Here is a 72,089-nt window from a genome sequence, read left to right as displayed (position 1 = left end):
ACCATGCTGTTTTTATCACAGTAGCTTTCTAGTATAGTTTCAATTTGGGGATTGTGATGCCCCCTGCCATGTCTCTGTTACCTAGAATTGCTTTGGCTATTCTGGGTCTCTTCTTGTTCCAAATGAATTTTTGGATTGTTTTCTCAAGGTCCATGAAGTATGCTGCTGGGATTTCAATTGGGATTGCATTGAATCTATATAGCAAGTTTGGAAGTATGGCCATTTTCACTATATTGATCCTTCCTACCCAGGAGCAAGGGATGTCTTTCCATTTTCTGATATCCCCTTCAATCTCTGTTTTCAAATTGCTATAGTTTTCAGAGAAGAGGTCTTTGATTTCTTTCGTTAGGTTGAGTCCCAGGTATTTCAGTTTTTTGGATGCTATTGTTAAATGAATTGTTTGCCCTATTTCTCTCTCAGTGAGTCTGTTGTTTGTGTAGAAGAAAGCGATTGATTTTTGTGTGTTGACTTTGCATCCAGCTACTTGACTGAATTTGGTTATTAAGTCTAGAAGAGTTTTGGTGGAGTTCTTGAGGTCTTCTATGCAGAGTATCATGTTATCTGCAATAAATGGCAATTCAACTTCTTCATTTCCTGTCTTTATTACTTTTATTTCTTTCTCTTGTCTAATTGCTGTGGCTAATGTTTTGAAGACTATATTGAACAGGAGTGGTGATAGTGGACATCCTTGTCTTATTCCTGATTTTAGTGTGGAGGATTTCAGTTTTTGACCCTTTAGTATGATATTGCCTGTTGATTTTTCATAGATGGCTTTTATCCGTTTGAGGTAGAGACTATTCCAATTTTTTGTAGGGTTTTTAATCATAAATGCATGTTGGATTATGTCAAATGATTTTTCTGCAACTATTGAGATGATCATATGATTTTTGTTCTTGGCTCTATTGATACAGTGTATTACATTGATTGATCTGCGTGTATTGAACCATCCCTGCATCTCTGGGATGAATCCCACTTGGTCAGGGCATATGATCTTCTTGATGATCTTCTGCATTCTGTTTGCCAGAATCTTATTAAGCATTTTTGAATCTGTGTTCATTAGTGAGATAGGCCTATAGTTCTCTTTTTCAGTTGGGTCTTTCTCTGCTTTAGGGATCAAGGTGATGTTTGCTTCCAGGAATGATATTGGGAGTATTGCTCCCCTTTCAATTTCGTTGAAGAGTTTGAACAGTAGTGGCAGTAGTTCCTCTCTAAATGTCTTATAGAATTCAGTGGTGAAGCCATCAGGACCTGGGCTTTTCTTGGCTAGTAGGTTTTTAATTACGTTTTCAATTTCATTGATTGATATTGGGTTGTTTAGAATTTTTAGGTCTTTTTCATTCAACTTTGGTAATTCATATGTGTCTAGGAATCTGTCCATTTCTTCTGTGTTGTCCATCTTATTGGCGTATAGGTTCTGGAAGGAGGTATTGATGATTCTCTGGATTTCTGCTGGGTCTGTTGTAATTTCACCCTTTTCATTCCTAATTGCATGGATTTGGGCCTTTTCTTTCCCTTTTCGGATAAGGTTGGCTGAGGATTTGTCGATTTTGTTTATTCTTTCAAAGAACCAGCTCTTGGATTCATTGATTTTTTTGTATTGTTTTCTTAGTCTCCATTGCATTGATTTTTGCCCTGATCTTTATAATTTCCTCCCTTGTATGAGCTTTGGGTTTGTCCTGCTCTTCTCATTCTAGAAGCTTGAGGTTCAGCATCAGGTTGTTTAATTGGCCACTCTCTGTTTTCCTAATATGATTATTCACTGCTATGAATTTCCCTCATAAGACCACTTTCATTGTGTCCCATAGATTCCAATATGTCGTATTGTCATTGTCATTTAATTGAAGGAACTGTCTGATTTCTTCTTTAATTTCCTCTGTGACCCATTGGTTATTCAGAAATGTGTTATTCGATTTCCATGTGTTTATGAAGTTTTTGCAGTTTCTTTTGCTTTTGATCTCCAATTTCATTGCACTATGGTCTGATAATATACAGGGGATAACTTCAGTTCCTTTGCACTTACCTAAATATGTTCTATGAGCAAGTATGTGGTCTATTTTGGAGAATGACCCATGTGCAGCCGAAAAGAATGTACATTCTGATTTTCTGGGGTGAAACACTCTATAAACATCTGTAAGGTTTATATCTTCAATAGTTTGATTGAGTTCTAGTATTTCATTGCTTGTTTTTTGTCTAGTTGATCTATCTATTTGTGACAATGTGGTATTGAGATCCCCCACTATTATTGTATTAGTGCTTATATGGTTTTTCATGTCCATTAGTATTTGTTTTATATAGTTGGGTCCATTAGTGTTTGGTGCATAGATATTTATAATTGTCATCTCTTACTCTTGGATTGTTCCCTTTACAAGGATGTAGTGTCCTTCTTTGTCTCTCTTAATTGGTGTGGGTTTGAAATCACCTTGGTCAGCAAAGAGGATAGTTACTCCTGCTTTTTTTAGGGGGTTCCCGTCACATGGAGTATTGTTTTTCACCCTTTAACTTTCAGTCTATGAGTTTCTTTATGAATTAAGTGTGTTTCTTGTATGCAACATATTGTTGGATCTTGCTTCTTGACCCATTCTGACAGTCTATTTCTTTTGATTGGTAAGTTGAGACCATTACCATTGATGGTTGTAACTGATATGTACTGACTTATCATTGTCATGACTTTTTCTTTTTGTTTGATCCTCCCCCTTTGCTTTTAATTTCTTGTCGTGCCTGATGGATTCATTCTACTGGGCTTCCTGGGGTTGTGATCCTTGCTGTCTTTTCCTAGGATTTTGTCTAAATGTTTTTGGAGTGCTGGTTTGGTATTCATGAAGTTGCTAAGGTGCTCTTTGTCATGAAAGTATCTTATTTCACCATCAATTTTGAAAGATAGTTTTGCAAGGTACATCAATCTGGGTTGGAGGTTGTTTTTCTTTAGGGCTTGAAACACATCACTCCAAGCTCCTCTTGCCTTGAGGGTTTGCACTGAGAAGTCTGCTGTGATTCTGATGGGCTTTCTTTTGTATTTGATTTATTCCTTTTCTCTAACTTCTTGTGGAATTTTGTTCTTCTGTTGGGTTTCTGGACTCTTAACTATTATATGCTTATGTGTAGATTTGTTTTGATCAAGGCTAATTGGAGTCCTATATGCCTCGCTTATCTGTATGTCAAATTCCTTTCCCCTGCTTGGGAAGTTTTCTGCCATCTCTTCTGTGAACAGTTCTTTTATGTCATCTGCACTCTCTCCTGTTTCTTCATTGACTCCAATCAGTTCTATGTTCTTCTTCTTTGCATCATCTAGCAGCTGCTAGAATGATTTCTTGTAGTCCCTTACAATTTTAAAGAATTTTTTCTTTTCCTGGTCACTAATTGCAATCTTATCTTCTATATCTGAAATTCTGTCTTCACATTGGCTCATTCTGCTGCATAGACTTTCAGTGGAGTTTTTAATCTCCTGGAAATCTGTTTGCATCTGTTTTATGGATTCAATTTGTTTCTTATGTTGGCATTCCATCATGTTCCTCAACTCCTCTATTTTTTTATCTGTATCCTCTCTAGATTTATTATTCATATCTTGCACTATGGCCACTATCTTTGCTGTTATGTGAGAAATTATTTCTGATTTCATTTTTTCCAGATCCTCTTTCGTTGCTAGTTCAGGGAGTCCAGGTGGTTGAGTATCAGAGTGTTCCATCTTGTTTTCCTTTGGGGTTGCTGTAGGTGATCTGGAAGTCTGGTTCTGTGGCTTATTTATCTGTCTTCTCATTTTGACCCTGGGGGGTGGGTAGGATGGGTGTGTGTTCCTGGTGCGTGCTTGGCTCACCTCCTCTGGGCTCGGAGCTGTGGCATGCCTACCCAGAAGCTTCCTCTATGCTGGAAGCCACAGCACACCTATCTGGAAGCCTCCTCCTGCCTGGGAGCCATGGGGCACCAATCTGGAGGTCTCCTCTGGTCTTGGAGCCTGAAACACAGTGTTTTGCAAATAATGGTGACCAAATAAAATTTTCATAGGAATGATTGATTTTTTAAAAACATTCTGTGAAGTGATAAAGAGATGAAAACCACTGTAAATCTTTATGAGTTCTATATAAATATCACACCTTTCTATATTAATTCTAGTCAGAGATACCATGTTACAGAGCAGAATGCCCAGGCCTTAATACCAAGCAATTCTTGGGGTTCATCCTTTTCTACAGTATCCCCTCCACTTTTTTTTTTTTTGAGACAGGGTCTTTCTTTGTATTTCAGGCTGGCCCTGGACTTACTATGTAGCCCAGGCTGGCCTCAAACTCTCAGCGATCCTCCTGCCTCAGCCTCCCAAGTACTGGGATCACAGGCATGCTCTGCTACACCTGGCATCTGCTCCACTTTTTTTTTTTTTTGGTACTGGGGATCAAACTCAGGACCTTGCACTTTCAAGGCAGGTGGCAGCACCATTGAGCCTAATCCCCGGCCCATCTCCTCCACCTTTAAAGACTGAGATATATTTATCTTTGTAACACTTCTTGCTTCCAGAGCACATGTAGCTTTTCAATGTTCTAGTGACCCTGTTAGATGATGAGCTCCATGGAAACCAGGTCCACACTCAGCTCTTTGCATCCTCAAGAGTTACCAGAACTCAGGGTGTGGGAGCGCTCATTGTTTACCACAGACCACAACAGTCCACCCATTCCACAGCCCAGGGAGCTACTAAAACTTTGAATAAAGGTTTAACATAAATAGAAGATGCTGTAATTTTTACTACAAGTGTTCGTTATCAGTGGACAGATCTTAGAGAGAAGTATGCATTGAATTTAATGTTAAATTGGTTACATGCACAGTGGGCATTGCAGAATCACCCCATCAGACATAATAAAGTTGTTTGTACTCCTCTAGCTTGTGAATTCTGAAATTTTCTATTGGGTGTTTAAAAATTAAGATGAAAAGATCTCTGTCTCGATTATGACATTTCTGGAGATGGAGTACCTCACTTCTGTGCAGCACTTCATATGGCGCAGATAGTTTTTGTTTATACCGTCACTTGAGTCTCATCCCCACCTTTCAGAGCATGTGGTATTATCCCCATTTTTACAGACGAAGCACCTCATATGAAGACATGAGTGTGAAGTAAATTAAGTCACTGCTTAAGGCTTTGCAGCCCATGTATTTATTCTCTTTTGCCATGTGACAAACTTCCCCCAAACGTAACAACTTAAAACAACAAATATTTGTTATCTCACAACTTCTGTAAGTCAAGAGTTAGGACACTGCTCAGCTAGGTGCCTCTGATTCAGGTCCTTGTGAGGTTGCAGCCAGGCTACTGGGGCAGGCCTGTTTCCATGTGCACTCACAGCACCCTCAGAATCTGTGCTGTGCAGGCTGTCAGACCGGGGGGCTCAGCTCCTCACTGGCTGCGGGATGGAGACCTCCCCTGGTTCTCCACTGGGTAGCCCACCACATGGTGACTGGCTTCCCTCAGAGTGGCTGTCTGGGTCACTTTCCCTTCACTGGATGCTAAACACCCACAACCTAAAGGAGGAGAGGTCTATTTTGGCTCACAGTTCCAGACCATAGTAGGCTGGTTCCAAACAGGAAGGGCAGGGTGGAAGGGCCTGCATGGAGGGAAGCTGCTCACAAGATGGCGGCTGGGAAGCAGAGAGAAAAGGGAGGAAGCAGGGATGGATATAGACCCTTCCAGGTCACTCACCCAGTGAGCCAGCGCTTCTAATCAAACTCACGCCCTAACATCACATTCAGCTATGGGTCCATCAGTGGGTTAATTCACTGATGAGTATAGTGCTCCATGATCAAATCACCTCTAAAAGACCCATTTCTGAACACATGAGACTTTTGGGGTGACATTCTAGATCTAAACCATAACAGTGAGCAAGAGAGAGGATAGACCCCCAACACAGAGCCACTCATTTTACAACCTAATCTTGCTGCTGGCATATCCTCACTTCTGCTGTGCTCACTTCATTAGAAACAGGTCAGTAATCCAGACCCATCTGAGGACCATGAGCACAGGACTCAGCATCACCATCTTAGGCCACCTCTCTGGTTCAAACTGAGGTTAGTGTTCTTTCTTATGCACTGTGCTTTTTCAGCCAGGACCCAGGCATTTTTTCATTTACCTAATTTCATGGCCAAAACTATTCTTGACACAAAGGACAAAGCATGAAAGTAAGTGAGACAAGGGAACTCACAGTGATTGAGTGAAGGATGGACAAACCCATACCTGAGATCAAACCTATGCCACGGGAGAGCAGCTGGCACTATGGGAAACACAGCTGGCACACAGATGGGGCCCAAGAAGCTTCTGGGAGGGAGGAACTGGCATCCACACTGGCCTTAGTAGACTTGAGGCCTGGTGGGACTGAGTGAAGAGGAAAGGTGAGAAAAGTCTTGCCAGCATCCATGGAAGGCTTGAATGTGGCACAGTGTCACCCATTCAACAAAGTGTAAGTACAGCTGCTAAGTGCTGGGCAGCTAGTATTGAGGCAAAGAGGTGCGTAGTTGTTCTTAACCCTGATCATGTGAGAGCTACCTAGAGAGATTTCTAAAATGTCTATACTTTAAATTCAATTAATGAAAGAAAAATCTCTGGCATGGGCCCTGGGTGTTGTCATGGCTTAAATCATTCTAGGTGACTCCAAGCTGTTGTCAGGGTGAAAACTACCAAGTTTGATTTTGAAAAGGCCTTGTAGACTATGATGTTTACATTTTCTTCTTGAAAACATCAAAGGCCATGACTTGAAATTTGCATTTAGAAATAACATTCTACCCATACAGTCTGGAAGATGGAATAAAAGGGAAGAAACTGGAAAACTGGAAAAGTGAGAAAAAAGAAGGAGGAGGAGGAGGAAGAGGAGGAGGAGGAGGAAGAAAGTGATTGCCAGGATCAAATGATGCAGAAAAATTAATAATGAAAAGTTATGATTAATGCCTTTTTTGATTGACAGATATCAGGCACTTTACACGTTAAGGCAATAAACGTGAGAACAACCTCATTTTAAATAAGAGCATCCATTATTGCACATATTAAGCAATCCATAGAGAGAAGAGTACAGAAGTAGTACACGGGGCTGAGTAGGATTTATACCAAGTTGGAAGAGCATCACCATCTAGAAGGATGTCATGCAGCCACCTATAAAACTTCATCTGTGCAGAGGAGGTGAGCTGCTCTCAGCACCCAGGAGGAGGCTTCTGAGCCACCTTACCACAGCCCCCAGCATGGAGGAGGTAAGCTACGTGGGTGCCAGCAGCACTCCACCCACCCCTGGGTCAAAATGAGAAGACACTTAAACAACTCTCAAATCTAGACTTCCAGATCACCTAAAGCAACCCCAAAGGGAAACGAAATGGAACACTCTGATACTCAACCACCTGGACACCCTGAACTGGCAACAAAAGAGGATCTGGAAAAAATGAAATCAGAAATAATTTCTCACATAACAGCAGAGATTCTGCCCATACTGCAAGACATGATTAATAAATCCAGAGAGCACACAGATAAAAAAAGAGAGGAGCTGAGGAATATGATGGAATCCCAACACAGGAAACAAATGGAATCTATAAAACAGATACAAACAGATTTCCAGGAGATTAAAAACTCCATTGAGAGCTTACACACCAGAATGAGCCAATGTGAGGACAGAATTTCAGATATAGAAGATAAGATTGCAATTAGTGACCAGGAAAAAAAATTTTTTGAAAATTGTAAGAGACCACAAAAAAATCCAGCAGCTGCTAGATGATGCAAAGAAGAAGAACATAGGACAGATTGGAATCAATGAAGAAACAGGAGTGAGTGCAGATGACATAAAAAACACTGTTGACAGAAGAGATGGCAGAAAACTTCCCAAGCAGGGGAAAAGAACTTGACATATGCATAAGTGAGGCATATAGGACTCCAATTAGCCTTGATCAAAACAAATCTACACATAAGCATATAATAGCTAAGAGTCCAGAAACCCAACAGAAGAACAAAATTCCACAAGCAGTTAGAGAAAAGAAATAAATCAAATACAAAGGAAAGCCCATCAGAATCACAGCAGACTTCTCAGTGCAAACCCTCAAGGCAAGAAGAGCTTGGAGTGACATATTTCAAGCCCTAAAGGAAAACAACCTCCAACCCAGATTGATGTACCCTACAAAACTATCTTTCAAAATTGATGGTGAAATAAGATACTTTCACAACAAAGAGCGCCTTAGGAACTTCATGAACACCAAACCAGCATTCCAACAAATTTTACACAATATCCAAGGAAAAGAAAATGAGGATTGCAACCCCAGGAAGCCCAGCAGAATGAATCCATCAGGCACGACAAGAAATTAAACGCAAAGGTAGAGAATCCAACAAAAAGAAAAAGTCATGACAATGATAAGTCAGTACATATCAGTTATAACCATCAATGTTAATGGTCTCAATTCACCAATCAAAAGAAATAGACTGTCAGAATGGGTCAAGAAGCAAGATCCAACAATATGCTGTATACAAGAAACACACTTAATTCAAAAAGAAACTCATAGACTGAAAGTGAAAGGGTGGAAAACAATACTCCATGTGACAGGAACCCGAAAATAGCAGGAATAGCTATCCTCTTTGCAGATCAAGTGGATGTCAAACCAAAATCTGAAACACTTCTGGTCCCAAGAATTTCAGATAAGGGATAGTCAACTTGTATGTACAAATCTATTGTGAACATGTGTTTTCATTCCTCTCAAGGAAAAACTTAAGAACAGAACTGTTGGTTCTTAACAGTGATATAAGAAATTTCTATATTGTTTTCCAAAATGGTTTTATCATTTTACATTCACATTAGAAGTATTAGAAAGTTCTAACTCGTTCACACCTAAGCTGACATTTGTTCTTTTAAAACTTTTAACTTCATCTCCCTAATAAGTGTGTAATATGATCTTGTTATTGTACTGATTAGTATTTTTCTGATTCTAGAGTTGCACACCTTTCCTTATACTGTACTGGCTATTTATCATCTTCTGTGTCTACATTTTAAATGGGTTGTCTATTAATGAGCTGTAAGAGTTCTTTACATATTCTGGTCATAAGTTATATGTATTATAAATATAGTCGGTTTAAGGACTGCTTTTCATTTTAACAATGTCATCTAAAGTTCTAAATTTTGATGGAATCTCATTTACCAATTTTTTTCTTTTATACATCATGTTTTTTCTATCCTAGGAAATTCTTGCCTACCCTAAATTCTTTAACATTTTCCCTTATAATTTCTTCTTAAAGTTTTATAGTTTTAGGCTTTCATATTTAGGTTCATAGATTCCTTCAAGTTATTTTTATATATGGAAATAAAGGGTTGAGATTAATTTTTTACATACAGATACCAGGTGTTCTAGTGCCATTTGCTGAAAACACTATCTTTTCTTCTGCTCTTGAGTTGAGTTTATGTTCTATAAAATGTTAATGTTAAATAATTTTGCAAAATTCAGTGGACCATATATGTGTGGTTCTATTTCTAGATTCTCTGTTTTATTCCAATGATCTATCTATATGCCCTCCTTCCTCCAACACTGCCTTGATTACTGTAGCTTTAGAGCAAATCTTAAAATTAGGTAATAAATGTCTTCCAAAACTGTTTTTTTTCTTTTTTTTTCTTTTTCCTTTTCTAGGTCCTTTGTACTCCTATATAACTTTCAAATTTCAATATCCAATTCTTCATTTATAGCAAGTATATATAGACCTGAATTTTTATATATACCTTGTGTTTTCTAATCCTGCTAAATTCAAATACAAATTGTAGGGGCTTCTAGAGATTTCTTAGTATTTTCTCTGTAGATGATCATTTCATCTACATATAAAGACTTTACTTCTACCTTGCCAATCCTAGGGTAATTGTTTCTTTTTATTGCCAGACTATTTTGGTTTGGGCCTATGTTTCAAAGTTTAATGGACAGTAGGCATATCTGCCCTTGTTCCCCACCTTAGGGAGAAAGCATTGTATCTTTTCCATTCATATAAGGCATTTTTGCTGAAAGTATGGAGTACATGTCTTTAATCTGTTGAGAAGGTTCTGTTCTACTTCTAGTCTCCTGATAGCTTTTACCATGAACATCTGTAGAATTTAGTCCAATACTTTTTCTCCAACTAGTGATAGGATCATATGGCTTTTTTCTTTCCTGTGTTAAATTGATGTCTTTTGGGAGTGGATCTTCCAATGCTGAAGCAACACTGTCATCCCTATAACAAAACCACTTTCTACATCCTGCCAGATCTGACTTCTAATAGTTTGTTTTCTGAAACAAATTTCTATCTATCTTCATACTTTTTTCTTCTATTATCTTTATCCAGTTTTAGGATTAGCACAATGTTGATTTCCTAAAATGAGGGGAGAAGTGTTCCTTCTTTTTTGTACTTTAAATGTTTGATATAATTCTTCAGTTAAAATGTATATGAGCCTGCTGTTGTCATATAGGTAGGTTTTTCAAGCTAGGAATATACTTTCTTTAATAGGTGATATTCAAATTTTATATTTACTCCAGAGTCAGTTTCATTAATTTGTCTTCCATGGTACTTCTTAGAAGTTGTCAAATTTATTTCAGAAAAGATTTTTGTGATATGCTTTCAATATTCTTTTAAATTCTGTAAAATCTGTGGCAATGTCCTCTAAACTTTGATAATGTAATTAAAAATGTATAATTGATATTGTGTCATAAGAAGAAAAAAGGTCTAAAGGAGTAGGGGAAGTGGGAGGAGTAAGGGAAAGGAAAGAAGGGAAAAGAAAAAATATGAGAAAAGGAAAAAAAATGGAAACAAAGTCTTTCCAAATAGGGAAGGGTGGAGGGGGTGAAGGGAGGGCAGGGGAAGGGGAAAAAATAAGGACCAAGGCACTCATGTAATGGTACAAGAGCCCAGTGATAAATGTAACTGTATTTTATACCTAAAATGTACCAATAAACTTAATGGAAAAAAAAACTTCATCTGTTTTCCAGTAGGAGGGAGGAACTGCGATATACTGTAAAGGATTTTCTCCATTTAAAATGTACAAGGTAGAGATTATCTTAAAAAAAAAAAAAAAAAAAAAGATGAGAAAGCCATAGAGGAGGTGAACCAGAGCTGAGGATCTGTCCAAGAAAACACATCTTAGAAGTAGAAGACCTGTGTTTCAATTCATGCTGATTCCCAAGACTGGTTTTTGTGTTCATCATGAATGTGATTTCTATCTCCCCATAAATGAGCATAAGTCCTTTCTTAATGTGTGTTTTAGGCATTCATTTCCCCATTCATGTACTTATGAAGGTGTCCTTTCTCCATAAATTTGGCCTCAGTTGTCTGCAACTTCATGAGTTTATGACTAATTACTTCTTCAACTTGTCAAGATTATGCAAAAGTCTAATTTCATTCTGCAAAGTGTTAGTCATTCCTTGTAACTCAGGATTAACTCAAGTGAGAAATACACTCTCGGCAACATCTTTCAAACTGTGACTGAAGTGACCTGTGTGTTGAGTGACCAGAAGGCCACCTTGAGCATGATTCATGGCGCACCTGCCTCACCCAACAATAGCCCCTAAAGATAGTGTTTTCCAAGCTTGTTAGTAAATTCGCTGTGGCACAAAGCCATGTATCTCATTGATGACAACATAGGCTATGTTTATTACTTATTTTATCTACAGAGCGACCCATCTATCTGCCTCAGAAGAACATTAAATCAGTATAGATGGAATGGTTTGGAAGCTGGCTTGTTATTATAAACAGCTGTGATTGTTCATGTGTTAGCAAATTTATCATCTGACTTTCTTTAGGATCTTTCCAGGAAAACAGGTCACAGTGATTGATCAGCCATGTCCATGAAATCTTTCTTTACTTTCCCTCGTTTTCTTACACCTTTTTCTTCCTCTGATACTTTCCCCTGACCTTTGATCCATCCTTCTGTATTTCTTTTGCATAAGAGGTTTAGCTAATGCACTCCTGGAGCCATGCTCAGGGCTGAATGGCACAGAGTTAGAGGATACTGGATTGTTGATACAGTATTGACCTTCAAGCTCCAGCCACCAATGCCATCTAGGCATATGTCTGTTCTACATTCCAAAGGGTAAGAAGCAGACACAAAATCCAGCAGAGTTTCAATGCAATATAATGTGCTTTATGTCCCCAAAGCCTAGACTGAGCAGTGACTTGCTCCTTTCTGCTCAATAACTGAGTCTTCCATTCCATGATAGACAATCACAGGTCATACCCAAGTCTAAGACAGAATGGGAAGATGTTGGCATCAGAGAGTTGGTGATTGTGTGAGTACTGTGCTCAGCACCTTAACATACAATGGCTCATTTTAATTTCCATGTAAATCCTGCCAGGTAGCTATTATAAACAGTCCTGTCCCATAGTAAGGGAAACTGAGGCCTGAAGAGGCTGAGTGATATGTTCCAGGTTACAGAGTCAGGTAGAACCCAAAATTCCAATCTAAGGGTTCTTTTTTTTAGCTGCAAAGATGGGAACTCTTAACAATTCAGCTTTTCTATCTGCCAAATGTTTGACTAAGTAACTGCCATCCCTTCTTGATTCATCCACTTAACACACATATCTAAATCTTGCTACTACATGTACAGGCTTGGGTTTTAAAAGCGAATAACATTTGATCTGTTCTTAAATCTCTCTAAATTTACTCCTTGAAGGGGCAAAACAAATCTTGTTCCACAAAGGTAGGAGGTCTGGGGAATGCTTATGGAGGGAGAAGCTGGCTCAGTTCACCAGTCTGGAACCCGCCCAAGCGGGAAGGAGCTCCCCAAAACATGATGCCTGAAAACAGACCTGCAGTGAGAAGCAGCAGCAGTCTGACCCCCAGGAAGGGCCAGGAAAGGGGTCCATTCAGATGTACACAGGCACAGGGAAAGCAGGGGTATGGGCGGAACAGGGGCTTCAAGGAAGTCTTTGGCAGGACCCTCTGCATCAATGACAATGCAAGTGAAACCTGAAGTTGGTGGTGCACTGAGATGACCACAGCAACAGCAAAGGCTAAGCCCTCAGCCAGTCCTTCAGAGAGTTCTGGAGCTGGGGGTGGCCCTTTTTCACTGCTGATAAAGTAAGAATGTCCTGAATTGATGCAATAGGCCCAGGGCTTTTTACCACTATTTGACCAGTCACTGGGCTGCAAGAACAAAATGTTGAGTGTGGAACTTTCTTCCACCGAAGGCAATACCTGGGCAGGCATCCAGCTGTGAGCCATCAGCAGCCAACAGCCCCAGCCACTGGGGAGAAGGCACATCTCCATCCTGAGGGCAGGACCTGAGCAGTGCGTTATAGTAACTCCTGACCCAAACATGCAAAGGTGAGCAAAATCAGTGCCCTGCACAGGAAGCTTATAGTCCAGTAAGTCCTAGTAGTGTTTCCTCTATCTTTGGCCTTATGCATCCTATCCCGATGCCCTGTCCCTTCCTCTAACTTTATTCTCCAATAGGCTCATTAAATCATACATATGTGCAGAGCAACTACAACTTTATCAGTGTTCGGCAACTGTAAATGAATTCCCGGACCAATGTCAATTCAATCAGCTTTTTAGTAGATATATAAGAGACTGTTTCACCTGATTATGAAAATGGCTAGAAAACCTGGCTTACCAGTGACCTGATTAGATAACTAATAACATCCCAACTCATTATACATTTACTAAAAGTCAGGAAAGAGCACAGTTCTCCTGGAAGAGTTAAATAAAGTCTCAGTGTGATGCTAAAAGGGAAGATGAGAACATTAATAATGCTTGCCAAGAACAATAAGTTCTGGGGGAAAAGCTGTGTAACAGTAATGTATTAGCTGTGTGTGATTAATGGGTGGCTGGGGTCTTCTGTAGTCCGTCCCTAGGGAACCCCAGATTTTACAGGAATCAGGATTATGAGAATGGAGAAGACAGGCAGGAGATGTAGATTATCTCTGCTCTACAGAGTGGAAGACCAAGGCATGGCAGAGACAGAGACCTCTAAGCCACATACAAGTGTTATTAACAATGATATTAACAAAGTGAGATTCAGAGGACCTGACTTCCCCTAGGTCACTCTGCCATTAAATGGTAGCGTTAGGGGGCAGCCTACCTGGCTCCAGCCCAGGCTTGTGGCACTACACCGTGCCTTGCTGCTCTGACGCATGGCCCAAAGACCGAGCTGGAGGATGGGGAAACGGCACTGGCTTGTGAACCTGCCTGTGAGTCATACTTCAGGTTTCAGGGACACAGTCATGGGTGAATTTAACCTCAGGTAAAGGCTGTGATGCAAAACCAGGTGTCCCAGTTTAGGGACTGTGATTAACTTGCAGTGGAAAGTGGGCAAGCGAGGGGGAGTTGGGGAGCTTGGCTCTGGCTCACAACACACCACAGATAGAGCCTCAGATGGAAAGAGAAGCTTCTCACTGGCAGTAGGCACCAGTACCTTTTGTTTGTGCGTCCTTCAAAAGGTGTATGAGAGCGAGGCAGTGAGATAGTGAGATGTGGGGGAAACATCAGCTTCCCAGCCAGACAGCATAGTTTAAACCTCTCCCTCGACATTCTCTGGTTGTGCCTCAGGTATGTTAGTTCACCTAGCTAAGCCACAGGGCCCCAATTGGGAGGTCAGGGATATTCTGATCATCATCACAGCAGTGTAAGGATGACTGAACGGGAATATATGTTTACAGCGCCAATTGCAGAGCCTGCCCTGGGAAATTGTAGCTCTATCTCTTAGCAAGATCTTAGCTCCAACTTTCAGCATGCTCTTCTAGAGAAAGTCAAGCTGCTGGCCTGGGGGTGGCACATGATCCAGGGCAGCCCTGGCTGGTTTGTTGTTCTCAGCACAAGCCAGACCTTACCTTTATTGCTCTACAGGAAGGAACAGGGGACGGTTCTGGATCACTGACTGGTGAAAAGTGGTTTCCACCAGGCTAACCACAAAGAATGAGGCAGCGGGTCCAGGAACTGCTGGAGGGAGATTATTCCCCAGGGAACTCACGGTTGGGTTTGCAGAGTCCCAGAGGTACTGGGGAGCGGTGGGAGAGAAGTAATGTCCTCCTGAAGGTCACAGGCAGGCCTCAGATTTTCCTGTTTAACCCCAACTTTGCACGGAGCAGGAGGGGCAGCAGCCCCCTGCCAGTTAGCCTTGTGTTCTGCCTGAACAGCAGCAGGCTGTCACATCCATGGCTGTAGAAAAATAAGGGCTTTAGAGCTCCAGACCAGGCAGAGTTTCCCAGCTCCAGGGCCTCAGGGTTTATTATTCTCAGGAGCCTTTGGCTCGACTTGAATTTCCAATTAATATGGGGAGCTATTTTCTCTTCTGAGCATCCTAACCTGAGCGGCCTCTCACAGAAGAACACAAACTGCACCGAACAAGGCTCCAGAGCCTGGACTCGGGAGCTCAGAAGAAGGCTGAGAAGGCTGCTCCATTGCCGGCCAGGCTCCTAGATGTCAGTCTGTAAAATGGCAATATTGCTAACAGACCCCTGATGCAAATGAATGGATATATGCTGAGGTGCTAATTAATGTCAGATGGCCCGCAACTGTCACTAATACGGTTGGTGTCATAGGTATGTTATCAAGATAGGCCCAAGACAAGCAAAGACAGTGAAACACAAAGATTGCAAGGCTAGAGAGAAACAGTATGCAGAATTGTGGAGAACAAGTTCCAAAGCATGTATTTGGGACAGATGGCCATACTCTGGCCATCTTGTTACCGATAAAAGTCACTCGGCTCCACGGGGCCTCAGCTTTAGAACTGCAATTTAATGAGCAGAATTTTAAACCTAGTTATCATATGGCTCAGGGGTGTTGGTGATAATTTCATTCATTCCACAAATATTTTTACTGCCTACCATGTGCAAGTTTTCAAAATAAAATAACTGACACATTCAGGCTAGTGTGGTGCATGTAATTTTTGGCCAACTGATTGGAATTATATGAGGTAAAACTAAAGGAGGCAGCTTCCCCTGTGCAATTTCCTGTTTTCTGTTCCTCTCTCCTGCTTCCCATGTTCCAGGCCCATAAGCCTGTATACCTGTCCTTAGTTCTTTGAAGTCTCTCCCTCTCCCTCTTCCTGGTGCAAATCAAAAACTGGTCTGTCCTCATCTTGTCTTTGGTTTGTTTCTTCAGTGCCAGCTCATGGGAGAAACTGAATCAGGAGGACTTAGTTCACATTGTATTGAGTTATCGCACTGAAATATGAACCATTGCAGAAATAGCTGTAGTATAAAAGACGACATTTAGTGACTCAACACCTTGGCCCAGTGAACTGCACAAAATAGGATTTCAGGTGCTAAAACAGGAAGATATTTCTATTTCATACTCTGACACTTTCCCGCCCCCCAAATGGGAGAAAGACAGAGAAGAATGTCTAGGAAGAACAATGGGCCAGATGCTGGCTTGCTCAAGAGAAATACAGAAACGAAAGACTGAAAGATTTTAAACAGAAAAATGGTAGGTGATTTGGAAAGTGCTAAGATAGTCAGTGCTTCTCACTCCAAGTGGAGATTTTTGTTACCTTACGATTGTGACATTATTTTGAAATTCTTCCCCTCTTTTGAAATCGCCTGTGCTTGTCACTTCTCACCTCCCATCTGACTTATCTTCTATTTGGCATGTTGGAGCAAGCCTTAAAATGCCCCTAGGCTTTTGTCTTCTTTTTTTTTTTTTTGGTGGTACTGGGAATTGAACTCAGGCCCTTTGCACTGAGCTACATCCCCAGCCCCTTCCCCTGTTTCTTCTTTCTTTTTTTCTTTCTTCTCCTTTTTTTGGGGGGGACAAGATCTCCATAAATTACTAAGTTATCCAGGCTGTGCTAAAACTTTGGGATCCTCTTGCCTCAGCCTTCAGTGTGTGCAGTCACCCTGCCTCACAAGGCAGACTTGAAGAGGGAATTTGCGATTATGTCCATATAGTGCTTCTGTTTAGCACTCAGTCCTTAAATTTGTTTTCCTGTCACTCTGCAACAATGGCCAATCAGGATGAGTCCTTAAGCCAAGTCATGCCACAGAGGAATATTAGTTTTTATTAAAATGTATTATTCTATGTATATTCACAATCTGAGGTCAAAAGATTTTGTCCCTAGGGAAATTACTTTGAAATCATAATGCAAGTAGAAAGTTTGATTCATTAGGAAATCTTAATTTTACTTACAAATATACAGAAAGGAACCTGAGGCTAATAATTTGAAGTTGTTTGATCAAAATTTTATAATACTGTGTGAATTAAAATTCAGCGGATCAAATTTCTTTTATTTTAACCTGATACCCTCTGGAATGTCGAATTTAAAGTTGGTGTCTGAAGGCAGAAGACAGCGCTCTTGTATATTGCCCTCTGTTGGCATGAATTTGTAGTTATAAACTATTAGGAAAGAATGATTTACCCCAGGGACCCACAGCCCATGGCTGGATTCAGGTGTCCACAAACTCCCTGAAAATGTATGCTGAAAGCCAAATGTGCAGGCTTTCCTTTAGAAAGAAGGGCTGCCATTTCATCAACTTTCCAAAGTTGTCTAAGTTCTTTACCGTGTTAAAAACACAGCTACCTCATTTCGGCAACCGGGGAGCTACACACAGGCTCCTGGAAAACTTGAATGGCCCTGAAAGTTGCCTCACATTCTCTGAGAGTGGAAGTCAGAGCTCAGGCCTGGCAGACATCTGAGGATGAACAAGATCATAAAAATTAGAGCCATCTCCATCAGTCCCATGATCCCCGGACCTTCCAGGCAAAGCACAGATACCAAGTTTAGTTTTCAAAGGTGTGTTTGCACCAGCACTTATGCATGGACCCTTGATGTTGAGGAGTGGGACTGAGCCCACTGCATCTCTGGGCTCATCATCCTGACTTGGCTCTGACCTGCTGCAGGGGCAGCATTGGGCTGGGCTTTTGTTTCCTAGAAAAGTACTCCCGTACCCAGCCCCATTATCTGGAACCTCAAACCCGTGTTCTCTTCCCCTGGGTCTCAAAGGGGAGGCATTTCCACATCAGTGTAGTGGACAATAACAGAGTAGATAAAATTTCATAGGTGAGGAGGGTGAGGGTGAGCGGAAGTCTGCAAAGGTTTTTCACTCTCTGCTCCCCACACCCCAGTCTGTCCCTGGGATGCTTGCCTGCCTGCAATGTAGCTACACATTGTAGGCAATAGAAATTACCTACGAGTGATCCAGCAATGAATATTTATTTTGCACGCACAATGTATAAACTGGTTTGCCTTCAGCTGGGGGAAGGTAAATGAGGTTGGATTTGAAAGGTTAAACTATTTGTCAGCAGTTGAGTGATTTTGATTCCTTTGGCTGGCAAACCTGGGAAATTTTACCTAATTCATCCATTTTAATGCTCTCGTAACAACTTGTTCAATATTATTAACTCTGGGAGTTGATTCAGTCATTTTATTCCAGCACATGTATATTTTTCTCACTGATTTCTCTTGTAAATGGAATTTTTACTGAGATGATTTAATCTCTTCTTGCACTCAGCCAATTTCCTGGCTCCCCACATCAGGGTGGCTGTTCGACATGGCTCCATTCTTGCTGGTTTAGGCGTTGTTTGGGAGACAGAACACCTTCCTTCCTTGTATTATGTTTTGTGAAGCGAGTTTTCTGTGTTAATTCATCATTTCAGCTCAGTTCAACAGTGGAGTTCATGCCTTTCTGTGCACTGCAATTGACTGTGAGGAACTCATGGCTGAAGCAAGCAGTCTTTGGGAATTTCAGATTTGTTACTAATTTTAGCACACAGCAGCAAAACAATTTCATGCTGAAAAAAGCCACTCGACAATGTGTTGTGACAGCCCAGAGAGCAATTATATTTGGGGCCATCAGGAAAATCTCCAGAGAGAGAGGTGCATCTGAGCCCAGTGTTGTCCTCAGCAATCATTTTCTGACTGCTTCCTACTGCTCAGAACTCACATGCATTTTCTCATTTCATGCTCACAAAGATCTATGCATTAGACCTGGGATTCTCACCGCTTTACAAGTGGGTGAGTACGGACTTAGAGTTTAAACAATTCCTGCTACCAAAGGCAATTCTTGCTGATTCCAGAACCTGCTCTCCCCACACCAGCACATCTGCTCCCTGGAGCTGGTTTCCCACAGTTCTAGCAGGCAGGAGGTGATGGGCTCATTGATGAGCAGGGGAGGTCATCTCAGGGGCAGGATCATGGAAGCCAAGAAGAACTGCAGAGGATGCCTCTCTGCTGCCCAGCGGGTACTGACACCAGACTGTGCCTCAGCACTGCAGACACAGCTATCCCTTCCTCTGCATAATAATCTTGAGAACCAGGGATTATAACCTCAGTTTTTACAAATGAGGAGGCTCAGATTAAGTTCACTTGCTTAAGACATCAAATACTGTTGAAGAGCAGAGATATGATGTAAAGTTCGAATGATTTCTTTCCTGCCCCTGTAATCCATTACAGAGGGACAGGAGTTGTACAAGCCTGATTTAAAGACTTCCTGGGTTTGGGCCAGGGATTTAGCTCAGTGGTGCCACTACCTACCTCACAAGTGCAAGGTCCTAAATTCAATCCCCAATACAAAAAAAAAAAAGACTTCCTGGGTTTTAAAATATATCCATATCTTCACTTCCTTCCTTTCTCCAACCAAGCCCTGAAAGGGAGGAAGGGAGGGAGGAAGGGAGGGAAGAAAAGAAAAAAAAATAATCCTATATCCTTTCCTGGAGCCAGCTGGAATGTAATAGTTGGATTGTAAACTGGCAGTAAGAAATAAATGGAAGTAGAGCGGTTCTCTCTGTTACCCACAGAGATGGGCAGTGCTGTCCACATTTTTACAAATTAAAAACGTTATATTCAGAGAATAACGAACCTTTGCCAAAATCAAATAGCAATTAAGAAGCAAAAGAGATAAATGAGACATTGATTAGTATTCTCAGAGATTACCAATAAAACAACACATTCTGCTCAGATATTACCTCTGGCCTTCTGGTAACGAGTCTTTTAAAGGATTCAGAGTCAACATTTGTAGACGAGCCTTTGTCCTCAGCTTTTGGATCTGAGGCTGTTTTAGTCCTTATGGAGTTGAGACAACAACTGCTCCTTTAGCCTCTCTTAGAAAGTGTCCAAGACTCAGCTCAGATTGCTCCAGGGTACTCCATTAGAGAAGGCTAAAGAAGCAGTCAACAAAGGATTCCTTATTGCTGTGTTGGGCAACAGAGCTTAACCTTGGTGTTATTAACCCTCAAATCCCATTTGTGGCAGAGTATTCGGCCCTACAAAGGCAGCAGAGGGACTCCCATGACTCCCGGGCCCTGGGGAGATTGTACAAAATACACTTCCTTCTCCATCCCAGAAAAGTGAAAGCAGCCTGCTTCTTGGCTGGCCATAGCCTGATCCCCGAAGCCCTGCTGGGCAGGCTGGCCACTGTCATTTACAGAGCAGCTCTCAATTGTAGTGAGAAGGCAGAAGAACCACTGACAGCCAAGAATGTCACAGTGTTTCTCAGAGGTCACGGGTTGCTCTTGAACCATGTGGGTGCTCCAAACTCCCTAGAGTTTAGCATTCTTCTCTAACAGCTACAGTGGCTAGTAATCATTTATCAGGAGCCACATACTCTGCTACAAGTGTGCTTTGAGGGTGAATATCATAATGTGTCTCCCTCCGGGGACCCTACACTCTAGAGGAAGCTTCTACAACACAAGCCAGCAAATACAGTAAAGCTTAAGAAGTGGTCTAGTGTGAACACTTGGGACAAGGACTCACAGGAAGGGTACTGTGTTCCTAGAGGGTCAGGCAAGGACACTGAGGGGAGCTGAAGTCTGCAGGTGCATTGGAGTGAATCAGGACAATGTGAAGGAGGACCTGAAGTGTGTTCTGTGCTACGGAAATCTGGACACAGGCCACAAAAGAAGGATGATCATAGTATTTTTAGGTACCTAAAAGTAATTTTTAAAAATTTCAAAAAAGTAATCATAAGTCCTGGGGAAGAATCAGGGGTAGATCTCAGAGAACAGCTCCTTGTCTTTCTCAGTGACTGATTCTCCTCCATAACCAACAATTTAATGCAAGGTTTCAGGTTAATTCTGTCAACACTAATGAAAGTGCTTATTTTTCAAGAATATATTTTAAATATAGAATTCATAAGTATTAAGAGAATTTTGTCTAATTCAATCCCTTTGTTGAACAAATGAGGAAACTGAAGCTTAGAAAGATTTTGTGATTTCCCCCCAGCAAGCTTTAATAAATGTTTCTACTTTAATAAAAGCACAAATATATTCTATTTCTGCATTAGAAAAATACGTGTCATTAAAAAAATTACTTTTTCCTGACCCAGGTATAGTGTTCACACAACTCCAGTTAAAGTGGCAAAAGTATTATTTGTAAACAATCCAGTAAAATCATTTTAGAAATTAGTAACATTTTAGTGTCCAAGCCATTTAGGGTATTTTTCTATTTCATAGTAGATTTTAGACAGAAAGGTAGAGTAATCATCTCCCTAACACTTGAGGTTTAATATGTTATAGCCCACTTTTATTGAGCATGGAAGCATTTTAAGAATACACTTTCCAGAAGAAATGTTCTTGTCCCTAACCCTACTCATTAATTTGACAGGCGGCCCGCAAGTTGACTCAAACCACAGACCAGCCTGCCCTGAAAGGAAGCCAGCAAAGGCATTGTAGTTATCCAGGCTCAGAGCCTTCCATTTCAGCCCCTAAAAATACCTGCGGTGCTAGCTCTTCATCTTTCCAACTACAATGATAATTACTGCTTACGTAATGTCCTTCATCCTAGCAGCTTTAAGGGATTTACCAACATCGAAGTGCCTGGTTCCTCTCTGATTAGCCATGGAAAATGTCAGGTCTTGTTGTTCAGGAAAGTCTTGCCCTTCCCTGTGGAGAACACCACACACATCCTAGCCTGCCATTCACAGCCAGGAGAGGGCAAACCGAGGGCTAACCAGGGAGGCACGTGATCAGGGGCCTAGGACCTTCTGCTGCTGGGATGGCAGTGTTATGGAAGGCTTCTACCTCCTGGCTGAGCACAGCTATGGACATTCGTTGTATTCATGGAGACTCAGCCCCAGACTGCTCTCTCTAGTCTGCAGAGGTGTGTTTTAAATATTGGTGTGTGTGTGTGTGTGTGTGTGTGTGTGTGTGTGTGACTCAGTGAGCAGGGAAATGGCAGAATAAGGGATATCTCCTTTCAGAACTATGCAGTCTATCTTGGAGGACGTTCAAGTAATAAGAGAGAATAGCTTGTTTCTATAGGGAAATGAGCATGTACATCTACTGCTTCCTAACTTTTACATCTTCATAATAAGCATATAGTTTTGGAGCTAAACTCCGGCTCTTTGCACAATAAGGAGGGGGGAGATGGTGACTTTGAAGTCAGAGTTCGTGTGTTCAAATCTCAGGTACTCCATTACCTGGCTGTGCAATACTGGACAATTACTGAAATTTTTTCTGTGACACTTGCCTTATTTCTAAAATATATACATACCATTTCAGATGGTTGTTGCTATGATTAAATGTGATAAAGAACAGAAAGAGTATAGCATGGTCTCCAGCATACAACCATGCAGATGACAGCTTTCAATGTGTCCATAAAGTGTTTTCTGGTGATGGATTTGCTCACTGAATTAAACCAGCAACCAACTTGATTTTGCAAAAAAGTCAGTGGAGAGCTGGACATGGTGGTACACACCTGTAATTCCAGCACTCTGAGAGCTGAGGCAGGAGAATTGGAAGTTTGAGCCCAGCCTGGGCAATAAAAACCTGTTTCCCCCTCAGAAAAGCAGGGCTGGGAATGTACCTCAGTGTGAAGGACCTGGGTTCAATCCCCAGTACTTCTGGGAAAATATCTCTGTTATGGTAATCAGGATTTTTTTTTTTTAAAGAAAAGAAAGGTTTATTCATGGAGACCTTACAAAACAATATATGCTCTTGGGCCTGGGATTTAGCTCAGTGGTTTTGCTGCCTGCTGCGCAGGGGCAAGGACCCAAGTTCAATCCCTGGTACCAAAAAAAAAAAAAAAACAAAAAACAATATACGCTCTCTCAGACCCTTTTCCACTAATAAATTTCCCACATTCTCTTTTTTCTTTTATTTTTTGGTAGCCTCTTTAAGGTATGATATTAACATAATTATCAGATTGTTCTAACGGATGAGAATTTAATGGAGAGTTCTCATTAACGTTTGGTTTCAAAACTAAAATGTCTTTATAACATGTAAAATTAACAGTATTTATCACCTATGTGCCTGGCATCTCTCAAGTGTTTTATCTATTTTTTTGACTTATTTAATTTCTTTTTTTTTTTCACATTATTTTTCACTTCTTTCTGTCTCCCTTTCACAGGACCACTCCCCCAGGTCAGACCCCCCCACACACAGGTATGTTCAAAGAGCCATAAGCATCTGGAAGCTACCTCAAGCTCAGCCCTACATCAGAACTGTTGCCACTTGAACACTGTTTGGAAAGGGACACCCCCCCCACCCCCGCATCCAATGCATACAGGTAACAAGGTCAGAGGGGTGGTTAGGAGTTTGGGAGAAGGACAAATGTTAACTTACAAATGCCTCGAGTCATGGAGAAGGAGGACTGGTGACCCAAAGCTTGTCTGAAAAGTTGGAATTTCCTTTCTACCCCATATTCCTCAGTGTCCACTTGGAGTCAGCTCTGTATTATCCAAGCCCCACCCCCATTTCTGGAGTACTCCCCTCAGAGTAGAGCAGCCAAGCATCCCTCATCCTTGACTTACTTAATTTCTTACAAGAATCATATGAGACAGGAACTTAATTTTCCTATTCTACACAGGAGGAAACTTAGACACAGTAACATTAATTAATTTGCTCAAGTGTTACTACTTGGTCTTCCAAGATGTCTAAAAGAGCCTTTAGCAACGGCTAAATGTTAAGGCTGCATTTGGGAAACACAAATCCAAGAGAAAAGGAGATAAGGAGAGGACAGAAGTACAAGGTGCTACCTAGCAGGTATCTCCACTGGGTACCTGGACTTCTCTGGAAGGTTTGTAGCACATGCCTCAGAGCAGCTGAAGGAAGACAGAAATGAGAGGCCTTTACCCACTCTGTTCTAATTCTTTATTCTCTCTTGATTCAAGTGTCCACCTCGCCTCCCCGGGAGCTCACTGTCCCTCACTTCCAGGGTTTATTTATCATGCCAGCCTCTCAGCTCAGCAGCTTCTCAGGACGCTGACACTGTGAGAGTCCACCCAAGAGTGCCCAAGGTCAGGTGTGCAGGGAAGGTGCAGTCAGAGAGAGAAGGAAGGCAATTGAGGGAAACTGAACAGGCTGGCGAGAACTGGGTCTGGTGTTATCAGGAGTAACTGTGAGGACGACTGTCACCCCAGTGGTAGAAGCCCATAAGCCCCTGGTTAATCCAATTTCTAGGGCAGCCATAACAAGACCTGGTGGCATACAACAACAGAAATGTATTCTGTCACCATTCTGGAGGCCGAAAGTCCAATATCAAAGTGTCACTGAGATTATGCTCCTTCCAAAGTCTCTAGGCGAGAATCCATGCCACCTCTTCCTGTCTCCTGGAAGTCCATGGAATTCTTGGCTCCCTCCCATCTCTGCCTCTATCTTCCCTCAACCTCTCCTGTGTGTTCCTGTATGTGCTCCCCTCTACTTATAAGGAGATTCTCAACTAATTACATTTGCAGAGATCTTTATTCCAAATAAGGTCACAACCTTAGATTCTGTGTAGACAGAAATTTTGGGAAGACACTGGTCCAAACTTACTATACCACCAGACTTAGGAACCCATCAGTACTATTGGCTGTAGAGAAATAAATAAAGTAGCACACCCATGTCTGAGAGAGCAAGGACCATTAGGTGCCTCCATAGGGCATCAGGTAGAAATTCCTGAAACCAAAGCTTCTCAGTATGTAGTGATGATTTGGTGTACTGAGCTTATCAGAGTAAAGTCACTGTTAGCTACCAAGGATTATCAGTTATAGGAAGTTTCCTGTAGGGTGCCCAGCTGAAATGAGCTCCCTGATCTAGCTACACTGTCACACAAATTCACACTTTGATGTAGAAGGCCCCTAAGTAGGTTATAAATGCAAATGTATAAACACACACATCTGTGGATGGAGGAAGAGACAGTAAGTGTTCCATGATACTATTTATGGTGTCATTATATGCATATAGTAAGAAAGACAAGAGGTTTGCGTTTTTGTGTAGTTAGATGCTTTTCTTTAGTTGAAGCTATTGGTTACTTTGGCTTGCAAAGCATGATACTTTTTTGCACATTTGTCTCTTCCTTCCATGAATTGCATTTCCCTCCTTGAAGCCATCTCATTTTCGATATTGCCACATGGTACGCTCTTCACTGCTGATTACTTTCTCTGTAATGTCACTAGCCAGAAGGCCACATTATTTCAAATCTTGCTTCAGTGACTCCTAAAAGCATTCCTGAGAAGAAAGGAGAGTAGAGAGAGGCTTCATTTCTTTCATGTTGGCCTATTTCAAGTCATCCATGAAGAAGATATTGCTCTACCACCTGCCTTCATTGCTCCATCCCCAAGCTGGGTTCTGGGGGGTACCTTGAGGCACACAGCAAGGGTGTTCCAGTTTTCATCCTCTTGCTCAGCTGCTGAAGGGTCCTGGGATCATTTATCAATGAAGAACATGTCAAAAGGACCACTTTCTAAGTGACTTGTTGATCTGAATGTCATTTCTTAGGAGGCATCAAACAGAATTTATTCCTTGCTCCTGAAGGTAAATAATATTCAGAGTCAAAAGACTGAATGTGACCTCAGGTCTATTTGGTTCAGGGTCCTAAATGAAAGATCAGCAGTGTACCAGGAACAGAACTGCAGCCTGGAGAAACAGCTGTATGTATAAATAGGCCCAGGACTGGCCCTCATGGAAATGGTAGTCTACTGTGGAGAGTCAGATGTTAGGAAACAACTATACAAATAAATATCAGATTTTGACTGTGAAGGAAATGTATGCATGGTTTGAAATGTGGAATTTTCTAAGTCAGGCAGGTCAGGAAGTCTTCCCCAGAATCTGAGATTGAAAGAAGAAGGAAGTTTTCAGGGGCAGGGAGGAAGGACAAGCATTCCAGGGAAAGAGAACTAACCCGTTCACTATAGACTCTCACTTCCCAGGCCCTAGTCCAGGCTGTGCCTATCCATGAATGGGGCCGGGAATCTGCATTGCAAGCTCTCACGTGATTCTGATGCAATTCAGACAGAGTCCTCATTGTAAGAACAGAAGTGTTCTATAATTCAAACCAGACCTGCTCCACCAGCTGAGTGACTTTGGGTAGATTCCCCTCTAAGTATCAGTAGTCTTCTTAGTAAAGGTAGGATGGTGTGTTATGTCCCTTTAAGGTGTATGAAGATGACACTTGAGACAAGTATAAAAGTGTGTGCCACCCTTAGACACACTGGTGTAACAAACAGGTCAGTGAGATCTTAGTTTCCTTTGCTCAGGGTGGTCCCCAGGTTGACAGGAACTGTGTGGAGCAGCCTGACCCTCATGCAAGGACAAAACAGAAAGATCTCCATGTATTTTCAAGAAACACATGGCTTCCTGAAGGGAAAGAGTTTCAAGGTCAGTTTTAAGGGGAATGATGTGCAACTTGACCATTAAGGGTAAACAGCCCAGTCCAACCACATCTGTAGGCCACTGGGACACCCCAACCACTCAAGGCCTAAAGGGCAGTGTGAGGAATTAGAATACCTGCTGCACACGGAAGCATCCACCTCAAAGAGGGGCTGGACAACAAAAGCTAGGGTTGTATGGAGAGGAACACAGGTGCTGCTAGCCAGAGCTTGGTGGGCCAACAGCCAGTGGAATTAATACCTGGTATGATAAAAAAAATACAGTGAATGCACAAACACACATACACACATTCATGTGCACACACACACACACACTGCCGTGTGTCAGAAACGTGGCAGAAATGCTGCAGCCCTGTCAGTGCTTCTGTTCAGGTGCAGCCAGCTCACTGACGCAGAGATGAATTATTTTGGTAGGTGTTAATAGTACAGCCTTTCTAAAAGCTGAGGTAGAAAATAGATGTAATCAGTGTGCTGTGTGCTGAGCTCCAGGCTGTTGACAGGGTAGAGGAGGCTGAGCAGCTGCCTGTGCTGCAGTCCTCATTCTGCTCTGTCACTGTCTGTGTGGGCAGCATGGGAGCAGGAGGCAGGAGGCTCCCTGAAAATGCAATTGGAGAGCAAAGTCCTGGGCATGGCCCACATGCCATGGAGCCACAGGGCCACCTGCACTCTGACCAACAACCAGGGCATTGGAAGAGGCACCAGCTTGCGTCTGCCTCATACTTGGGGGAGAACATGAAATCAGAAACATTCTCAGGAAATAAACATGCACCTTATCCTGAGTCCTAAACTGCACATAGGAATGCTGATTTAAAAGGCAGATTCCAGGATTCCACTTCAACAGGGCTGATCAGGAAGCTAGGACTCTGTCTTTAGTGCAATCCTCCATCATGTGATTGATGCAGTGGTCTGTGGACCTCATTTGCACCAATACACTTCTTCATGGTACTGGGGATTGAACCAAGAACCCTTGCATTGAGCTACATCCCCAGCCATTGGGAAAAAAAAAAAGCTTTTTAAAAAATTTTTGAGACATGGTCTCACTAAATTGTCCACGCTGGACTAGAACTTGTAATCCTCTTGCCTCGGCCCCTCAGGGTGCTGGAATTACAGGTATAGGCCACCTCGCCTTGCTACATGTGTCAATATTTCTGAGTGAGAGTGAATTTCTAGAACTGGTAGAGACAGTAGGCTTCTCAGATGACCAACATCAGAAACCCATTGACATGAAGTACAATGTAAAGGAAGTGTGAATCTATAGTTCCAGGAATGGGAAAACATGAATGCATGTGGTTAAGGATAGGGAATGGAAGTGGTAATCTTAGTCAAAGGGTACATAAACTTAAATCTTGGTTAAAGGATAAGCCAGCTGTGATCAGTGGATCCAGCAAAATCAATGAGTTGGTGGGAAGAGGGGCAAGTGATTTTCATGGAGGCCACTTCTCCTGCTACATCCTAGAGCCTGTCCTGTCACCATTAGGATGGTCAGGGTAGAGAAGTTGGTGAATGGTATGAATTGGCTCTTCCAAAGCACTCTAAGCTGGCCTTGCCTCCCTGAAGTATGTCCCCCAAATCCCAAGATGCCAAGTCTTCTGAGAGACCAGCAGTCTTCTTGGGATTGACTATTGGAGCAAGGTGGGCTGCAGAGGTCTTGATTGGGAATGGGTGGCTTCCAAAGTAGAGATCTTGCCACCCAGTGTCTTTTGACCTTGGACATCACTCTTTTCTCAAAACCTCTGTTTGTTTTTTTTTTAAAAAAAACAAACCTCTGTTTCTAGATTGGTGAAATGGAAATAATAAAGCTAGTTTTATTGCCTCTGCTAGTGCAAAGATGAACAGAGAACACATTTAACCCCTGTAAATGGAAAAGAATAAATACTTTTTGAGTTCCTTCTACCTGTGTGATTGTATCATTTATCTATTAGGCAAAATGCTATTCAAATGAAAGGTACTGTTATTTATTTCATCAACTTCAGGTTAGAAAGATGATTTCACATTAGAAAATTGGTCTTGAAATCACACAAATACTTTCAGACTGAGTTGTATTCTCTGTTTGCCCATATTTTGTATCCAAATCTCCCCAGTGGGGCATTCTTTTAGATTGTTCTCTAGCAGGTGCAATAGGTATTGTGATTTTCATTTTTCCCCTCCTGAGAACATACTCCACTTCCTATAACAATTTCCTCCAGAAACCTACATATCTGAGTTTTGCTCATCCTCACACATCGTGGACTACCAGTTGGACACTTAGACTCAGATGCTTCCTTCCTTGGGCGCCTCAGGACTAACTCAGCTTAGCTTCACCCCACTGGACACCTACCCAAGCACAATCCTGGTTCTGATTCTGGAAAAAGTTGGCTCCCTCATCTCCTGCTGCCCCAGAGTTCTCTGAATTCTCCTCCCTCAGTGCACAGCCCTGTTCTTCTGCATCTTCTCCCTGCAAATCCATTCTCAGGGGCTTCTACCATCACACCCATTCCCATGACTCATGGAGCCTCTGGGAGTGGTGAGATCACATCCTCCCAGCTCTGCCCTTTCCCAAACCTTCCAGCTCCTCATCCACACAGCCCTGGCCTGGGAGTGCTCATTGCACTGATTGTGTGAGAAAGCCCTCAATTTCAGTTTCTACTGCTTCTCTGGGGCCATGGTGACAGCCCGCCTTTGTACTAAGCTTTACAATTTACAAAGGCTTTGCAAGACCATTATTTGACATGATTCTCACTACAATCTTGTGGTAAACAGCAAGCATTGTGATGAGCTCCCATTGGACAGATGATAAAACAGAGATCACATGTTTTGGGTTTTTTTTCCTAACTCAGTGCTTCTCAAGCAGAGATGATTTTGTTCTCCAGGGGACTTGCAGCAATATGTAGAGACTTCTGATTATCACAGTGAAAGCAGTAGAAAAGCTACTGGCATCTTGTAGATAAAGGCCAAGGACAGTGCTCAACATCTGTCAATAGGCAGGAGATACCTGCACCTATAATCTCAGCAGTGAGTGAGGCCAAGGCAAGAAGATCACAAGTTTTGAGGTAGGAGATTAGGCCTGGGGTAAAGTGGACAACCAACTGGGGAAAATGTGTCAGAAGTGAAGTCATAGAAACTCACAGCTAGCCAGTTGAGTGAGACATTACTCTCCCAAAAGAGAAGACATGCACACAACATGGGACCCCAAAATAACTCCAGTTCAAGGCTCCTGAGGACTGGCCATGCAATCAATCAGAAAACTACGTTTGCTAATCCTGCAATTGAATCTGGTGATATTCAAAGGACCAATCAGAAGATGCCGTTCCCAATCCTTCATTTATATATGGGCATGACCAATCAAAACACGGGGCTCCTGATCCTTCATTTACATCTGGTGTGAGGCCAATGAGCTTATGATAAGACAATTGTCAGAATCCCATATCTGCATGAGGTGACTGCCAATCCAGGTATTTTGGATACTGAAGGCCCCTTTCCCTCTATCCCTGGGTCTGCTCTGAGCCTTCTTCACTGGACCACTCTCACCCTGTGGAGTACACTCTTTTCTGCCTTCAATGAATCTACACCCTCACTGCCTTTTCTGTGTTTGTCAGTTCTTTGTTCAGAACACCAAGCACCTGGAAAGAAGCCCCTAGAACTAGCATCTAGTAACAGTTTTGCTCCTGCCAGGGCAATTGAGTGAGACCCTGTCTCAAAATAAAAGCAGCTGGGGATGAGGCTCAGTGACAGAGCACCCCTGACTTTGATCTCCAGTACTGAAAAAAAAAAAAAAAAGACTCCACAGCAAAGAGCTATCTGACCCCAAATATGGACAGTGCCAAGTTGCAAAACTCTAGCCTAATGTTATGTAGCTTACTCACAGGAGTCTAACCCAGATGTTTGGATTCCAGGAATCCCCACTCTTCTCAGGACCACCTGCCACTGTTCTGAGCAGCTGTCATGACTACTGGGCACCTGTGGTGAGATATAATATAATCTCCTCACTAAGAGAAAGAATCGGGAAGTCCTATCTCTTTATGCAATGTACTAGCTGTGGAAATTGAGATGGGTTACAAGAGATCTCTGAACTTTTTTTTTCTCAATCTCAAAATGGTTATCCTAGAACTGCTGGGAGATTAATTGGCCTATCATGCATAGCATACAGGACGTGGTGGAGTATCTAGCACACCGTATTCTACTTCTTCAACCCTTTTCACTTTTCTCTCTCCTCTTCCCTCAACTTCAGTGCTCAGTAGTTTTCCTGCTGTCTCCACTATGAGCATTTGAGGGGGGGGGGTTCCAGGGATCAAACTCAGGACCTTGTGCTTGCCAGGCAGGCAAGGTGTCACTGAGCTAAATCCCCGGCCCACTATGAGCATTTTTAACCTTACTGGTACCTTTCAAGTCTAATTTCAGATGGCATAACGATGAGTTCCACAAAAGATCTTAGGAAAATAATGGATCATTCACAAAACTGTGAAACTGAAAAGTAATCTTTTGAGAGGGGAAATATGGATGGTTCAGTAGACACTCACCATGGCATTCCTGACAGTATATCCTTAAAGACCCTGTAGTCTGGTCCTTAGAGCTATTGCTAAATTTTAACTGTACACAAAAGTTAAAAAGGAAGAGAATTGAGTGTGCAAAAACGGAACCCCCAAATAACTCTTAGCTAGAATTTCAGACTAAGCATCTGTTCATCTGGGGCCACCAGGCATCAGGATGAGCCTGGCCTGCCAAGATCTCACACAGTGCTTCACCGTGGAGCCAACAGGTCACACCCAGAATGCTTCAGTGGATTTAGGTGTGCACCAGAAAATCTACAGTCTACACTGTTCCCTCTGAATGTACAACAGGATCTACCCAGTTCTGAAAGTATAAAAGTAACTTTGAGGGACGAGTGGATTATAGGCCATTTTAGGGAATCTCCACTGAGAATAGGTCAAAGCATTTTATTCAAAATCTCTCAAGAAGAGCTTGTATGTCTGAGGAAGCTGCCAGACAAGAGGGGATATGGCTTCCAAAAAGCATCACCAGAGTAGCTGTGGGTTTCCACAGCTTCCAGAAGAACCCATGCCTAAGAAGTACTGCTGATTAGGTTTAGGAGAGGCAGGAACCCTCATACACTGTTGGTCAGGATATACCAACTACTTTGGAAAACTGGCAGTTCCTTGTAAGGTTAAAACAGCATTATGATTACCCCAACAAGTCCACTCTTAGATATATACCCAAGAGATATGAAAACATCCATGTGAAACTTGTACATAGCAACCAACAGGTGGAAATAACCCAGATGTCTCACTTACATGAATGGATAAATGAAATGATATATCCATATCTATTCTATGGCAATAAAAAGGAACGAAGTAGAGATACAAAATACAACTCGGTGATGAACCTTGAAAACTTTAGATTAAGTGAAAGAAGTCAGTTGTGAATGATCACATTCTGAATGCTTCCATTTACCAGAAGTGAACATAGTAGACAAATTCATAGAAACCGTTGGTTAGTTGTTTCCAAGGGCAAAAAGTTCAAGAAGAAATGGAGAATGACTGCCAATGGGTATAGGCAGTACTACTGTAGAGCGATTAAAGTGCTTTAGAACTGATTGTGGTGATGGTTATACAACTCTGAATATACTAAAAGCCATTGAATTAGGTGTCTTAACTGATGATTTGTAGAATAGGTGAAGTATATCTCAATAAAGGATTTTAAAAGGAGGAAGAGGAGAAGAAAGGGCAGAAGAGAAAGAGAACAAGAACAGTCATACATGTTTTCAAATGCTAGAGGCTGAGTCTCTCTGAGGCATCTCAATTCATTAGTTATGCCAGCAAGTAAAGACCTCCTCTCTTACTCTTCATGTGGGATTTTGGCTGGGTCTGGAAATCAAATTAAGATAAGACAGCCCAACAGGAGTAAAGGATACAAATTGTATGAATTTTACATGTACTTGGGGACTTCCACATGACAGTGAAGTCTGAAGAAATGGCCAAAGCAAAATGATTTTATATATCTTCAGATGAGTAGTAAATCTGAGAGCAGAGACAAGACGAAAGTGAGCAGCTAAATGTGGGGAAACCACAGAAAGTAACTACCTGGGAAGAAGTTAATGGAGCAAGCCTTGCCTGGAGATCCCCGGACACCGGCCTCTGAGCTGATAAAAGCTGTCTCCAATAAAGAAGGGTTATGTCCTGTCTGTGGGAAGGAGGGGGAGATGCAGAAAATCTCCCTGAATTTTAACTTTCTTCAGCTCAAAAATTTCAATATTCTAAGGAGAAATAGTTCCGTTTCCTTCACCTTCTAGGAAGTGACAGAGCCTGGGGCTTACATGTGTGGGCTCTGGAGTCACGGTGAATGAGTTGGATCACACAGATAGGCTATGCTGCTACCTGTGCAGGCACTTCTGAGATCTGGGTAATGTGTTCTGAGGTATCTTCTGCAGAGCTTCTCACTTTAGCATGCATCAGACCGCTGAAGTCTTGTTATAATCAATCTTCACCAGACTCAACTCCTAGAAAATCTGATTCAGTAGGTCTGAGTGTCTTCAGTGAATCTGCATTTCTAATAAGTTTCAAGCCTGGGCTGATACTGCGAGTCCTAAAACCATACTTGCTGATCTCAGGCTTCATCCCAGGGCCTAATGGGCATAATTTCCAAATAATAGCAGAAATCCATAGTGCAAATCAGTTATGTGTGTGATAACATAAAAACATTACAAACAGTTTGTCAGTTTGTAAGTGTTGATTTATAATTTGTAATTGCGGTTTTGATGAAATGATGGAAAAGAATTACAGAATAGGATTTAGAGTGTGTGGAGTCATAATCCTCCCAGCTCTAGGAATTTTGGCCAAAACATCCTCTGACCATAGTTTCCTCATCCGTGAAAAATGAATCTGATAATGCTTCATTAATGTAAAGCATAAAGTTGAGAGGAAAATAGTGTAATAAACTGCAGAAAATACATGGTAAACTGTAAATGCACTAAACTCATGTTCTTTTTTTTTTTTGGTACTGGGGATCAAACTCAGGTCTTTGCACTTGTGGGGCAGGCAGTGGAACCACTGAGCTAAATCCCCGGCCTAAACTTAGGTTCTTAATGCCTGCTATTGGAAACCATTCTCTGTGAATCCTCCGATAACTCTCTTAGAGGCCCTGGAAAGCTCTGAAGCCCCTAGACACTGCATGACTTCGTTTCTTTCAGCACTAAGTAACCAGAGTCTACACCTAATTGGGCCCAAAGTATAAAGATGCTGACCTTCAAAATACAGAAGCAATGACAGTTCTACCTGTCAGATGAGAGAGGTCTGCAGAAAATAGAGGCCATATATATATATATATATATATATATATATATATATATATATATATATTCATTCAGCTGGATATGTGGTGAATGCTTGTAATCCCAGTACTCTGGGAGCCTGAGGCAGAAGGACCACAAATTTGAGCTCAACCTAGGCAGTTTAGGAACTTAGAGACCCTATCTCAAAATTAAAACTTAGAAAAGGGCTGGAGGGAGCAAGGAGGGAAGGAAGGGGAAGGGGATAGAAAAAAGGGATTGGAAAAAAGGAAGTAGAGCTTTTGTAAATGGGAAAGGGAACAAGAAATGGAAGAAGCAGGGAGGGATGGGAGAAATAGGAAGCAGAAGAAGAAGTAAGATGTGTTATGTACCTGTACCAACTTCCCATGATACATATAATCAGTATGCACTGCAAACATGTACTAGTTTTTTAAAATGTGTAATATGAATTTTTCCAAGCTCAATCTAAGTTAAAATCTCATTTGAACTTATGCCTGTGGCTAACTAAATTTTATCACTCTTAGTTGCCATCCAGTTTCTTAAAAATAAGTAAATAAATAACAGACAAAAAAGAATAAAAAAAGGCTCAGAAGGACCTGGCTTCAATTCCTGGTACTGCAAAAATAAAATACATTAATAAATATATTCTGAATGCTAGGTATTTATCCAAAAATAACTATTCAGAAAAATACCTCTACAGAATTATAATAATTTTAGTCATAATTACTTGTACATAGTTATACATAATCAATTCTGAAAAACTGGAAACAATCCCAATATATACACAATCTGTGCTACATCCATATGTGGCATAATACTCAGGTCTCAAAGCAATGGACCACCAACACACACAACATAAATGAATCTCCACAGTGCTGTGGTAGGCGGAAGAAGTATGCCCAAGATTGCATTTGATGTTGTTACTGGCTTTTGGGTCCCAAAGAAATTCTTTCCAGGTTCTTGGTGACTTGAACAGAGGATTAGACAAGACACACAGAAAAGGAAGCGAGGACTTACATTTGACATTCTGGGACAGGCGAAACTACAGGGACAGAAAGCAGATGGCTGGTTGCCGGGGACTGGGTATGCAGAAAGATTGGACTGTAGGGGAGGATGGGTTGGTGGGCTTATTCTGTCTTTATGTGCTGCTAACAGGCCTGTGTGCCCAACACTTAGAAAGGAGGCTTTTATATGTGTAAATTGCATCTCAATGCAAAAGAATACTCAGTGTGAAGGAAAAAAGAACACTGATACATAAAAGGCGGGCTTGTTCAGATTTAACCCAACTTACACCCAAGAGCAGAGCAATTTCTAGATGTGGGTGGCTCCAGTTGGGCAGCACAGGCAGATGCGTAGGTATGAAGGTAACAGCCCTAATCTCTCCACAGCCTGCAGTGCTTCCATATGCAGCTGAGGAATTCTCAGCCCTACACACAGGCACCCTCATGCTTACACCCAAGGAAACGAGGCGTTGGGCCGAGAACTTGAAAGAAACCAGACATCCAGGCGGGCAGGAGTACAAATGACTCTGTCTCTTCTTCCTGGTATTTTTGTATATTTAGAAATGACTCTTCAGATACCTGTGCAATCCTAGAAGGCTAGGTTGGAGAACAAATACAGGGGTGGGACCCCAGGGATATAAAGTGTTGCCAGATGAGAACGAAGCTGCTGCCAATCAGAATTTTTAAACAGTTTCTAAAGTGAGTAAAGCAGCTGAGTTTTGTCACAGAGCTATAAAGTTATTCTTTCTCCCAGAAATGTCTTCGACTTACACGTTCCCTGAGTATTCCTAGAATTCCACCTTAAGACAAGCTGGATATACTCATGGCCAAATTCTCAGCATGGAAAAGTTTTGCTTAAGCAGTGACACACTGCATCTGGATCCTTCGCACCCACATCTGGAAGCCACATGTCCGCAGCAGCTGTATAAAAGTCAGCCCAGCAAACCTAGGGTGACACTTTTTGCCAAAAGTCAGGCAGCATGGACCTCTCCCTTTTCTGGATGCTTCTGCCCCTGGCCACTGTGGCCTGGGGCCAGTATGGTGACTACGGGTACCCGTACCAGCAATACCATGACTACGGCGATGATGGCTGGGTGAATCTGAACCGACAGGGCTTCAGCTACCAGTGTCCCCACGGGCAGGTGGTGAGGGCAGTAAGGAGCATCTTCAGCAAGAAGGAAGGATCTGACAGACAATGGAACTATGGCTGCATGCCCACGCCCCAGACCCTCGGGGAGCCCACGGAGTGCTGGTGGGAGGAGATCAACAGGGCTGGCATGGAATGGTAAGGGGCAGCTGCTGCACTTGGGCTGGGATATCTCGGCACGCCCGAGGGGGATGCTTAACTCTGAGGGAGCTGCAGTGCCTGTAACCAGGGCAAATCCTGCCTGGACCCAATCCTTACACTGCATGCTCTGGGTGGGCAGCACTCCCATGGCACAGACATTATAGCATGAAGCCTAGGACGAGGGTGTTCATGACAGAGGGAGTCTTTTGCGGTTCTGCTCAGGCCAGAGGCAGCTCTATTCCCAATTTTATCCAGGGGCCGATATGGGTCTGCAAAATGCTTACCAGACTGCAAAAACAACAGGTACAGAAATTGAAGTTACTTAAGAAAATTTTCAGTATTTTAACACTGCTATAACATCAGAATGACCTTTTCATTTTGGTAATGATTCGTTTGTACTCTTTAACAAAGTATTGGTCCACAGCTGTTTGGGGAGAATAAACAATTGAGCCCTCACCAGAGATAGTTTGAGAAATATTGATTTAGAGCAAGTGAATGTGGGAGAGAGGACAAAGAAATTGAAGCAAAGGGATCTGAAATTAAATAGTTTTCTGTTGCTCTGATTAACTGTGTCTTCTCAATTATGAGTACTGAGAGACTTTCCTCTGTCTGAATTTGAAGAGGCTTCTGTGGCTAGAACATAGTTTACTGAAAGCTATTAGAGATGGGTTCTGTCTCTCTCTGACACTCACACTTCTCTTTGAAGGGTGACTGTCCTAGCTGGGTCCCAGCCCTTGTTTATCCCGGTAGCCACTGATGGTCAACCAGTTATTGACAGCTGCCAAGTAAAGCCTGGATTGCAGGAATGGGGGAGACGGTGGAGGCCAACGCTTGGAGAGACAGGGCAGGGGGATGAAACCCAGCTGGTGGAGCAAGAAGACAACTCTGTGAGGTGGGAGTGGTCAAGTGTAAAACCCTAAGGGTCCTGTCACCTGACAGGGTGCAAGGAGGTTCCCACTGAGATAAGAAACTTAGACCCACCCTGCCCTTGGAGTTGAGTTACAGGCTTGCTGACTTCACATTGTAGAAAAAGAGTTTTCCAGATAGGTCAGTAAGAGGCACAAAGGGATTTAGTAGGCAGAAATTTCCAATAGAACACACACCCTCAGGAGAGGCACATTATGATATGGGAGCTGGGAATACTTATGCGGTCTTGGGGGTGTCTTCAGGGTGGGTGATCTGGCATGTGTGTTCCCTCTGTCTGTCGGGTCACCCATCTCTGTCAGAATGTAAACCGTCTACATGCTTTTGAAGTTGAGATATGTCGCTCATTCATACTGCTGCTTCCTTAGGGGTTCAAGAGGAAGCACAATTTACAGGTGAAAAGAGGTGGTCTCCTCAAAGATGAGAGGGCCACTTTGCCGGGTAAAAGGCAGGTGCCCTGGCTTACTGCATCTTAGGAGGAGAGAGAGAGAAAAAATTAAAATGAGCTGGAGTAAGTTTTGTGTCCCAAAGCTGCAGTTTCTCTTAGAAGTACAGTTTTAAAATTATGATTTTCCTTGCCTCCTTTCTATCTGTACTTAGTTTTTCTACTCTACATCAGTCCAACAACTAGCAGTCCCAGAAGAAAAGATGCCAGTGGGTGAAGGAGCTGAGCAAAAGAAGGGAGGGATTCTCATAAAAACAGCTTCCAGTTACTGCGTGCTTATCCTGTGCAGGCCCCATGCTCGACATGTATGGATTATCTCATTTAATGCTCTAAACAAATCTGTAAATCACTTTTAGGTGGATAAACTGTGGTCTAGAGATCAAGTGTTTTTTCCTTAGCTGGAAAGGTGGATTTGGATCCAGAAAGTCTTTAGCTCCAAAGACTACGTGCTCAGCTACCATGGTGGGTTCCCAAGAGCCAGCTGCCCCCGCGCCACGTGGGCCCCAAGCCATAGCTGCGTCTCCATCGGCAGACCAGGGCCAGGCTCAGGCTGAGTTTTCATTTTGGGGGTGGGGGCAGGTCCTGCAGGATCACAGCAGAAGCCAGTCCTGGAGGGCTTTGGCTTGGTTACTGTGACCAAGGAGGGGCCCTGCAGCCTCGGGGAGGGGTAGACAGAGGCTCCTGGGGACTGAGGTTACAGAGGCTGCTGGGACAGCCTGTATTGTGCCTCTGCACCCAACCCTTCTGCTTCTGGCAAGCAGATTTAATGATCCCAAACTCCTTCAGACAGACGGCTGACTTAGAGAGCAGGCTGGCCTCAGGACGGAGCGTGACAATGACCTAGTTACAATGGCCCCTCCAGTCTCCCCATCTCAGTGGACCTTCAGGTAGACAAAGCCTCTTTCTAACATCCCTTTTAGAGCCATGGTAAAACAACATACACAGAAGATTCCCCAGGCCCTAAAGAGGGAGCCCTGGGCTCTGAGTCAGGAGGCCTGGGCTAGATCCCCTGGCCGTGACAACATGCAGTGTGACCCCTGACCCAGGCTGCAGCTCTCCAGGCTCCCACCTCATTTGGAAAATGAGCCCTCAGACTGCATCATCTGAGACGCTCCTCAGGGCTGGGCCTCACGCTCAAAGTGCGCTTGGCTTGTTCTCGTGTTCATCCCTCCTGTGTTCATCCCTGTTAGGGAGAGGAGACAAATGGTATTTAGATTCGAGCTTGCCAAGTTGCGACTGGTTTGCCATGAACCTCCAAAATACCTTAAGGAAAGCAAAAGAGGAAGAAAGTGAAATAACATGTTTCTGTTTGGCCGATGGGGGTGTAGTGAAAAGCATATCCCTTCCACCTCCTCTTCCTCTCTTTGCGGGAGGCAGGGTAGAGGCATTTCTCCTTTGCTCTCTCTTCCCTCTGTTGTGCCTTCTCCCCTCCATTAATCACAGGGCTGAAAACTCACAAACAAGCCAAACAACTTCTCTACTGTAGGACTCAGTTGTCCCAGGAATGCTTCCAATCACTCCCCAGGCATTTTTTTTTTTAAGTGCTTATGAGTTTGGGTTCAGACTCCAGTTTCAGTGAAAAATTTGGAAGGGAAGAAACTGCTCACGGTCGGGGAGCAAGCACTTCTTCCATGGCTGCAGCCTCTTAATCTGTTCTGGGGGAAGAGTTGTTGCTGGCTCTGTGCAATTTGGCTGCCTTTTATAAGCAGATCAGCTTTTGGGTTTATTTTAAGAGGGAAAGGAGTCTGGGAATGCAAACTTGACAATAATATGCAGGAGCTACTTGAAGAAGCTTGCTAATGGGTCACCATCTGTAAAAGGTGCAGCCACCATCGCTGAGTCACCTATAACGCTGCTCTCTGTCACAGTTTCTGTGCCGAAGAGCCTCTCTTCAGATGCCAGGCTCTGAAGCAGGGATGCTGTCCTCCACCACAGCCACCATCAGGAAGCCACCTGGGTTCCCACGTGCTTTGCCTCCTTGGGCCCTGCCCAGGTTCTCTAACTTGAGTTGACCCAGGCTGTGGAATTATGGGCCCCATGTGGAACAAGATGAAGCTGGAATGTCCTAGCGAGGGTGAGCTGTCCTGTGGGGAAGAAGCACTGGGCTGGGTACCAGGAAACCAGGGTTCACAGCTCTGGGTTGTACGGTCTCTGAGCACTGTGGCTTTAGCAACTCAGTTCCTCATCCTGGCAGAGAAAAAGGAGAGAAGAAAGGTCTGACCCACCTCATCAGTTGCTGGACGTGCTCCTGTGATGCTTATGGGAGAAAGTCCAAAACCCAAAAGCAAATCTGACTCGAAAACAATGCCTGCCACGCGGCATCCTAAGGATAGACAGCCAGCAAAGACAGAGGATGTGGAATTTGGTGAGGCTCATGTTGGGCAAGGAGGCTTTGAAGGAAGAGTGCTCTGTGTACTCGTACCTTTTCCCCTCCTGCGCTTCAGAAAATCCCACTGAGATATTTTAAAGCACCCATTTGTCTTAGAGCTGAATTTCTGACTTCATCAGTGACAGTCCACATGACGCAGAAGAATGCTGTCAGCATCGAGGTAAATTTGAAGCTGGATATGTCGGGCCGGAATTCGGTTTTCCAGAACCTGACTGTAATTAAACCAAGGCTCTGTAAACTACAGAGCAATCGTCCTGATTCATGGTTCTGAGTATTTAGTACACACTGCACCCTTCTCTTCTCAGCCAGCACCCCCCAAATGTTCTGTTTCCTGCAGGAATATGTCACTACTGGATTTGTATTCATTTATGCTTTGTCAAAATATACGCTTCATGAACATAGGGACTTTGTCTCATTCACCGCTGTATCTCCAATGCCTAGAACAGACATGGTGCATAAGAGGCCCCAGTAAATATGTAATGAAAGGCTGAATCAGTCTTGGTCAATGTTCCAAGTCCCAGGCAATGTTCCTGCCACCCTCAACAAAGAAGCCCACAGTTTTTTCCACAGGGGAAACCACTTTGCTTATATCTTTGATTCCTGATATTCTTAGGTCTATAACACAGGGCTCAACTCTATTGTTTACACCTCATTTTGTCTTGTTGCATTTACCAACACACAGGGTGGTTTTTGAGATTTCCTGTGTGTCTCTAAAGGGTGGCTAATAGGCTGTCACTGAAAGATGAGTTCCTTATGAAGTGTCTCGATACACCTCAAAAATAGAATAGTAAGCTCTTGATTTCAAAGCCCATAAAGACTAAATGCTACATGATATCCAGGTTTGGATTATGGGACAGCAAGAATCATTATAAAAGCTGGTGAAATCCAAATAAAACCTAGAGTGGTGCTGTGTTAGCTTCACAGTGTTCCTGAACACAAATGAATTGTGAATTCTAGCACTAGGTGAAGCTGGGGGAATGGGAGACATCAATTTCGTTTGTTTTGTTTTGTTTTTTGGGGATTTTCTGAGACAGGGTCTCACTATGTAGTTCAGGCTGGGCTTGAACTCACTATGTAGCCCAGGTTGGCCTCCAACTCATGCCAATCCTCCTGCCTCAGCCTCTTGAGTGCTGGGATTGCAGGCATGCACCACCTTACCCAGCTCTAGACATGAGTTTTACGTGTTTTAAAAATTTATCTGTAAATCTGAAGTTACTTCAAAATTAAAATAATCAAGATCATGAAACAGCTATCTCCATACAAACTGCATATATCCAAGCCCATTGTCTCGTGAAGCGAAAGAATAAAATTGAAGACAAAAAAGGAAGCTGTTAGGAGAGTGTTTAAAAGGAAGAAAAATAGCTCCTGGTGGCTATCAAGGAGGGGTTTCAGAAAGTGGGGTGCCACGTGGCCCCTCAGTCCAGAACTTGTTATAGAGAAGCAGAGCATGGGAATTGTTCACTTGTTTAGTGGCCACCTAGCACAGGCAGCTGCTCTCTGAGCTTAAAATGACCAATTGGAACTCAGTTTCTCTAAACCAGTTACTCAGCATGCAGAGTTTAAAGGAAACTGAGATTTTAAAGAAAAAAGTTATTCTGCATTTTGTGCTCCTCAAAACTCAGGAACTTAGTAAGTAGGGGCTGAGATTCCTTTAGTAAGAGGAGTTGCATTCCATGTTGCCTGAGGAGGCCTTTACTTGTTCAGAGTCCCAGCCTACTGCTGATTCTGATTTTAATTCGTATCAATGTGGCTGATCACCCAACTCTATCTCAGGTCCTTTATTAGCTGGCTGATTGTTAATAAGCCAACTAAACTGTCTTTTATGATATAATATATATGTATGTATTAATTCCCCAAGGTGAACATAATTATTATATATCACAAACGTATACTTATAAAACTTTTTAAAGACATAAGAATGCAGGCTTACAGGGCCTGTTTTGGGAATTTTAAAGACAAATAGAGTATAACAAAATCCAAGAATCCCAGTACCGGAAGAGACTTTAGGTATAATGTAGAGCGTCTTCTTACATCATAGACTAGGCATGAATCCAACAGAGTGACATGACTGAGAAAAAAATCGATGAATCATTACAATAAGTACAAGTTCTATGACCCTAAAATTTATGTGGTGATTTGTAGTTAATAAAGTATTCCTCATGTGTATATGTGTTTGTTAACTTATTCACTACTGCATGCTTATCATCTATCACAAACTTTGCCAGACTGCAGGAACATGAAGATTAGTAACACACAGTCAGTGCCCTTGTGTTACTCATGATCCAACAATATTGGGAAGCAAGTATTATTATCTGTTGTACACATGAGGAGATCATAGCTCTACAGCCATAGGAGCCCTGTCTGCTCATTGCCAGGGATGGGCAGAGCAGCAGTTTGATGCCACAGTGCCACAGGTGGATATGAAATGTGCATGTAATGTTTTTCTTAGATAAAGCCACAGTGAATGCTGAGCTAAAAGAGATATCAAATCCTCACAAGAGTGATTTCTGGGCCTCAGAATGCTAAGGTGGGGGTACAGGATTATGGCAGATCTAGGGTTCTTCCAACTTTACATCTGGATCGCTCTCTTAAGTACTAGGAATCAGTTGTCTGGAGGAACTTGAGCTTTGGCTGTTCTTGTAAGGATGGCAAAATTCACTCCTCTTAGAAGGAGATTTGCTTCTGTCCAGTACCTGCTGGATATAATCTTCCCAGTCAATAAGAGAGTTCTACAGAGTTGGAAATGCATCCTCTGAGTGTGTGAGAGTTTCTGAAAGTTTAACAACTTTGGAGTCAGACAGAATAATTCTTGAAATGCAGCTCTTCTTCAGTCTTTTCCCAAGTTGCGCCAAGTCTCAAATCCTCAGTTTCTACATCTACAAAAACAGTTCCCTAGAATTGCGAAAATGAAATGCAATGTTTTACTGGATGTGTCTCATTAGGGAAATTACCTAGGCTTACTCAACCTGCATCTCTTTATATACACAATGGTGTTGGTAGTGGGATGGTGATTATTCGACCCCATTTCATAGGGTTCTTTTGATGACTGAAATAATGGATGCATGTGTAATGTTTAGCACAGTGCCTGACGCAGGTAAGTTCTGGATAAAACGTATTTCTCGTTGAACATGACTGCTCTATAGAAATTGAGGCTCACAGAGATAAATATCACACAGTTGATAAGTTACGACGTGAAGTAGAAAGCCAGGGTACTGGGTTACAGAGCTTCTGGTGTACACTATTTCTGCTTTGGGGGTATATATTTCAATTATAAACTATAAATATTAAGTGGACATTACGAGTGGTAGCATCAGACCTTTTCTTAATAATAATTGAACGTCATGGATCCCCATGATTAAGCCTGCCATTTGTGGATCGCCTAAATTCACTGTCTTTTTTTAAATATTTATTGAGTTTATTGGTACATTTTAGGTATTCATTAGGGTCATATTCATCATTGAGAAATTGTAACTGTAGGTGATATATTTTGGTTGTTTTTTTTTCTTCAAATCCCCTGCCCTCCCTTCAACCCCTCTACCCCTCCCTATTTACAAAAACTTTATTTCCGTTTTTCCTTCTTCATTCTTTTTCTTTTCCTTCTTTCACTCCCCCTGCCCCTCCGCCCTAGTTCCCCTTCCCCTTTGAACATTTTCTTCCTATTTCATAATATCTGTTATACATTTTGGTTCTCATTTACACTTTCAGTTCCTCACACCAGAGAAACAATTTGGTATTTACACACGTGTGTCCTATTTTTTCACTTAAGAGTATGGCCTCAAGGGGATTCCATTTATCTATAAATGTCTCTAGTTTATCTAGTTTATGGCTGAGTGATACTCCTTTAAAAAAACAAAAACTACGTCTTCTTTATTCAGTCACCAGTTAATGGGCATTTGGACTGTTTCTAAGATTTAGCTATTACAAACTGTGCTACTATAAACATGGGTGTGCATATATCGCTGTGGGATGATGCTTTTAGTCCTTTGGGGAATACACCCAGAAGTAGAATAGCTAGGTCAAATGGGACCTCTAATCCTAGATCTTTGAAGTATCTCCACACTGATTTACATAGTGGTTGCACCAGTCTACACTCCCACCAACAGTGGAGAAGGGTTCCTTTTTCCCCACAGCCCCGCCAGCATTTGTTATTGGTTGATTTCTTGATAGCAGCCATTCTTTCTGGAGTGAGATAGAATCTCAATGTTGTTTTCATCTGCATCTCTCAAATGACCAGTGATCTTAAACATTTTTTCATATGTTCAGTTATTTCTTCTACTCCTTCATCTGAGAAATGTCTATTCATTTCAGATGCCCATTTTTGGATTGGGTCTTTAAATTTGGGGAGGTTGATTTTTTTTTAAGTTCTTTACATATTCTAGAGAGTAGTACTTTGTCTGAGGAACAGTTGGTAAATTTTTTTTCCCACATTGTAGGTTGTCTCTTCACTCTGTTGGTGGTTTCTCTTGCTATGAAGAAGCTTTTTAATAAGATGAGATCCCAGTTGTTGATTCTTTGTGCTAGTTCCCGTGCTGCTGAGGTTTTCTTCATAAAGTGTTTTCCTAGGCCAATGTCTTCAAGCTGAATTTACTTTCAAGATGTAAATACATCTCATAAAATTATCTCCATCTTCTCAAAGGCCTTTGGTGTAATCCCCACTGCCTGTACTTTCCCAAGTGGGTGAAGGTCTTGTGTTTTGAAAAGTTTTCTACCTCTATTCTGCAGTAGGTCTATCTGGCGATGTTGTTTGACAGGCCATTTCAGCTTCACATCCTAATAACTGGAAGACAGACAGCAAGCTTAAAATCTGCATGTGGACAGCAAATCTCTGCCCTGCTGCAGGCAGGAAGACAGCAGACTGTGCTCAGCTGAGTATTATGTATAGACTGCGCCTGTTCCCACCACTGGGCCTGGAGGATGGATATTCAGTGGTGTGGTGTCTACCTTCAAAAAGCTTGCATGGTGGCACTATGAGACTGTTCAGTGAAGAACATGTTAGGTAAAAGACGTGACAGTGATGTCATTATAACACAAGGAAGGAAACCAGTATGCTACGCTTTGGAATTTTCAAGGAAGGAAGAATTCATAGAGAGGAGGAGGCTTGAGAGGATATTCAGTATTATTCTCTGATATCTACTTCCTGAGGTTCATTTCATTGTGCCCCTGAGGCATTTAACCCTGGCAGTTCTTAACACATGCCCTGAGGCTCCCAGAAAGTGATGTTTGAATGGTCATTTGTACCTTCTCCTTTTATTAAATTACAGATATTTACGATCATGGTGATAAGACAAGTACTTCTGCCTTTTAATAGCATGTTCCAGGCACTGACACATAGCATCTCTCTACTCTTCACATAATACTGCAGGCTAGGATTTGTCATCCTCCTTTCACAGAGATAGGTGCACAAGTCACGTGTCAGAAAGGCCGAGATGGGCCATGGAGTCATTCATTGTTTTCAGCCTTAATGGAGAAATACAGGCATTTAAAAGCTCCTTCCACAGCCTTGACCCTCCACGGCTCGCCTCTGACCCTTGCCTCTGTGCTGCCTCTCTGCCCACACCCACTCTCCTATTCCTCTGCTCCTGTGTTTGGTACCAGTCTCCTTTCTGTCTCCAATGCCAGTACTGTCATAGGGTCTAATTGTCAGTACCAGTCTTCCAGAGAGAATTCCAGATCAAGAACAGCACCAAGCAGAGAGTAAGTTCTAGTGAATATTTATTGAAAGACTTAATGACCACTCCAAACTTCTGTGGACCAAGTTGGAAACCCCTGATAGCTACTCAAAGAGTTATCCCAAGGAAAACAGAATTAACAAGTCAAAGCCTCACTCTGAGTGAAACTCTTGGTAAAACTGAAGCCCTTCCACCTTTGTGTAATGGGAAGAAATTTTAGGGAGAAAAGAGGCTATGGCACATGGTTCTCCAAAACAGAGAGCTTACAAACAGAACTCTCATAGCCCTTGAAACACTTCTGTGACTGTAGCCCTGGAAAGAAAATACTGGCACAAACAGTCTGTCCATTCTATAAAATTTGAGAGCTACTGACCAAGATGGTACTGTGTCTGTTTATCCTGTTCTATGTCCAGCTGAGCCCCACTGCCAACTTTGTAAGGGGGTGGAAAGAGCTCAGACTTCCTAGAAGTTTGAACTGAGACCAGCAGGAACCAGGAGGAGGGATTAAAACGCCATAGAGGAGTTCGTAGACAAAACCAGATGCTCACACATCTTCTCTTTCTGCCTTCTATTGTTTCCTCGTCAACAGCCCTGGATTTGATGAAGAATACAGACCACAAAGAGAAATCCCACTAGCTACTGAGCAGAGAGAGAAAGAAATAGTGTAGATGCTATTGTTTGTTCCCTAAGAGCTCATGAATGTGGACTTTGGCCTAAAATCATCTGAATTTGGACCTTGGCTCTCACACTTGCTATCTTGGCCAAGGGTCCTGTGAGTGTTGTTTCATGGAGTCCCCGTGGTGGCTTAGGTGAGGCTTCTCAGGTATGTGAAGTCCAGACCTGGGACTAGAACCCCTGGCTGCTGACTCTGTAGTGTGGGCTCCTGGCTTGCAGCCCACTGTTACTGATTTAGTAGGGCAGATGCAGAAGTCTGCGGTACCTCCAAGGTGATGGCCCTGGGATTAAACCTTTTCAGAAAGGCCATTTTCTCCGAGCAGGTCTAGAGATGTTGTCAGAGGAAGAGCAATTGCCTCAAGGTTCTCCTTCTACAGAGTTCCTAGCGTTAGGCAGAGCAAGACTAATTTTGCTCTAGTGTGTGAAACTGCAGTTGAGTCTCCATGTCATGGTGAAAAAAGAAGAAGAGAGCTCTGAAGCAGGACACTGGGACCTCATGACTCAAAGGAACGTCCCTGTGCAGCCTCTGCTGGGGACAAGTCGAAAATCACCAGGAAAGCTGCAGCCTTGGCCGATACTCTGAACTACAGAGCACTCAGAAGCAAAGAGCAGGTGCTGTGAAGTGAATCAGCACGTGCCTCGGACAAGTCTTTGGATGCCTCACTATATCTTTTTAAATAGACTTGGAGTCACCTTAGCAATGCCAGCCTTTCTAGCTCCCCCAGCCCTATCAGTGGCCCTCACATCTCTTCTCACCTGCCGAGCTCTTATGTCTTCAATCCTGCATCCAAGACCCATCTTCAGATAAGTCGTGTTATATAAGGAGCTTTTAAAACAAGTGGCCGAGAGGGAGAGCAATGGAACAGAGAAGAGGAATGTGCAAAGCTATATTCATTTTGCACCCTCATGCCCTAGTTCCTGAGGGAGAGGGAGGTGGAAGCAGGAAGATAGATCACCCACCCAGTTTCCACAGCACTGGTGGGAGGGAGTCTCAGGGCCTTTCATGGCCTTGAGGAACGGGCTCTTCCAAGTCAATTTGTGTGCTCATTCTTCCAGGAAACACTTGCTGGACAAGTGTCAGGCATTATGAGGAATACACAATGAAGATTAAATGACCTTCTCCCTCAAGGACTATACTGTCTATTGGGGGTAAGAAGACCTACAGAAGCGTCTATCTTTGGGAGTGGATAGCTGAGACGTCCAACATAGCAAGCTTTGTCATGGGGAAACAGTAACTCTGGAACACACATGAATCCATTAGCACTTTAAGACTTGAAACACAGAGCCATGGGCAGCTTCACAAAGGATACTCACACTTACTGTGTAGACTACGTGAAAGTATAGTGATAATCCTAAGAAATGTACAGTGGTACCTTGGTTCACAAACTTAATTCTTTCCGGGATTCTGGTTGAAAATTAGTTCCATGATTCTGGTTGCATATGCTTGCAATTAGGTTGCAATCAGAATCATGGAAGGAATTAAGCTCATGGACCAAAGTATCGTTATATTAGACATTAAAAGATCGCTACCTTACGAATTTAGTATACCTTGTCTTACTTGATCTTCACAATAACTTGATAAGTGTGTGCTATTAATTTGTCCACTTTACAGTTGAGAAGACCAAGGCCATTCAGTAGAGGGATGGGGCCCATCCTAGGTGACATGGGGGAGTACCAGTCCCATGGCATAGCCCCTCCTCTTACCTACTCTGTTCCACTGCTCTCCACAATGGGAATATGCACCCTTACAAGTTCTGGAAGCTATGATTCCACACTACCAGATTTCCAAGCAGGCTTGCTCTACAAAAAGGTGGAGGCAATCAAACTGAAGCAGGGGGCGGAGGCTAATGCTTGGTTATCTCTCATAGGACGTTCTTAGGCTCAGAGCCTGTAGGGTCCACATTATCTGAGAGGGTGGGTGAGCAAGTGATATGGGGCTGGCTGCCTGACAGTAGATGGAGAATTAATAAATGTGGGCTGCCTTCAGAATTGGTTCTCTATAAGACTGGTCCTCTTATCTTCCTATGTTTATTTTTACTTAAGGAAAAGTATCACCACTGGAATTCTGTTCCCTATAGGGTCTGAGTGCACAAGACAAACCAAAACAGTGGTGTACTAGCTCCAGGGAAACCACAGCCCAGTTCAGTGCTGAAAGAGGAAGGCAGTATCTTAAAAGAGGAAGTCATATCCAGTACCATTGTGCTGCCCTTGCTTTTTTGAGACATACAAGAGCTTTGCTTGTGACTCTGAGAGCTCTTAATGAAGTGACCTCTCACCCACAATGCTAGGAAGCACAATAAATAGACCTTCCCCAAATGTCAGCCCCTAAAGCTACCTTTCCACCATACTATGACCCTCTCAGTCCATTTCAATCATGTGACTTCCCCAAATGGGCCAAGCATTTACAAAGTGTGAGTGATGGAACAGTAAAAAGGGCCAGATCCTAAAAAGCCCTTAGGTCTCAATTCACACCTTAAATTGCATTCCTGATCCCCTGTAGCTGAGTTCTCTAGTCTATCGTAATTTTCTATGAGTCTTGAGAGCATGGTGGACCAAGTACCAAGTCTATGTCGCAATGCTTCTCTTGACATAGTATAAATGACTGACACTGAATAGTAGCAGAATGTAAGTTGCTGAATAGGCAGATGAATAAATAAATGCATATTCAAATGTACATATGTGCATGGATGAGTAGGTGAATGATAAATGCAGAAGAGAGATATATTCCAACTAGAGATGAGAAATATATTTAATATCTAGTTTTGTCAGTTCTACAAGTTCATTTCCAGGAAGAATAAAATGAAATCCAGCAGCTGATACATGCATGTTTACATGCCAGCAAGTTTCTCTCAGTAATCAGCATGGCATACTTATTTTTACTTTATCTATTATTTTTTTTTGGAAACTTATCTTTACTTGTGAACATAAACAACCACTGCTTGCTCTTCTCATTCCTGAAGAGAACAGATCAATGGCCCAGGTGAGTGGGAAATGAAAAAAACAGAGGTAGCTACAGATCCACCTTGGAGTGGCTTGTGCTATAATCTGAGTTTGTTCTTCAAAGTTCATGTGTTGGAAACTTAATCCCCAAGTTCGAATGTGGGTGGGTGGCCCTTTGGGAGGTGATTACGAATAGGTGAGGTCACAAAGGCAGGGCCCCTATGCTAGCGTTAGTAGCTTTACAAGAAGAGGAAGGGTGATCCAAACTATTGCTCTGTCTTGCTCTGTGATGCCTCCCCAATGAAATGCAGCAAGAAGGCCCTCCCCAGATGCTAGCATCATGCTTCTGGGCTTCTGAACCTCCAGAACCATGAGCTAAATAAGCCTCTGTTTTTTTATAAATCACCCACTCTGGCATTCAGTTACAGCAATGGGCAGCAAACTAAGGTATTCTGTGAAACACTGCACTCTGCATATGGTGGGAACCCATTGTATTCATTGTGTCCGAGTAGAGAACACCGGATTCCCATCTCAGCAGAAGGGAGCAAACTTTATTGTAGGATTTAGGGAATGGGAGACAGAAGTACTGGAGTTGGAAAAATGGAAGAAATGATTGTATTGCTTAAAGCCAACACTTACTTAGCGAAGTGCTGTAAAGATAAAAGGGGCCAATTCCTAGACCACCAGCAGCAGCATGGGGAGAAGGAAGACGAAAACTTCTTTCTGAAGGGTGGACCACAGTGGGTAAATTACTGTATTTGAGGATTTAGGATGATGTTGTAGCAAGGAAGGGACCCCTGGAGGGAGCAGCCTGCTGCTACTCAGTGAGGAGAGCCCCATGTCCCAGGGCCTTCTGCAGGTTCTGAGAACTGTGGTGCTTATGGCCTGACAGGTGGGAGAAAGATTCCTGGCTAAGTGGTGAGGACCTGCAGTTTCCCGCTGGGTTGCCTTGGACGAATCACTGCACCCATCTCGGTTCCACGGGCTCTGTAGAGAATGAAATGTTTGTCTGGATTTCACTCATTCATAATATTTCTCTTTGTCCTCTTTTCATTTTACATTCAAATAAATTAATTTATAGTTTTATTTTAATGGCATGAATAATATGGAATCCTGTATTTGCAATACTCATACCATCCATTTATGTATTCTTTCATCTAACTGCATATTCATAGAAGTAGATCAGGAACAGTATCCCCAAAACTTCCTTCTGGTGAAAGATTCTGACTCCCTCATCTGAATTTTAATAGTGAGCGTGTGTCATTTCTGCAAGTACAGCAAAGCCCATTGTTTGTATATTAAAATGCAATGCATTGTTAGGAATCTAGGTCAGGGAAAGAGTGTGACTATGGCAGGCGAGGTCTATTATTACCCATCGGTGTCTCAGGCTCCTGGGTGGGCTGTCCTCTTCCCCACAGGTACCAGACGTGCTCCAACAATGGACTGGTGGCGGGCTTCCAGAGCCGGTACTTCGAGTCAGTGCTGGATCGGGAATGGCAATTCTACTGCTGTCGCTACAGCAAGAGGTGTCCATATTCCTGCTGGTGAGTCTGAGCGCCAGATCCAATCCCCGGGATCCCCATGCTAGAGTTAGCTGAGTATGGCTAACTTGCCCAGGCTCGACTCAAACTTAGGATCCTCCTGCCTCAGCCTCCCAAAATGCAGAGATTACAGGCATGTGCCATTGTGCCCAGCTTGGGGTACCAAGTCTTAAGCTCAGCCGTGGAATCCTGTCCTTATGTCCTCCATCGTGGCAGCTTCTCAACACAACCAGGGCTACAGGGCCTGTTTGGGACCTTATCTTCCTGCAGTCCCTCGGGGAGAAGCAGCCCCGTCATGCGTTAGAGTTTAGTAAACAGTTACACACTGAAAGACGCTTCTGTTCCTGGATCAATTTGCCATCAGAGCCTGTACTATGCTGTTCCTTTGCCTCTCCCTGGCTGCTACCAACATCCTCCTGACCCAGCCTTCTAGTTGACTTGGAGAATATATATATTTACCCTGATAACTCATAACACAGCTTGTCCCAAGTCCTTTGGTCGGCAAACAAGCCAGGCGTTTCTGCCTTGAACACAGTGATCCAAAAGCGACAACCTTTGAGACTGGCTCACCCAGGCACTTTATCTCTGCACAGTTTCTCTGCAGCCAGACAGCGTCCCCTCACAGTGGCCGAGAGGCCCACACTGCCTCAAGGGAAGGACAGCTCCAAAGCTTAGCACAGTTCTTTCCAAAGTCCTGACAAACAGTAAACTCAGAGCTCAAATTCCACTCATATCTGCAGCTGCAGGAGGGAGCAGAGGCTCCTCCTGCTCCCTAAAGGGGGTTTCAAATGTCAGGCACACAGCAGACACTAACATTTGTTAAATGAATGAATGACTTCAGCCTCTTCACTAGTTTGGTTTTGAGAATTAAATGAGATATATGCCTGGCACTGCCACTGATTATGATGAAACAGAGCTGGCCAGTCTTAAAGCAATGTATTAGGTAGCTTTCCCATTGCTGGGACAAAATACCTGACTCCCACAACTTAAAGGAGGAGTGGCTTATTTTTAGCTCACAGTTTCAGAGGATTTTGTCCATAGTCAGCTGGCTCCAAAGCAGGAACATCATGACAGAAGGGCATGGTGGCACAAAGAGCTCATTTCATGGTGCCCAGGAAGCAGAACACAGAGGAACGATACTAGAGAAGCAGGGGCCAGGGGCCAGATATAGTCCTCAAGGTCACACCCAGACCCACTCAGACACCACCAGAAGTGTTTCACTCATCTGCTAGGAATCTGTGTAGCCAATCCAGTTGACAGTCAACATTAACCTTCACAGGCAGGGCTCCTTTCACCCTCCCAGTGGAGGGAGAGACCAACCTCTTAACCACTAACAAGCTTTTCAAAGGCAGTCTGTGCCCAGAATCAGGTCAGGGCCCAGATGGCTTTGTAGGGAGCAGAACTTGTGACTGGAGTTGGATATGCAGGGGAACAAGTGTGTCACCTCAGACAGTCTGTCAGGGCACATAGACTTTTCTTTCGCAGGTGAGGAGAAAGGAGCCGTGGCAGCCACGTCCCTCATCACCAGAGCCTGAGGTCTCTGTGAGGAAGAATGAGCCTGCCAAGCAGAATGACAATGGGGAGTGGGCTTGGACCCAAGGCTTTTGAGTGGTCAGCCAGGCAAGGACCTGAGGCTCACTGATTTTAAGAAAGCTGTCAAACAGCAGAGGTAGGGAATGGATGGAAACAAGGGTGGCACTAAGGGGAGACACCTAAATCTTTTATTCCTCCTATATTCAGCGGATCTCTGTGATCCGTGTTAACCCAGCATTTTGCTTGAAGCTTATCCTGTTTGTTTGGATGCTAAGACCTGAAACAGACAGGTCTTTATGTCTCAGGTTCCACTACTGTTCTAGCGATGCTCCAGACTCATTAGACCGGATTCAATGGTCACCGGGAGCTGGTTCCGGGTCAGCACAAACACTTCCTACAAATGCTAGATGCCCTCCCTCTCACATAATTTAGAAAGGACTTCTCAAGTTTCCTTTAGATACAGCTTATGCATTGAGATGCTAAAAATTTCATGAGTATGCAGATAGAATGTAGGAACAATCCCACGGTTAACAATAGACAAATAGAAATGAACAAGTAAAATTTACCCCAAGCCTTGGTCTATGGTGATCTTCCCACCCCCGCTCCAAGCCTCCAACCCCCTCTCTTCCCTCACTAAACCCCATGCCCAGACCCAGTGCAGTTGGTCGGAATCCTAGGATAGAGGGGAGAATTGCTCAGAAAAGCATGGCAGCTCAACTTTGAAGTGAATCCCACTAACTTTTGCTTCAATTTGATTGGCTTTATTTTTGACCATATTAGAGCCAAGAGCTACCATGGTTACTAAAGCAAATGGTGCTTTTTCGAAAGAAACCACGAAGAAGCAGCAAAAGAGTGTGGAGTGTGTACCACACCCCATGGTACAGTATATGACTCACTACCCCACAGGTGTCTAGACATTTTAGTGGCATCTTTGAATTGCCTGAGTCATAATGTTACATTATGTCTTTCTGAATTTAGTGAAGCCTCCAGGGCATAAATCAGGTCTTCTTCCTTCAATATCTGTACATATTGCCTGCTACAAAGTGGAGCCTTAATAAATTTGCAAATACCTGCAAGTTACAAGCCCCTAGGAACAACAACGATGGTTAAGTCTGCTATTGCTATGATGATGCTTTGTAGGCGATAAAGACTTCTTTCTTCTACATTATTTTATCTGATCTCTTTAAAAGCCCTTCAGACTGAAGTGAGAACTGTTTTCCAGCACCTTCCCGATCGAAGGTGCTGATTGTGCTCTTATTGAAACTCTTCCTTACATCACTTAAACCGGCTTGAATTACCTCCCGGGGAACTGGCACTCCTCAGAAGGGTCTACATTTCCTCTTTCAGTTCGGAAGATATTCTGCAGCACTGTTGTGAGCGCGCTTAAGGACTCTGAGACATTACCACTCTGTGCTGGAAAAAACAAATCATCAACCGTCTCCCAAGTGACCGCAGGATTTATTTGTTTGGTGGGAACCAAGGTGCTGCTGGATTTCAGTGTGTGCAGCTCCCTGGTGGCATCACTCCACTCTGGCAAGAAAGTGAATTCCTGATTGATGTCGACATGACATCCCCACTGGATTGGATGCACATGTACATTTTACACATATTTATTTATAAAGGAAAAATTCAAATTCCTAGTCTAGTGGTCTGAAAACCACAAACACATGTCCGGAGAGGAGCCACAACCCTTCAGAGACAAAGTAGTTGTAACTCTCCAAGCAGCTTCAGCTGCTTGCACAATGTGCACCAGTCCGTCTCCAGTCAGCGGAGGCTGTGTGTCCTGGGAATAGAGAGTTTTCAATTGAGCAACTCTTCCTTCCCCTAAATGATATTTCTCCCAATCCCTGGTCATTCAGTAGGTTCATTGGATAATGTATTCAGTCAGACAAAATAATGCATCAGCTGAGATGACCTTTACATTTTCATTCATCTCACTGACTTTGCATCCACCACTGCCCACCTTTCTGCTCTCTGAGCCCAAATCCTAAGCCAGAGTGTGGTTGTTCTTAATTCCTGGATAGCCTGAACTGACAACAATAAAATCCAGTAAGTAGGACCTTTCTCTCCCCTCTCACACTCCAAGCACCCGATCAAAGTTAGTCTTTCATTCCTGTCTTCATTGCTCACATCTGAATACAAGATGGGGCGTATTTGCAAGGCCACTCCCTGCAAACATTGTACTGGGGACAAAAAGAGCTCACAGGCCCTTGTACCATGAGAAAGGCAGGAGAAGGCCAGTCTCCACACTGACTGCTCTTAGCAAACTGGAGGTTGTTAGGAAGATGGAGATAATCATACTTTGAGAAGATAGAGGTGAAGTGTTACATTTTCCAGGCCCAGCATTGGGATGAGAATGCTTCTGTGCCTTCCTAACAACCCCTAATAAGCATCACTCTAGCAGATGGCAGCCCCTTGCAGCTTGAGCAAAATCAATTGTCCTGTCCCTCTCATCAGCTAGAGAGGCTGTCACAGTTACCAAGCTGTATTTATAATTTAGATATATATTTCCTGCCTGCATGTGGGCGACCCTCGCCCCATGCTCAGACTTCAAAAGCAGACGTTTCAGAGAACAGGCTGGCTGTCTGAGTACCATTTAACCCAAGGCCAGGCCCTGCTAGCTGCTCAGACCAAATTTGTGGCTTTGTTCTACCTAGTCTTTTCCCCCCTACAGAATGCTAGAGGCAATCATTCATTTCTGCATTCATTAATTCACTTAATCAGTCAGTCAACATTATATGAATGGGTATAAAATAAGTGCAATTCATAGATTGTGATCCTGTCCCTAATGATGATGACTTTTGTTTTTGATATCTATCCTGTGCTCACATTAACTCATTTCATCCCCACACACAGAAATTCTTATACTATTGTACAGATGAAGAAGCTGAGGAGCAGAAAGTGTAACTTGACTCAGACAGGCCTATCTGCCTCCAAATTCTATCTCCCGATCTCTGTGGAGGGACTATACAGGCAAAGCAATAGGCAACAGTACAATGGGTATCTGGTAGTGAAGACAGAGAAGCAAGTGGTTATTTTAGTTGGAGGGAGGTGATGGAGTGGAGCTGTCACTACTGATGTTCAGCCCCAGGGTAGACTTGATGTGATGTGGTCAACGCAAGTCAACATGAGCCAGAGCAAATGTGCTGCGGACCAGCTCTGGGCTTGGACAAAGTGCTAGAACCGCCCTCCAAATGACCATTTGAAAACTATTCAGGGACATTCCTCTTCTAATTTAAGATATGGCTGAAGCTATATTCCCTTGGTTGTGCTACACATCTGAAATGTTTGAAATATGAACCCACCCAATACCGAAAGAGGACATGAACGTCTGGCATCCTTCCTCACAAGCCCAGAGCCCCAGGGTGCAGCCATCCATGCAGAGGACACTTGGGTGACTGCACAGATCCTAGTCACTCGGGCCAATTGGCCATTCCCCATCTTCCTGGGAAGGAAGTGAGGGTACTTGTTCTTTGGGGGGTGGGTTTTACTTTTCCTATCTTTGCAAAATAATTCAGTCAGCTTCTGCTGCAGCACCTGTTAAGGATGCCAGGGCATTAGCAACATTATCTAAATTGAAATATTCTCCTTCATTGTAGCTTACCTGGAAAAGCATTGTGCAAGGGGGTTGAAAATTCTCAATAATTTGCCTGCTGGAAAAGCCTGTCTTATTTTTAGCTAACTATAGAACATCAGCCAGTCTCAGCATATCAAATCCACACACACTGAGTTTCTCCTCTGCCTTCTTCAGCACTAGATCAAAAAGAAGATGACTAGGATGACACATACCAGTGATTCCTCAAAGCACTCACTATATTGGTCATTTCCATGAGATAATGCTGGTGTTTTCTCCCCATTTTTACAGTAGAGTCTGTGATGTGTGCTTTTCTTGTTTTCTCTACAGAGAGTAAGATAAGATCAAGGAGGTGACTCTCACTGACTTGGGGGCATCAGAGAAGGCCACATTTCTTCACATGGGTGTTAATAGGAGCAAATGACCCAAAGTGGAGCCTCCAGGACACTCCAAATGATCCAGGTGTCCCAACTGCCTGCAGGTCAGGCAGCTGTGAAAGGCAAATCTCAGAGCTGCAATGTTTGACATTAGGTCCAAGCACTCCAGAATCAATAAGGTCTAGTGGAGATGGGTTTCCACACAATCTTACATCAAGGAATAAATTGAAACTCAGTTCTCACCCATACTTCTGACAATGAATAAAATTGGCAACCTTATGGAAATACACTGTAGCTCTCTAGCCCTTCTCAAAATGGGTATGGCAGTATGTATCTGACCTGAGCTTCATGACAAGTCCTATTCCCATGGCATAGGAGCCCTGGCATTGGTTGGCAACAGCTCGGTCTGTGATACTGTATTTGTCCGCACATATTCACTGAGTGGAGTTGGATCTGCTGACAATGTCAGTCCTTAAAGAATCTTGGATGAGAGAGTACTATATCGATCTTAAAACATCTCTTCAGTTAGAACTGGCTTTCTTCCACTCATAAGTAAGATAGTATTTCTCTTCTCTCTCCTTCAACCTCATTTGATGCAAGAAGCTGTCCACATGGTCCTGTGTGATCACATTGTCTCTTACTTGTAGCTTTGGAAAAACTCTGTTTCTTGTTTTGCCTGGAGACAAGAGGAAAGCATTGGGGAGTAAGAAATTGTACCTCAATATACTTTCATCCAAAAATGACTGGGACATGAAAACGTACACACACGGCTTTTGAAAGGGGGTAAAAATGGTTCCCTGTGGAAGTCTTTTAAACATAGATTTATTTCAATAAGCCGAATAAAGACACCTTCCTGATCTATCTTCCCCCTCATCTTGCCAAGCCAAAGACTTCTTTGATTGTTTTAAGAGGGCTAGAAAAGTGTGGCAATGCTTAGTATGAAGTGACTATCCCTAAAAGCTGCCTACAGTGACCTAATAATTCACAAGAAAGCTGGAACCACACCAAATTCTCTCCCAATGCCACAGCCAAGAGAACCCTGGCCAGTCTGCTTCGTTGTAGCCTCGTTTAATTTCCAGACAAATCCCTATTCCTTGTCTCAGTGTCTAGCTGCGAAAGATTTTTTTTTTTTAACAGGAGATATGACTGGAATATTTTTTAATTAAAGCTTTGTGTGTGTGTGTGTGTGTGTGTGTGTGTGTGTGTGTATGTGATGTCACCAACAGCTAAATGGAGATACATCTATCTGGTTCAAAAATATAGAATCTTGAGCCATATTGAGACAAAAGTTCTTGTTATAGATGGTGTTTGGGAGTCATTTTCTACCAATGATTGGGGCCATTTCTCCCTCTATATTTTTAGTTTCACAAAGTGGTAGTGATTTCCATCAATATCTAACTTCCTTCACCATCCCCCTTATCCCAGGGCTCTGTAAGATAGTATAAACTCCATCTCATGGTTTTAACATAAAAACAAAACAATGACAACAGAAAATTAAACAAAAGTGAGCCTGACGGACAGAGGTAGAAATGTACCAATGAGAATCAACTCACTTTCTCCAGTACGTTCTAGGTATCCACCCACAAAGAGGCTTCCCAGTAAAACTGTCCAATTGGCCAAGAGGTCCCGGTCTGTTCCCTACCAAAAATGAAGTAATAGAGAATCCTTGTTAAGGAAATTACTGGATAACTATTTTTTCACCATCAGAGCTTAAAACTTGTTATTTATTCAAAAGTGCAAGTTGTCTGTTCCTATTTTATCCAAATGTACTTAGCCATCCAAGTAATCTGAGGACAGATCAGAGTGTAAGCACAAAAAATAAAAACCTAACATGATTATTGCCAAATTATTTTGGCAATTTGATTTGGCCTAATGCACAATTGTCAAACACAGATACTACCTTAGCAGAAATAAATTTTTTTTGTAATTAACTTTCATACATTATATCCAAACTGTGCTTCCAAAGTTCTGGAAAATATTTTACATTCCCTGAAATAAAAGCATTCCCTCCAATAATCCCTCTTTCTATGGATAAACTTAGTACAGTCCTTATCAGGGGTCACAAACCAATGAGATCCACTGAAGCCCAATTAGATCCACTTATGACCCAGTTAACTCTGGCTTTTTCATCAGTAGCAAGAAGTCCTGCTGTTGGTCCTCAGAAGCACAGAATAGGTTTCTGAGTTAGCAGAAACTCATTTCCCTTCATGGATATAATAAGCAATTACACACACCGGCCTCTCTGGGTTGGGGCTTGGCGTCTAATACCATACACTTGCATCTTAAGAAAAGACAAATGGGAGAATAAGGATAATTGAGCAATGTGCAAAGAAGAATGACTCTGAGCCAAGAGAGTGAGGCTTTAGGTTCTCACTGACTCCCAGTTATCTGGCTCACATTGACCTTGCAGTTCCCAGGCGCTGAGATCTTCCTAGGCGTCCTGCCAGCTTATAAATCAGTGTCTTCAGGACCTCATGACAGTCTCAACACTCTTGAGAAACAGATCATCAGCCAGTCTGCATAGGAGAAGATCTTTCTATCATGCATATACAATGATCTGGTAAATACAGATCAAATCAAATTGCTGATACTGAGTAACTAGCTGTTTCCTGAACAGCCTTAGGGGTCCAGATAAACTTTGGAAGGCACCATTGCATGCAGAAAGGAATATTTTGATCCAAAGCCCTCATGAGAACCAGGGGATTCTAGATTTACTCTACCATAGAACATACACGATATGATCGAAACATATAATGAATGTTTACATTTAATAGATTTATTACAGTAAAAGACACACTGCCATTAATGCCCCTCAAAGTACTCCCCCATTGATTCCAACGCACTTATCCCATTGCTCTGGCCACTTTCTGCCACAGTTCTGGAACCCCTCTTTTGTGAGTGTCTTTATTGTACTCGCATGGCTGCCACGATGTCCTCAATCCATTCGAGATATTTAACTTACCTGGTCACTTTGACTTTGGGAAAGAACTCAAAGTTGCACAGTGCTAGGTCTGGTAAATACGGTGGATAAGGACACACTACACTGCCTTTCTGCTGGAAGGCACTTGGCAGCATCATTTACCGTATTTTTGGTCACATTTCATAAAGACACTCAGAAAAGAGGACTTCCAGAACTGCTTCATAAAAGGACAAAAACGATGGGATAAGTGTGTTTGAAGCAAAGGGGACTATTTTGAGGGCAATTACTGGCAATAGTTTTTACTATAATAAATATTTTTAATTTAAATAGTCTCCATATATTTTGACCATACCTCACAATATGCCTGCTCACAGAGAAATGAGAAAGAAGGAAAAGAAGGAGAAGGAGGAAGAGGAGGAGGGGGGAGGGGAAATAGGTTTTTAAAATTTAACACCTGACAAACACCATTATATCACACATATCTTTATTAGTCCCAGTGACAAACTTATAAGGTGGCTTTAATTCTTCTACAGATTAGGAAACAGACCAACTCTCTCAAAGCCATTTACTTATTCAGCAAATATTTACTATGTACTAGGAACTGTTTTAGCTCCCAGAAAAATAATTGTAGACAAGGAAAAAGCTCCATCTATGTGGAGATTACATTTTAGTTAAATACTTTTGAACACTTCTTTGGTTATGACTCATGATAAGAAACAAATATTAAACGATCACCCAATGTGTATATCATACAAATACACACATATACATTTGAAACAAAATTTTTACACACACAAATGAACATGTCTTTACTGCATGCAATGCATTCTCTGATATTCTGTTCTATTTTATTTCTTCTTTCTTAAAGTTGGTCATAACCAATTCGATTGATTTTGTGATCTAATTATGAGCCGCACTCCACAGTTTGGAAACACTGCCCTGATTGATTCAAATAGAATGGGACTAACATTGATATTATTCAGTGTTGCTTCAAAGCCTGGGGGAGCCAGTTATGTCTTTGTCAGTGTAATAGCCAGAAAAGCCAGTAAGTTTAATAGCCAGAAAAGGGAAGGTGGAAAGTAGCAAAAAGGGTGCAGCTTGGAATGGCTGTTGGAGCACATCTAACTTCAGCTGGACCTCCCAAGATGTCCAAATTTCATCTCTTCTTCATGTATGCTTTTTGTTTGCTCTCAGTGATAATAATGTTTTTTGTAAAAAAAAATCTTTTTTCCCTCTAATCCTTTGTTCTCCCCATGTAGGCTGACAACAGAGTATCCAGGCCACTATGGGGAGGAAATGGACATGGTTTCCCACAGCTATAATTACTACATCAGGGGGGCCACCACCACTTTCTCGGCAGTGGAAAGGTGAGAAGAATGGCCCATGGGTGGGGGGTTAGAGGAGGTAAGACTAACTCCATGCCAGGACAATGTTTGCAGAAATTTTGGTCTGAGATTTTTCCTATTGTAGTTTCTTAATCAAGGATTAACTGAGGGTTTGGCTATTCATCAGGAAGCAATGAGAAATGAATCATCCTCAGGAGTTCAGCTCATAGTGATGTGATGCAGATGGAGTCCAGCTTTCCCCAGAGAAGAGTCTTAAACTTGGTGACCCTGTATGTTCTAAGTTCTTCCCCTCATTCAGTCTCAGAAAGGACATTTTTGTCACCAGGCATGAAAGCAGAAGACAAAAATGATCACGGAAGTCTCCACTGCCAACCGGGACCCTTTCTAATCCTGGGCCTCTGTGTGACTCACATTTTAGGTTGTAGAAAAACAGAGAAAAGGGGAAGAGATTAGAGAGAAAGAACACGAAAAACCTACTGTCTGTGTCTGTTTAGGGGGCTCTAGCACAAAACCTTAGGCTGGGACATTCACAAGCAATATGAATTTAACTCTCTTAAAAGAGCAATATGAATACCTGACCATAAAACGTGTTTACCTTTGCTTCTTGGTGTATAGATACCTAAAACCTGGCTGCAACAATGCAATTCATTTGGTAAACACACATGCCAGGAGTTTGTTGAACATCTAAAACAAGCTATGCCCGCTGTTGACACTTGCCTGAGCAAATGCCAATGAATAGCTAATCACTCAGGCCCTGGAAGGCCTGTGCTGGGATCTCTGTTCCCAAGGGCCCTAAAACAAACAATCTGGAGCAGCGGTGGGAACAATGCAGCCTCCTCAGGCTGTGAGGGGACAGGGCACCACCCCACCCAGACTGCAGTGGTCAGCCCCACTGCCTTTGAGAAGCTGAGCTGAGGCCTTGGCAGGCCTGCTGTGAGGTGGAACTGAATGGGAGAAGAGCTTGAAAGATTGAAAAGGGAGCAAGATCATTCTGAAGTTAAAGGAGAGGACCCCACTGTGCTTTGGAAATATTTGCATGATTAAATACAGAAAACCTTTCTATTTTTGCCCTTCAATGGAACTGTGTAAAGGGCATGAGAGCCACGTCCTGTGGAGTTATGGGCATCTAGTTAGGGAGACAGAGCAGTCGCTCAAGTCAAAGACCCAGATTTGAGTCCAAGAGACTTGGATTCTGCCATCATCACCAATCACTTGTGACCCCTTAGACCAACCGAGTCACTTATTTCTCTGAACCTGCTTCTTCATGGAAATAATGGATCACTGTGAAGATTATCGAGAAAGCATGTTGAGCATCTAGTCCAATGCTGGATATACTGAAGTGCTCATCATGTAATAGTTACAGTTGTGACTCTTGTTCAATGCTACTAGGCCACAGGAGTGTCAGGCCTAATAGATTTTATTAACTGGTTGAGTGAAAAACATGGTTTTGTCCTTAGCAAAGAACATTCCTTGACACATACCCAGACCATGTTTTTCAAAACAGGGCAATCCTCTGTTCTCTAAGACCCACCCCCACCACGTCAACAAATAAGCAACTCTATTTCTGATAGGCCAGAATGGCTGCCATTCTGTTTCTCACTTGAGAAGGTTCTAGAGTAGCCCCCTGCCCCGCCTTCCCTTCTTTTCTCTGTGACGGTGTTCTCTGAAGGGAAACCCATCCTGCCTGGCCTGGAGCCTAGCACAAGTGAAAGAAAGTGCTAGAAAGAAAGTGAAAGAAAGAATCAGTGAGAAGATAGACTGACAGCCTTGGAAATGCTTTTGTTCCAAGCTGTTAGCCTAGAGCTCCTTGAGGCACTGTGGGGAACAGCCATGAGAAGCAAGCACCAGGAGCCTCCCCATGGCCAGTAACCTGGCTGGTCCCCTTCAAGGGGCATCTTGGCCTCGAAGACCTGTTGGTTCACTGGAGACTTCAAAGAGAAAGCTTCTAAGCAAATTTGAGGTTACATATCCCTTCAGACCTGAGATCCTGCAGATGTCCTTCCTTGCTTCTCCCCCAGCTGTGATTTTTCCTGCAGCAGGTGACCATTCTCACTGACATTAAGTTCTTGACTCTCCCAACAGGGATCGCCAGTGGAAGTTCATAATGTGCCAGATGACTGATTACGACTGTGAATTTGCAAGTGTTTAGATATGCCAGCTACTAAAGCTGAGTGAAAGGAAAGAGGCCAGGAGTCCTGAGGGTGTCACATATGTTAACATCAGTTGGAACTCCTATAGCTCTCTACTGCTCTCTTTTTTACTCTCTGAGCTGGAAGCTGCAGTGCCAGCTTCCTGGGCCTTCCTGACTAGTGTCACATTTACAATTAAATCCAGATTTAAATTGTGCTTTTCACTTTCAACACGCTCCATAGCAACCATCTTACATGACTGGTGATGGCTTCCTTGCGCACCACATGCACATACAGCAAGCGCACCTCCAGCCCACCTCCTGGAGAACTTGCCTCAGCCTTGCGACTGCTATTACTGTAAAATGAGCTTCAAGTTCAGCATGGTGAACTTGGAGGGAGGGAGGGGCACAGCTTGAGGAGGGGTACAGTGAAGGCTCTCTCCAGCTAAGTCTGCTCCACTGACACCCAGCGTCCTCACCACGAGCAGCCTTCAGCCTCAAGGGGGCCATGCATCCACCTTCCCTCTCCACAGGAGACCTGCATGCTGCCAAGTCCAAGTGCAGAGCTCTGTGCTCCAGACGTGAAGGGACTGGCAGGTGAAACAGGGAGGTGGAAAGGTTTGAGGGCAGAGCTGAAAGACTTAGGGTTGGGAGAATTTCCTCAAATCAAAGATGACTGTTACCAAACCCAGTGATGAAAATGGCCGTGGGGCCAGTGGTACCTGTGTGAATCAGTCTCCAGCAAGGTAAAAGGAGTGAAAAGAGAAGTGTCAGAGAATCGGGCTCAGATTGGAACCCTGGGGAGATGAGAGTGTCCAGGTGGCTTTTGAAAATGACAAGTGAGGTTTGAGTCACCAGCAGCTAGAGGCTTGCCCAGGACTCCTGGGAAGGCTGGCATGTGCCTGGTATCCACGAGGCGCCGCTGGAAACCCGCCTGGACTGGTCCAGGTTTTGTGGGTGGGAAAGGCTGCTCTGAGGACCCGCTTCTGTCTGTGTTAGCTTGGGGATGTCATCTGCAGAGGTGGCCCTAGCTCTCTTCCTCCTGTGATGCTTCTGACCCCAGCCCGTTATATTCTCCCCTTCATGAAAAAATAAAAATAAGAACATTTACTATGTTACAAGTATCATGTTTTGCTTTCTATTGTTCTAAAAATACAACTTAGCATTGTGATTTGTGCCAAAATACCAGGAATGACGATAACAGGGTGTGGTTGGGGAGATCAAATAATTAAAACAAAGTTCAAAGTCCTTTCTTTACTTAAGGTTGGACAAATGATGGAACCGCATCTCTCTGCCTGTGAGTCTAGCTCAGTTTTTCCTTAGAATCCTTCAGCTCTCCACACTCCAATGTGCGACATGCGACTGTACCCACAGGAAGGCCCTATAGCCTTTATCCACACAGTCTGCCTTCCCCCTTCTGATCTCTGTTGCCCTTCCCTCATCCTCTCTCCCAGGGTGCCCAAGGCAAAAACCAGCTGGACAGAACCCCAGGGGTACACTTTGCTACACACTTAGGTGGTCAGGATGGTGAACCTCAGTCAATGGTGACAACGTTTCCCACTGCCAGATCCCAGCATCATCGTGATGGCAAGATGCAGCTAAGGAAATCCTTCTTTGTCTTCACTCTGGAACACTTTTTTCTCCTATCATTTGCTTTATTTCTTCCATTTCATTGTTTCTGCCTTTCTGGCAATTTCGGTTTATAATAAGAAGCTTCCTGGTGTTATTTTTCACAAAGGGAGCCATCAATATTTTAGCAGTTGTGGCACTGGTTCAGGATGACAACTCGGAAGTGGCCTCAGTTGGGTGTGCAGAGAGCAGATGGCAGAGAGACAAGCAGTGGCTGATTGGTTGGCCTGGTAGCCATGGTGGAATCAAAAGGCTGGGAGGCTGGGGGTGGTGAGGGAGGATGGCATGAAAAGGCCACACTTGGAGGAGCTGTCAGAGTCTGCAGGAGAACACAAGTCAGGAAAAAAAAGTGGTAAGTCACCCCAATAAGAAGAGCCTTTACCAGATGGAGTAAATGAAGTTTTTACAAAGAGAAAAACTATTCTTTGTACACAGGCCATGGACAATGACAGGAAAGACACTGCGAGCTTGGTTTGAATCTGAATAATTTATACTTTATATTATATGTCAGAGAGCAAGAACTAAGTATCAGAGTCAGGACTAAATTCCAGATCTGGCTGTATTTCCTTCCTCTCTTCTCATTTCCCCAATCTCTCTACTCGCTTTCGTTAGTCTTGACTAAGTCATCTCTAATTTCTAAGCCTGGCAATCACATGCTTATATCTAGGTGATCTTATGGGGTTTTGTTTTTTTTGGCAATTCTAGAATTCTTTAAACTCTGCTGTCTGCTCTGAATTGTGTGTTAAGGGATTTGTTGGCATTTTTTCTTCCAGGGAAAAAGGTTAGCACTATAGATGAAGACTTAGGTCCCCCTCCTGGCTCTGCCAGAAAGTAATTATATAATATCAGACAAATCCTGAAAGCCACCTTTCCCTCATCTGCCCAGTATAGGAAGGAATATTTTTCCCAATAATGTCCCAGGGCAGTGCCCACATAAAATGAGATGATGAGACAAAGGGAAATGCAAATCCTGCTCCCAGACCTGCAGTCCACTGAGGTGAGAAAATAGACAGTGAAGGTGAGGGCAGAAAACGCCCTTAGTTTCTCATCACTGAGACACAATACCTGACACCTGAAACTTAAGGGATGACAGGCTAATTTTGGTCCCCGTTTTTACTCCACAGTTGACTGGGTCCCAGGCAGCGAAATCTGGTGGAAGGGTCTGGGGAGGAGAGCTGCTCACATCATGGTGCCCAGGAAGCAGAGATAGAAAGGAGGAGCTGGGGACGGAGAGACCCCCTTCCAACAACCAAGCTGCCTCTTCTGATCAGAACGTATCTTCTAACACCAAGTTAGCTACGATGCCCTGGTAATCCAATCATCTTCCAAACACATGGGGCATTAAGGGCCATTTAGATCTAAATCATAACCTCTCCCAAGGGAGCTGAGGCTGTACTTTGTCCTAAAGAACAAGACAGACTTTTTCTATGGTGAGTAGAAAACATCGTGACTCTGAACCCAGACCACCTAGCATAAGTTCTGTCTCTGTTATTGCCCAGCCTCATGACAGACCTTGGGCAAGTCACCTAGGTTTCTGATTCTGTTTCCTTACCTGTAGATATAATAGCATCTGCATCATGGAGTTGCTGTAAAAGTTAAATGAGATCATACACTGTCTTGAACATAATAAGTATGTGATAAATAAATGTAATAAAAGAAGGGGAGATATATGTATCATATCTATACACATATATTTACATATCATATACACATATATACATATATATCATATATATATAGTATAGGTCATTATATATATATATATATATCAGCTAATTTTTTATCACTGGGGCAAAATATGCAAAACCTGCAACTTGAAAAAGGAGAGGTTTATTTGTCTCACAGTTTCCAGTGGATTCAAGCCATGGTTGTCTGGCTCCAAGGCAGAAATGGCATGGCAGAGGTGCATGGCAGTAGAAAGCTACTCACCCCATGGCAGCCAGGAAGTGGAGAGAGAAGGGAGGAGCTGAGGACAAGCACATGCCCTCCCAGGTCATGCCTTCCAACAAGGCCCAATCTCCTAACAGCATCAGCTATGAAGTCAGCAATGGATGAATCCACCGATGAGCACAGCACCCGTGTGATCCTGTCATCTTCCACACATGAGACTTCGTGGGGACATTTGGCATCTAAACCTCAACATGAAGTCCCTCAGGTAGGATGGATTTTAATATAGGTCAGTGATAGGAAAATATCATAAAATAGCTGAGACTTATGCTCAGCTCTCATTCATTCATTTATTCATTTGTTCAGTTACCAAATCAATAAATTATTAAGTGATTATTATATACAAGCAAATGAAACATTACAGCACAGTTTGATAAGTTGAGGACAGGGAATTTCATAGAAGGTGGTGAGGAGTGAGGACGAGAAAGTGATATTTCAGGCAATAGAAACAGTATGATGATAGGTGTAAAATAACGCGTGGGTTTAAGGAAGTTTTTTCGGGAGACAGGCCTCTCCAAGTGCATCTGAAAAGCCCGACGTGCAGCTATACAGTCCTAAGGAGATCCACAGGAGATACCATTATTTTTGCATGTTAATTTTACTACACAATATTTATCTGGAAATGAGCTATAATCTGAAGTCTCTTGACCCTAGAAATCTAAAGAGGGAGAATTAATCACATACATATAGATACACACACACACACACACACACACACACACACCATTGCCTTGGCCTGGGGACATCATTTCTTCTTCCTCTTGACTTCTCATCCACACATATGCCCTTAATGCTCCCCTTCTTTGATGCAGACATGAATCAATATTTTTTGGAGATCCTCCAAAATAATACATTCTCACAAAAGCATTGGTGAATAAATACATAAATAAACCTTCAAATTCTAGACATTTCCAAGCATTTTCTTATTCACACTGAGACTGGGGCTTTCCTCTCCAGCTGGCCCTATTCTAGCTCCAAGCCTTTCTGGACCTCTTCTCCTCCTGTTGATCGGAGGACGTGTTGCTCAGCGCGGCCTCCACATCCAACTCCTGGGCTGGCCACAGTGGCCAAGAGAACAGCGGCCATACGGTCAACGGCACCCACTCTCCTCACAGAATCTCAGTGGGCTGTAATTAAAGCACGCTGTGTAGTTCTGTTTCATTAAACCATATCGATCCTGACCTTGGCTGCTACCCTGGACTCCAGGCAGTGAGGCCCGGTAAGCGGAACCTCACAGAAAGTACCTGGCCTGCACGGATGTGTCAACCCACCTGTTGTTAAGTTGCTGTTCTCTGCTATGCAATTTACTCTTCTGTAAGGCAAGGATAGGAAAACACACCTGCCTCACTAGTCAGTGGAGTGAATAATAATAATATATTCACCCTCAACTCAGATTTTCTAGGAGGCTACAACTTTTCACAAAATGGAGTATCCCTGAAAACTGAAAGTCAACCAACACTCCCTATTAGTCTTAAGCTGTATTTATGGGAGGCCACTGGGCCTCGCTTGAACCTACCCTTCCTGCCTCTCCTCACCTAATGAAGGGCTGTGTCCCAAAAGGATCCCACTTATCAGTGTAAACGAATGCCTGTTTCAGAGACAAATGCTGAATAGACATGTTGCAAGATGCAAATGGTGATGTTTTCTGGACTGTAGCATTACTGTGTGTTTATTTCTCTGTCCGTCTTTATACATTCTGCCCTCCCCAACTTATAAAAAGTTAGCATTGTATTTTTGATCAATCACAAAGGAGAAGTAATTTCAATTTCATGGAACAAAAGCAGTCACTGGCTGTGCAGTTCAGCTCTAGAATGGTATTCTAGCTGCAAGGTGACCATATGGTTACTTCATGGACAGAATGAGATTATAAAACCAGATCCTTTCATCTACCTTGCGGCCTAGTGGGTTGTCATTTAATATGCAGAATTGCCTGCTCTTTCCAACGTCGCTCAGCATCCCCAGAGACAGTGGAACAGATGTTCTGTTTGTCATTTGGTCGATGAGAAACTAACATTTCAGACAAGAGCTCCAAACCTCCCCTCCTCCTCTCACCCAAGTCCTATTTGAGGGCTGAGCCAAGAGTCAGCTTCTTCAGGACTCTTCCCCGCAGGTTCCCAGGCTGAGTCCTTCCTGGCTCCCTCAGCATTCTGTCTCCATCTCACTTCTCTGAGAGCAGCAACTCTGCCTCTCTCATTCATGGGTAGATATCTGGTACCTAGCAATGTGCTTTACACATAGTGGGCCCCCAAGATATATGCTACAAAACTCATCTAGATTTTTGTTGCTTCTCAGCTTTTATCGAGAAGACCTATCAGACCTCTAAGAAATCAGTAATTGAAATATGTGTAAAAGTACTTTGAGAATTATGAGGTTCTATTAAGAGACAAGGTATTATAACGATGCTATGGTTTTGAAGGGGATTAATACAATCTCTTACTGTCTTTCTCCAATGTCATTAGATTAGTGTTAATTTCATCCTTTACAGAGCTATTCACTAATGACGGTGAGTTGGAAAGCACAATGGTCAGTGGCATTTGTCACCCATTCAGAAAGTGTATGTCACTATTGGAAAAAGAATACCAATTTTTGTGTTTTTATGAACTGTACTGAAATGAATGCCTGAGCAGCTAGCAAATACCAGGTACTTGGTGGAGATGAGAGAAACTTTATTGACTAAGCCTTGAGTAGACTGGGAACACAGAGTCAAAAGACAGAGTCAGGTTGTTATAACAGGTGACATACAATGAAAAAACTTTGAAAGTTTAACTGAGGGGGAAATGACACCATAGAATACAGCAAAGTATAACTGGAGCCAAGAAGAAGAAACCAGGGACTCTGGAGCAGATTCATGTGTGTGTATGTGTGTGTGTGTGCGTGTGCGTGTGTGTGTTTCTAGGGATTGAATCCAGGACCCTAACACTGAGCTACATCTCAGTCCTTTTCTATTTTGTGACAGGGTCTCAAAGTCACTAAGTTCCCCGGGGTGGGCTTGAATCTGTGATCCTTCTGCCTCACTTCCAAGAGTGTTGAGATTAGAGGTGTGTGCCACTACCATCCGGCCTGGAGTGGACTATTGCAGAGACTGGTGTCCAGCTGGTCATGAAAAGTTCAGAGAACACAGCGCTCTATACGTGGAGAGGAATGGGAAAGGTTTCCCCACCTAGAGATGCACCATGATTATTAACACTCTCAGTCACCATCATTACATGCATTCTCTGTGCACAACACTGTTCAAGATGCATCGTATATATTAATTTTCTTTAACCCTGCTAGCAATCTCAAGGGTAAATATTGTTTCCTCTACTTTACACATCAAAAAATAAATAAATAAAGCTCTTGGAGGTGAAGCAGATTGGCTAGGTGCTTGGACTGGCTGAAGGTTTTCTGGCTCAAAACCACGTATCTTCCTACTATCAGACATTACCTCCACCTCACATCTGTGATGTGTTTCATGCATGGGAAAAGGCCCATCCATGTACAAGAAACATACTAATTAATCTGTTAATTTTTGTCTCCCTGGGTCTCTCTTGTTGGCAGTCTCAGAGGTGAGCTCATTAGCCATTACCCCTGTGGAAAGATGTTCTTGGAAGCCAAACATGCCCAGAGTCACATCTGCCATAGCATATCACAAAATAACACGTCATGCAGATTAGTTCTGCTCACAGGCTTCTAGGATTCTGGAACTGAAAACCTCTCACAGTCTGAAACAGCACAGCCTGTGTTGGAGTAGGACTTCACAGAAATTTCAAGTGAAGGCAGGCTCTTGGTACTTCCCAAGCAAAGGTAAGCTCAAGAAAATCCACAGGTCTCTGCAGAGAGGTAAAAGAGAAAACCAGTGGATCTGTGGACTTGGCCCTTCCCAAAATAGCACCATTGCTGGCTCTAAATTGATAATCTCACCTGCCTGTGGTTATGTACCAGGCATGATCAAAATATATGATGAATGTTTCAATTTTTGCAGTTTATTACAATAAAACACATTGCCTTTAATGTGCCTCGAAATACACTCCCACCCTTACACATTGTACACACTCCATTGTTCTTGCCACCTTCTAAGGCAGTTCTGGAAGTGCTCTTTTGTGGTTATCTCTAAAAGGTGTGAACAAAATAATGGTGAATGCTGCTGCCAGGAACCATCCAATGAAAAAGCAGGTGCATAAAAACATCGTGGTATATCTCATCCACGTGTTCACCAGATCTGGCCCCTGAGACTTCTGGAAATTCCCAAAGTCAAAAAATGACCATGAAAGGGAAATGTTTGGAATGGATTCAAGACACCGAGGCACCCATGACAAGCTCAACAGAAGACACTTATGAATGAGGACTTCCAAAACTGCTTCAGAAAGTGGCAGAGACAACGGGAGAAGTGTGTTCAAAGCAAAGGGGAGTACTTTGAGGGGATCGATGGCAATGTGACTTTTCATATATTTTTAAGATTATACATTCACCATACTTTTCAGTCACACCCTAAACACGCAATGTTGATTGTTACTTCAACGAAGTGTTACCAAACATCTAGTTTGTTCCAGGTATAAACTGAAAGAGTCTAAGAAACTTTAAAAAGCACACTCTACACTTTTTCTCAGAGAGGTTGCATAAGACCAAGTGCATGGTAAGTAATACACACAGGAAATCTACTGTTTCAGAGGTAGGAGGATCACTGTGGTCTGGAGGCCAGAAGATATGAGAACAGGCGAAGAAGAAGAAGACTCAGGCCAGTAGCAGTGACTTCTAAGCAAACCCAAAGGGGAAAGGATGCTGCCCCTGGAGCTGAGGGAAGTCTTGGGCTCTTGACTCCAGTTCTCAGGTGGGAGCCCAGGAAGGCAAATGACTTACTCATGGACATCCCATGGGTGAGTGAAGGAGTTAGATCAGAACTCAAAACTCTGGGATCTCACCTGGGTATCATACTGTGCCAAGATCATGTCCAATGGTCTGGGGAGTGAAGGGAGAGGGAGAAAATGCACTACAGACTCTCTCACTTAGTGACCTGCTGGGCCTGCCATTTAACACTCACAGCCTGTCTGGACTGGGGTATTTACTGTCACCTCATACATAGGGCCTGAGGCTTCTAAAATAGTAGGACCTTGTCCAAGGTCACATAGCTAAAGGAAGTGGACTTTAAACCCAAGTCTAGCTGTCTTCAAAACCCAACTATCTCTACTATGTCAACATGGAATCAAAGGTTTCCTTTCGGAGTAAAGAGAGGAAACATTTTAAAACTCTGCCTTTTATAACTCTATAGCTGAATACTGCAGGATAGGAGGAAATGATCCATAGATTTTCCCAATATTTTAAATATTGCCTCTGGGGAGAGAGATGGCATTGGAGAATAATGCCAAATGAGTGGTTCAAAAATCATAATGTTGCTGCTGCCCTTTTTCACATTATGTAGACCTCACCTACCTTAATAAAATAGACACAGGCTTAGCAGCTTCTACAGTCACGATATTCTCGCTGTCTGCCATCTAACATCATTCTGAAATATCAAACCCTCAATTCCATAAACTCAGCCTAACCCAAAGAAGCAAGATTACTCTGACAATTCAGACAATGATTGCCTTTGCTCCATCCTCCAGCCTACACGAGTGTTTCAGCTCCACACAATCACAGCCTATTAATCTTCGCTGTGTGCTAGAAAGCTTTCTGCCCAGAGAATCAGCGCATTCCATAAGCACCAGTGTTGTCGTCAGTTGATTAAACTCCAGGACGCTCAGTCCATTAACGGAAATGAGCTGAGCTGATAGCAAAGCTCCAGCCTGCTTCATTTCCTGATGCTCATTTTTCAGGGATATCTTAGAGCTGACAGGCTACCTGCACCATAAACCAAATTCATCACTAGAATTTGGAAGTTACAATAGATTCTAGACATACAAATTATTTTTCATTAGCTTTAATTTTCTGTAAAGGAATTTAAACACCTGATCCAAGGAACTGAAATAATGTGGTCCTCCTCTAGCGGACATTGTAGAGATCTCACTAGAAAGTAAAAAGTTAAGGAGATTTGCAGTAGTGTCAACCTTGAGGCCCATCCATGTGAA

The 72,089-nt window shown here is 42.9% G+C and overlaps 1 protein-coding gene across 1 annotated transcript; it reads left to right on the top strand.

The window, feature by feature from the left end:
• Positions 1 to 35,589: 35,589 nt before the first annotated feature.
• On the top strand, positions 35,590 to 63,593 carry Dpt (dermatopontin). The gene is made up of 4 exons (XM_004865221.3): positions 35,590 to 36,008; positions 50,472 to 50,597; positions 60,258 to 60,365; positions 62,427 to 63,593. The coding sequence occupies exons 1-4, from the start codon at positions 35,704 to 35,706 to the stop codon at positions 62,491 to 62,493; spliced, it is 606 nt and encodes a 201-aa protein (XP_004865278.1). The 5' UTR covers positions 35,590 to 35,703; the 3' UTR covers positions 62,494 to 63,593.
• Positions 63,594 to 72,089: the final 8,496 nt, after the last annotated feature.

This window comes from Heterocephalus glaber, unplaced genomic scaffold (assembly GCF_053883595.1).
Source record: "Heterocephalus glaber isolate CG9 unplaced genomic scaffold, H.glaber_assembly_v1.0 deba00000738, whole genome shotgun sequence".
Taxonomy (NCBI): domain Eukaryota; kingdom Metazoa; phylum Chordata; class Mammalia; order Rodentia; family Bathyergidae; genus Heterocephalus; species Heterocephalus glaber.
This window is presented reverse-complemented; position numbering and strand designations above follow the sequence as displayed.

What these genes read in the sequence shown, in the direction of transcription:
- Dpt (XM_004865221.3), top strand. Translation starts at nt 35,704, where the DNA reads ATGGACCTCTCCCTTTTCTGGATGCTTCTGCCCCTGGCCACTGTGGCC. An exon ending in AGGTGTCCATATTCCTGCTG is followed by an intron (nt 50,598 to 60,257) that starts GTGAGTCTGAGC and finishes CTCCCCATGTAG; the next exon opens with GCTGACAACAGAGTATCCAG. An exon ending in ACTTTCTCGGCAGTGGAAAG is followed by an intron (nt 60,366 to 62,426) that starts GTGAGAAGAATG and finishes CTCTCCCAACAG; the next exon opens with GGATCGCCAGTGGAAGTTCA.